The following is a 71,910-nucleotide window of genomic DNA, read 5'->3' on the forward strand; positions in this document are numbered from 1 at the left end:
AGACACTTCCTTTCTTAGCAACTCATGAAAGAAGGTCATTTTGTTTAGTCCATATACCGGGACAAAAATCATCATGTCATTCGTCCTACAGCCCCTTCCTGGCCTCTGGCTGCTCAGGTGACTTGAGACACCATTCATTAGCATATGTCTTTAACTGACTCTAATGGCTTCTTTTTTGTCATGAATTTTTCTAAATCAAAGTCATACCTCCTTCCTGACAGAACTGCTTCTTACGTGAATTCTCACTATGATATGAGCTTGTGTACTCATCTTAGCATGACAAAAATATTTTTTAACTTAAAGTACCAATGGCCACTTTGGAGGAACTTCTGATATTCAAAATTAGTACCTTAAAGCAGAGCTCTGGAAAAATTGGGAAAAATAATATTCACAATTCAGTAGTCAACTTCTTTGGTATATCAAAGCCTTAAAACACTGATTTCAAGACAGTCTCTCTCAAAGTCTCTAGTTTACTGTGACTCATTATTTTCTGAACATCTATATGTATCTAGAGAGAGAGATGAGAGATATGGATATAGAAATACATTTCTTTCCTTGATCTTTAGGATAACTCCTTCACTTAACCCCTTTCTATCTTTCTGCTCTTGATCTCCTAAATATGATACTCTTCTTTCCTTAGGGTTTTTCTCAGGAAAGGCTATCATACAATATCCTCTTAATTGCTAGACCAGAAAGCAGATTGATAGAAGGTGAATTTAAACCTTAGTCTAGAGCTGGTTTAAGGGCCATAACTAAAGAATTTTTTAGAAAATCAGTAAGGCCAACACAGACTTGCTGCAGAATTTGAGATTTTGTTAGATACGTGTTTTCCTGTGTTGCGTAATTTACACGGTTATCTTGCCTAATCGCCAGCTTCTCAAAAAGCAAGAAATGGTTAAAAGCAGCAGGGTGGGAAACATCGGGAGGAGCTTTAAACACCCCAGCTATGTACACGTAAAGAAAACGGCTTTGAAGGGCGGGGGGTGGGGAGGTAGAAATACACTATATAGGGACACGAGGTTTTTCTTTTATGGATAATTGAACAAAGATTCAAAATTGTAAAGGAAGTAATAATAAATTAATAAAAGACTTTAAAAATAAATTTCAGGAAATGTTTAAACAGCCAGAGTAGACAGTGGGAATAGACCTAATGCCTGGAATGATGGGAGTCTTGTTCTCTCATTGTAAATGGGCTCAGATCTGAAAGGGGTCTTAATCAGAAAAAGTACCATGGAATGGAAAACTGCCAATTTGAAGAGTTCCAACATGAACCTGAACTTTTTCGAAGAGCTTTAAAAAGTAGACTAGCTAGAAACAAACCAAACTTATGACGCTTTGGGTAAAATAACTAGCCTCAAATTTAAATAAGACCAAAGGTCCTCTGTTCTTCAAGAATAAAGTGCTTTGTCTAGGGACACTTGTAGATGCGCAAGCAGAAGAGCCAGTGAAAGAAATAAAAAGAATCAGGGGCTGGCCTGGTGGCGCAGTGGTTAAGTTCGCATGTTCTGCTTCTCAGCGGCCCGGGGTTCGCTGGTTTGGATCCTGGGTGCAGACATGGCACTGCTTGGCACACCATGCTGTGATAGGCATCCCACGTGAAAGAAAAAAAAAAGGTAGAGGAAGATGGGCACGGATGTTAGCTCAGGTCCAGTCTTCCTCTGCAAAAAGAGGAGGATTGGCAGTAGTTAGCTCAGGGCTAATCTTCCTCAAAAAAAGAGAAATAAAAAGAATCAGCTGTGTTTCTATACACTAACAATGAACTACTGGAAAGAGAAATTAAGAAAACAGTTCCATTTACAATAGCATCAAAAAGAATAAAATACTTATGAATAAATTTAACCAAGGAAGTAAAAGATCGTACAATGAAAACTAAAACACATTGATGAAAGAAACTGAAGATACAACATGGAAAGATACTCTGTGATTATGAATTGGAAGAATTAATGTTGTTTAAATGTCTATACTACCCAAAGCAGTCTACAGATTCAATGCAACTCCTATCAAAATTCCAATGGCATTTTTCACAGAAATAGTATAAAAAAATTATAAAATTTTCATGGAACCACAAAAGACTCTTGAACAGCCAAAGATGTCTTAAGAAAGAACAGAGCAGGAGACATCACACTTCCTGATTTCAAACTATATTATAAAACTAGAGTAATCAAAATAATATGGTACTGGCATAAAAACAGACACATATGTCAATGGAATACAACAGAGAGCCCAGAAATAAATCCACTTATATATGGTCAATTAACTTTTGACAAAGACTACACAATGGAGAAAGGATGGTCTTTTCAATGAATGGTATGGGGAAAATTGGATCTCCACATGCAAAAGAATGAAAATGGGCCTCTATCTTACACTGTACACAAAAATCAACTCAAAATGGATTAAAGGCTTGAACGTAAGACCTGAAACCATAAAACTCCTAGAGAAAGCATAGGAGGTAAACTCCTTGACATTGGTCTCGGCAGTGATTTTTTGGATTTGACACCAAAGCAAAGGCAACCAAAGCAGAAATAAATAAGTGGGACTGAATCAAACTAAAAAGTTTCTGTTTAGCAAAGGACCGTCAACAAAATGAAAAGGCAACCTATGGAATGAGAAAAAATATTTGCAAACCACATATTTGATAAGGGGTTAATATCCAAATATAAACAAGGAACTCATGCAATTCAATAGCAAAAAACCCAAATAACCCAATTAAAAAATGGACAAAGGACCTGAATGGACATTTTTCAAAAAAAGACATACATATGGCCATCAGGTATATGATCAATCATCAGGGAAATGCAAATAAAAATCTCACATCTGTTAGGATATCTATTACCAAAAAGTCAAGAGATAACAAACACTGGAGAAGGTGTGGAGAAAACAAAACCTTGTGGACTGTTGGTGGAAAAATAAATTGGTGCAGCCACTATAGAAAGCAGTATACAGGTTCCTTAAGAAATTAAAAATACGGGGGCCAGCCATGTGGCCGAGTGGTTAAGTTCGCGTGCTCCGCTTTGGTGGCCCAGGGTTTCCCTGGTTCGGATCCTGGGCGTGGACACGGCACGGCTCATCAGGCTGAGTTGAGGCAGCATCCCACATGCCACAACTAGAAGGACCCACAACTAAAAATACACAACTATGTACTTGGGAGATTTGGGGAGAAAAAGCACACACACAAAAAAGATTGGCAACAGTTGTTAGCTCAGGTGCCAATCTTTAAAAAAAAAAAAATTAAAATTAAAAATAGAACTACCATATAACCCAGCGATCCTATCTGTGTGTATATATACATATATATATATATTTTTGATATATATACATCAAAGGAAATGAGATCATTATCTCAAAATGACATCTGTACTCCCATGCTCATTGCCAAGGTGTGGAAACAAACCAAGTGTCCACTGACAAATGAATGGATAAACAAGTTGTGGTAGAATGGTAGTGAAAGGGTCTGACGTTCAGTCATAAGATGAATAAGGTCTGAGGATCTGATGTATAGCCTGGTGACTACAGTTGATAATATTGTATTGTGTAATTGAAATTTGCTGAGAGTAGATCTTAAGTGTTCTCACCGCCACAGATAAAAAAGGAAAAGTAAATATGTGAGATGATGGATGTTAATTAACTCGATTGTGGGAATCTTCTCACGATGTATACTTAAATCACCATGATGTACACTTTCAATTTATAATTCTATTTGACAGTTAAACTTCAATAAAGCTGAAAAAAGGAAAAAAACCACAGGAAGCAATTGGGCTGTAAGATCCATCAGGATAAGAGCTGGGGAGGCCAAGACAAACACTGAGGGCACCTCCCACACAACCTTAAAGGGCCCAAACTTTTGATGAAACCATCCCCATCACAATAGGAACAAATTGGCCGCATTAAATAACAGATGGGAGACTTTGTCTGGGATAATGGAAGATACGTCAATTTCTATTTTATCTGTAACCTACATAATTTTGGGAAAAAAATTTAAAGACAGGTCAGAGACCAAAAGTGACCCAGTTGCATGCAGCTTTTTGACCATCTCCAATAAGGAGGGAGACATGCAAATAAAACCACGTTGAATCCTCCATACCAGCCTGCCCTTCAGGTGAACATCCCCAAATGACCCCAGTTAATGCATCATGGAGTAGAAAAATTGCCAAGTCAAACCCTGCCCAAATTCACAAGTAATGTTAAGTGATTATTGTTTTAAGCAACTACATTTTGGGTTGGTTAAACAGCAATAAAGAACTAGAACAATTTTGTACAAGAAAAGCCGATAAATGCTTGACTTTTAATTCTTACCAATTTTTAGAATAATGAAATGAGTTAGTGCCCCAAAGACTGCCAAAGCTATCCAGTAATGTTTTTGTGTGTTCAGAGTTTCATTAGGAACTAACGGCTTTTAAAAATATTTGGTGTTTCACTGCATGCAGCCATGACTCTTACTGACGCTCACATTGTCCCAGCTTACCCAGAGGAAGCCCTTTCAAGTTGCCCCTGTGTCCTTTCAACATTACTCCAGTCATTTTTGATAGCGTCCTTGCTTTCTGGCCCAAGAATATCTCTCAGGCTAATTTTGCTTATTTTCCATACAGATCTGGAATTGCTCCCAAAGCCTGGCTCCTTTTGCTGGGAAACCACACACAAAGACCACAGTTTGGGCATTGGATACTTTTTTCGAAGAAACAAAACATTAGTTACATTCCACTCCCTCTCCCCAGATGGTTGCCACTATAATGAATTTAGTGCCTTATTAATCTCTTGCATTTTTAAAAAGTTTTGCAATATACATATATATTCACAAATGATAAATCATACTGTTTCACTGATTCTAAATCACACATTCTCCTTCTATTTTAAATCATTGAATTGGAGATGCATCTTATAGTTGATAACAAGTGATAGTTTAATTGATTGCATTTTTTCTTTTTAGTAATATGCACCTTATTGATCTATTAGCCTATCTATTTCATCTAAGATTAGCTAAAACAGATTAACTTTTTTATACTTTACAAAAATTGAACCATTTGAGCTTATTTTTCTTGCTAAATGTCTTAGCAAACTTTATTTAGGTAAATTTGCAGAAAATACCTACAATAATTTACATATAATAAAATGAACGTATTTTAAGTCCACTGTTTTAATGTCATGATAATTGTATAAAGCCATGTAATCCCCACCATAATCAAGATATATACAATTTTCATCACCCCCAAAACCTTTTTACACCTTTGCAGTCACACCCCCTCCTCCACCACTACTCCCACCGCAGCCCCAGGAAACCACTGATTTACTCTCACTATAGATTAAGCTTTTCTAGAATTGCACAGAAATGGAACTATGCAGTAAGTAGTCCTTTGTGTCTGGCTTCTTTCACTCGTCTATCCGGTTATCTACTGACGAACATTTGGGCTCATTCCAGTTTGGAGTCATTAAGAAAAAGCTGCCACGAACATTCACATACAACCCTGTGTGGATGCATGTTTTTACTTCTCTTGGATAAATACCTACGAACAGAATGGCTGGGTCCTAGGGAAAGCAGATGTTTGAATTTATGAGAAACTGCCAAAATATGTTCCAAATGGCCGTACCATTTTACATTATTACTAGCAGTGTCTGAGGGTCCCAGGTACTCCCTGTCTTCACTAACACTTGGTCCTGGCAGTTCCTATCATTATTTAAGTCACTCTAGTTGGTTTGTAGTGGTTATCTCCACGTGATTTTGTTTTCTGATTGACTACAGGTGCTGAGCATCTTTTCATGTGTTTATTAACAATTTTAACATGTTTTATGAATAACCTATTCAAGTTCTTCAATTTCATTGGGCTGTTTGACTTTTTGAGCTATAAGCATTACTTGTAAGTTCTGGATACAGGTCCTTTGTGAAATATATGTACTGCAAGTGTATTCTCCCAATCTGTGACCTGGCTTTTCATTTTCTTCCCGTCGTCTTTGAAAGAGTTTTAATTTTAATAAATTCCAATTTACTGATTTTTTTCATGATTCATGCTGTGTTCTAAGAAACCTTTGCCTAGCCCAAGACAGCAATTTCTATATTTCCTTCTAGAATTTCTAAGGTTTTAGCTTTTGTTTAGCTATGATCCATTTTTCAATCTAAATTTTGCACTAAAATTATGTATAGTATGAGGCAAGAGTTGAGATTCTTTATTTCCCATATGAATATATAGCTATTCCATTTGTTAAAAAGACTATCTTTTCCTTGAACTACTTTGGCACCTTTGTTAAAAATCAACTGTCCAATTGAATTGGACAATTCAGAAACTGGAATTCAGAAATCGTTTCCAAATGGATTCCATTTGGAAATGGACTCCAAAATGGAGGGTCCATTTCTCAACTCTGTTCTGTCCATTGGCCCTTAACATTTCTTATAAAATAGGTCTACTGGGAAAAATTCACTTATCTTTTCCCTGTCTGAAAAAGTCTTTTGTCACCTCTTCTGAAGGATATTTTTGCTGAACATAGAATTCTAGGTCAACAGGTCTTTCTTCTATCTGCACTTTAAAGATGTCAAGCCAAGGTCTCCAACTTGCAGTTTGAGAAAAGAACTACACAGTCATTCTCTGTATGGAACGTGTCTTTTTCTCCAGCTGCTTTAGTTTTCTCTGGTTTTCAATAATTTGATTATGATGTACCTTAGTGAGGTTTTCTTTGCTACTCTGCTTGTTGGATTTCTTGGATCTGTGGGTTTATAGTTTCCATCAATTGGGAAAATTTTCAAACACTATTTTTCACATTGTTTTTGTCTCCCTCCCTGATTTCTGGGTCTCCAAACAAACAGAAGACTGGATATTACCCCACAGGGGCTGAGGCACAGCCGTGGTTTTTTCGCTTTGTGCTTTAGTGAGCTTCACATTCGCTGAGCCTTAGTTCCGCAGTGACCAGTCTGCTGTAATTCCATCCATTCCTCCTCATCTGGCTAGTGACCAGAGGTACTCAAACAGCGGCAGCGACATTCAACAACACATCTTACACATACTTGAATTCTTGGTATAAATGTATTAACCACAAATAAAACATTTAAGGATTATTAATTTAGAAATGTGTAAATATTTTTTTCAATACTTTATTATGTCTATAAAATTAGTTTTTGTATATATACATATAAATCTAAGATTAGAAATTATACTGAATATGACACCAACAATTGTGGTGGTGTAGCTTTTTGACTTTGAGCTCTTTTGGAGAAGGTGATGACAATCTTTGGAAATGCTTTATTATATCATGCCAATATACTACAAGGAGTATTTCAAGACAGTACCACAGTAATCCACAGACTGCATTAAATGAAGATCACCTGATCCAAAAGTTTTTCTTCCTTAGCTTTTCACGGCAATTGCTAACAGTCCAATAAGCTGATTTTTCTGAGAAAGATTATTCTAATAACTTTGGGTGTTCAATCCGTGCAATGGTCCAGTCAGGCTTTACTCCTTGTGTAAACTCCCTCTGAAATCTGAGAAAAAAATTACAAATAATGTGAATCTTACATCAGTCCAAATACCTCTTGAATAACTATATAATTTGCAAGTATACATTAGAGGCAGTTTTTAGCAACATGCTAATAGTTAATGGTAAATAAAAATCAAAACCAAAAAGGAGTTTAATCTACCAATTCAATCACAAAATATATCCTCATAAAATGAGAAGTACATGCTCAGCTAAAATGAGTATTTTTAATGGACTATCTAACTCCAACATCTGCCAGTCCTTGATAGAAACTTAGATATTATTCTGTTGTTAAATACTAGCTATAATATGCCTAATATGAAGAGAAATACACTGGACTATGGGGATGCAAACAGCACTTCAGTGGAATTTGGTTTATATACATTAGATTGATCTTGAAAATAACAGTATTTATGAGCTGCCCATGATCTAAGTAGGGAATATCAGAAGAACTGAAAGTTGGTGTTGATTATAGTGCTCTTTAATTACATATGATGTCTTAAAAAAGAGACAACTTGGTAGATTTAAATGAGTACTTAAATATATAGACTATTTTTGATAATTACAAATAAAGCAAGATTCAAAAAAGACAAAAAGCACATTTCTTTCAAGAAAAATGAAAAAAAATGAGGCTATAATTCCCTTTTACCTTAGTGAAACAATATACTTTCTTTCTCTGGTCATTTTTGGGATTTGTTATTTTAAAGGAAATTTGTACAACTTTGGTCACATAATAACATTCTCTTTTAAATAAATGTTAAATTATGTCTCCACTAACTTGCTTGATATGTTCACTGTTCCAAATTTTATTAGCAAAAAAATACACTGTAGTGTCTTTTTAAATTAATTTGCTAACCTCCTACTAGACAGTACCTCCTTAAGGGCAGGAGCCCTTCAATTTCGTATCTGAACCCACACCAGAGCACTTGGTAATCAGATGTCAATAAATGTCTAATGAATGGATGGTCCACGTGCCTATTATGGCAGATTTTATTTTCCAGAGATGGCCATAGGCCTATGTCCCATCCCATGTGCTCTTCTGCAATGTGACTGTGCTGTTACCCCATCAAGAGGTGGAGTCGCTCCATGCCCTTTCAGCTCTGCAGGTCCTGGGACTGTGCTGACCAGCAAACCATGGCAGAAATGGTGTTGTTGGGGGCTGGCCCTGTGGCTGAGTGGTTAAGTTCGTGCGCTCCGCTGCAGGCAGCCCAGTGTTTCGTTGGTTAGAATCCTGGGTGCGGACATGGCACTGCTCATCAGACCACGCTGAGGCGCGTCCCACATGCCACAACTAGAAGGACCCACAACGAAGAATATACAACTATGTACCGGGGGGCTTTGGGGAGAAAAAGGAAAAAAATAAAATCTTTAAAAAAAAAAAAGAAATGGTGTTGCTCCAGTCCTGGGCATAGCCCTTTACTCGTCTAGCATCTTCTGTCTTCTGCCTCTTTGAAGCCAACCACCATGTGAAACCTGTGACTAGCCTGAGACTACCACAAGCCCAAGCAACGAAGAGAGGCCTTGGAGAATGAGACGTTACATGAAGAAGCCAAGGAGCACCAAGGTGCCTTCGTGGAAAGGAATCCTCCAGCCTCTGCAGCCCCGGGCGATGCCAGGTGAAGCAGCAAAAACCCCACGGCTGAGCCTCTCCAAATTCCTCAGCAGTAAAACAGCAGGCAGAATAAACAGCTGTCTGGAACTACTGAGTTTTGGAGTGGTTTGTAACGCAGCAATAGACAGCTGAAACATCGTTTCATTAAACTCAGCAATATTACCTCTTTCTAATTTCTGAACACTCCTGTTTCATGGCCAGTATGTCTTTATGACTTCCTCTCTTCATAAATAAGTTGTCAAATTTCAATCCTTTTCTTCCTAAAGCTCCCTTTAGTTTTCATACCTTCATACTACTTTCCATTTTCTGGAGAAAGGAAACAATGAACTGTGGTTAGACTTACTCGTAGCTTGCACTAAGAAGTTGTTTAGTTTCCACGTTCTGATCCCCCAACTTAACCTGGAACACACTGGCTCCACTTATCGTTTCACTGGGGATGCTGGCACTGGTTAGATACCAAAAGCACATCAGGATGTTAACAAACTTCCTTCCTTAGAGAAAAAACACACACACACATACAAATACAAATCACAATAATCTATCATCCACATATCCAAAATGGAATCAGAAGTTGGCAGTAGTTACACAGTGTTACAGATCAAATTGTGTGCTGATTCTAGCCTAACCTAAGATACCTGTACTGATACCTTTCTATTTTCAGAAAATTCTCTTAAGAGTTTATGACCTATTTGCCTCTTCTCTGCATCGCAGTAATCATAGCTACTATTTACTGAGCATGTACTATTTACGGAGTGTACTACATGGATTACTTTCAATTTGTGGCATTTTCTAAAATTATAATAACAGATATCTGTGGTCAATCCAAATATGAGGGGGAAAAACACATTTCTTGTTGCTAAATAATTAACTTTACCCCAACTGCCAGAAAGAAGACAGCCTTCCATTCCCCGCTAATTCACTTTGCTATGACCGGTGATTATGACAAAGTCCTGTGTAAAAATCAGGGGGTGACCATGGTGCTGAGACGCAATTTGAAATATTAGGGGAGAAGAAAATATTTATCACTAAGAACTTTTTTTACACTAAAGTTCTATAAATATCCACTTGTACCAACAAAACCCCACCATTCCATGATTATCCCCTAGTTTAGCTTCTCTGGACAATACTGGTTCATTTACAGTTGACTCTGCTCCAGTTACCTTTCTCATCGTAGTAGATGGAGATGTCTCCTGTGGACGTGTACACGATTTCATCGATGTCAGCAGCAAGGGCATTCTTATGGTTGTCAGGTAGGGACGTCACCTTTTCTTTCAACACATGTAGCACCTGAGTTTGCAAAAAGCAAACCATAATTCACCTATTGAGTTTATGAAAGCTTTCAAAATTGGAATGAATTTTTCTGAACCTATTTTTAAATTTACTATCATATTTATTCATCTTCAAAAGCAATGATGAAAGGCATCTAATTATTCAACTAGATAATTCCTAACAGAACATTCAATATAAGAACAACTGAAAGACATATTTCCTTACTTATGCCTTAAGTACCAAGTCATTCTATGCTTTTATATGACCCAAAGCACCCAAACAGAAAGACACAGGGACTCTACTTTGGCTGATGGTGCACACACTATTTTTAAGCATAAATGAGAACAATGTACATAATTTTATTGCAAGAGAATAATACATTTATTTTTAAAGGAAAATTAAAAGTATACTTTACCTCTTTGGCCACAAATTCTTCCAATAGATCGAATTTACATTGTGACAGCAACTTGGACACATGAGCAAAAGCCTTAAAAAAATAGTGAGGGGGTAGATGTTGATTACTGTTTCAAAATACCATACAATGTATAATGCTCACACTTCAACGGCTAAGTCTAACAGAGACTCTTTTAGGAGAAAGGCCATAAACAACAGCAAACACTAATATATCAACGTTAGGCACGACTCCTTCAAAGTTGGTTGGCTTTTCTTTTCTCATACGGCCTTCCCCAATATATAGTAGTAAGTGAGCAGACTGCTAATTATGTATCTACCCTCAGGACGTGGGAAAAGAGGTTGCGGTATACACACTAGATCCTCGATAAAAATCCTCCTCTATATTTCCTCTTAAAATAGTGAAGTAATCAACCACCCTCACTGTTCGTGACCCCCTCTTGATCACGCAGACAGCAGGGGGAAGCAGCACAGTCCAGACCACATGGGGTGTCTGAAGATCTGGGGTGCAGTCTGAATCTCATTAAGACAGGTAAGGCAGGGGCCAGCCTGGTGGCATAGTGGTTAGGTTCATGGGCTCTGCTTCAGTGGCCCAGGGTTCCTGGGTTCAGATCCTGGGCGTGAACCTACACACCACTCATCAAGCCACACTGTGGCAGCATCCCACATACAAAATAGAGGAAGACTGGCATGGATGTTAGCTCAGGGCTAATTTTCCTCACCAAAATAAATAAATAAATAAATAAAGATAGGTAAGACAGGTTGGGAAGGTGGGAGAAGAGACAGTGAGTTTACAGTCTAATACAGTGGATCCAAACTTGAAGTATGAGGTCCCACTTTAAGTGAGGGGGAACCAACTGCAATCCCCCACATTCCCAGGAGTGAGAAATGAAACTGTGCATAGACTCTACCTGTTTTCAAGGAACTGTCAGTCTACCTGAGGAGGGAGGCAAGTAAACTGGGAAGTGCGAGGATTATGACGGGGGTAATGTATCCGAAGGCCCTCCAGGCCCAGTTCAACTCACCCCATCTCTTATCAACAGAGTGATTAAGAATTATCTTTCAGAAAAACTGCAAAGTCACATAGCTAGAGTATGTGTAAAGGAAGAATTCATGACCTGAAATGACCCGGGAACTAAAGATTCTCCTCCCCATGGAACCCAAGGACGAGGATGTGACTGGAACTTGAAAGTCAGACTCTTATTAGAAGCGAGGGGTCCTTCATTCAGGAAGATCCGGTGTTAAAATTCCTTCCCCACCCTGTCATAAATGTGTAAACCTTACCGTAAATGCTTGAAGCCCAAAACCTGTCCCACGAGCATTTCCGCAGGCCAGCCTGTTCTCCCTAACCTCTTAAATTTCACCCCAAATCCTGAATCGGAGAGAGAGCTCTGAGGGCACATGCCCCCTGTCTCCCTGCAGATCCATCTTGCAGAATAAAAGCTGATTTCCCCCCTAAAGGCTGATGCCACAATTAATTGGCTTGTTTATGTGCATTGGGCAGACAACCTCAGTTCCATGCGGTAAGAGTAAGAAGAGGATGATTTGAGAGCTTACAGAAGAGCCACTTAAGCCAATCTGGGAAGATCAGAGGGGGCTTCCTAAAGAAAGTAACTTCTAAGATGAAATCTGAAGGACCGGCAGCAGAAAGGATGCGCAGGAATGCCTGACGGACAATACCACATAATTGTTATGGGCTGGATTTTATCCCCCCTAAATTCCCATGTTGAAGCCCTAACTCCCAGTACTTCAGAAGTGACTATATTTGGAGACAGGGCCTTTAAAGAGGTGAATAAGTTACAATGAGGCCATGAAGGTAGGCCCTACTCCAAGCTGGCTGGCATCTTTATAATAGGCAATCTGGATACACAAAGACACACCGGGAGCACATGCACACAGAGAGAAAAAAAAAACGAGTGAGGACGCAGCAAGAAGGCAGCCAACTGCAAGCTAAGGAGAGGCCTCTGAAGAAACCAAACCTGCCAAAAGCTTGATCTTGACTTCTAGCTTCCAGAACTATGAAAAAATTAAGTTCTGTGGTTTAAGCCACCCAGACTGTGGTATTTTGTTAAGGCAGCCCTAGCAAACTAGGACAATAACGGAGTGGAATTTTGAGAAAATGCATACATCCAAATGGATTCAAGAACCTCCTGCAAACACTTAGGAGGCCCTCGGGTTCAGGGACACTGTATTCTTTAGTAAGCCTTCATTTGTGGAAGATGGGTGCTATTTGGGCAAAAGAAACAACGACCATAACCATCATGTTGAAACCCAACCATTAGACTCTAGTTTGCGTGGCCAAGGAGAACCACACATGAGCAAATGATTCCATAAGGTAATAATGAACCATTAAGAGGCTGCCCGGATAAGGCTTTGATGACACAGGAGTGACTAACCTAAAGAGGCTTCTAAGAAATAGCCCTCTTTTCATAGCATAGGCTAAAATGTGCAAGCAAGATACAGGAAAAATAGCATATGACTGATGTGGTTTCATGGCAGTTAAGAGGGAAATATATGCACAAATCAGTGGTGTGATACTGTGATATAATAAGAAATACATATTTAGTCTTCATTCTGGTTCCTGGCACAGAGCTCCTAAAACTTCTAAAACTTCCCGAGTGAAATGGGTGAGAGGCATGTCTATTGTTATTCAAAATAAGACCCTTTCTGAGTTTAGGCTAATGAAGTGACTCTTGAAAGACGGGGGTCAGTTGTCAGAGGAACTAACCATGTGATTAGAGCACTGAAACTCATGGCCCTAGCTCCACACTCCCAGGGAGGGGAGAAGAGCTGGGGATTAGGTTAGTTACCAGTGACCAGTGATTTAATCAATCATGCCTACAGAATGGAACTGCCATAAAAACCCTAAACAAAGGGCTTTGGAGAGCTTCTGGTTGGTGAACACATGGAGGTGTGGGCGAGTGGTGTGCCCGGAGAGGGCATGGAAGCTCCACACTCGTTCCTGCATATCTTGCCCTACCCATCTCTTCCCTCTGGCTGTTCCTGAGGGGTATCCTTTACCAGAAACCGAAACAGCAGGTAAAGTTCTTTCCTGAGTTCTACAAGCCATTCTAGCAAATCATGGAACCCGAGGAAAGGGGATGTGGGAACCCCTAATTTACAGCTGGCTGGTCAAAAGCATGGGTGGCCTGGACTTGAGACCGGTGTCTGAAGTTGGGACAGTCTTGTGGGAGTGAGCCCTTAACCCGTGTGGTCTGCATTAACAGAGTCAGAGCTGCTGTGAGCTGCCCTGATAATGCCTTGATGCCACAGGAGTGTCTAACCTAAACAGGCTTCTAGGAAATAACCCTCTTTTTTCAAAAAGGTCAAAATGTGCAAGCATGATATACGGAAACACACAGTATATGATTAACATGGTCTGTTGACAGTAACAGGGAAGACGTCACGTCCTATGTGTGTATCAGTGGAAAACAGGGTCTGTGGAGCTAACACAGCTGGTTATGGCTTGTACGGCACTGAATCACCTACTCCCCTGGCTCACATGATGAATAAAAACTTGCCTTGATTGTACTTAACCATCCTGATTTCCGGTGACTCTGGAGGACTAAGACTGCTTGCAGAGTGGGTCACAGGACAGTGCCCCTCAGCACTCGCTAGCTATGCATCCTTAAGCCAATCGTTTCACCTTTCTGGAACTTGGTTTTATGATCTGTAAAGGAGGATTAGACTAGAATGATGAGGTCCAAGGTGCCTTTTTGTTTTCATGTTCTATGATTAAAGAAAGACAAATCTTAATGAACATGATCCAGTTGATAAGTTGATAGTCACAGCCCAAGATATCTTGCTGGGGGTTAGCCTAAGGAGAAACGGCAAGTGAGCCCATGACAGCAGACAAACTAGCTAATGTTTCTGCACCAGATTACTCCCAAGCCCTAGAATTATACGCATGCATGGGAAGGTACAGGTGCATCATGAGATCTAGTAGGGAGGTTTTCTGACCATGTCCTTATAAATCTTAGGTGTTGAAAAACTGATTTGCTTGATCTGAATGGCATGTTAAGCAACCAATGTTTTAAGGGAATTACTAAATATTTGCCATGGATGACTCAACATTCTTTTTGGAAATCAGAATGGTTAAATGTGCAAAAATGGACTTAGATGAGGCAAAACTGTATAAAGACGGGCTGATGAAGGGGTGGAGATATTACTTAACAGCAAGGAGAGGGGCTTAAAATAAGTAACAGCTGGAGGACCTCTAGGATCAGTGAGTGACTAAAAAGTGTCCCAAGCTCCTCTATGTGTTCAGAGGAAATATAGGGACCAAGGCCTGATTCCTGCCCAGGTGGGGAGAGGATTTCCATTCCTTACTGACACATAAATGAGCTGGTACAGTCATATATGTCTGTCACCAATGAGCTCACATGTCACCAGTGGACATTGTGGAGAACAGGAGGATAATGCCAATTTACGTACACAGGGACAAAAAATTTTGACAACTGACATGAGCAGAGGTTTACCCCTCAGGATGCTATTAATCCAGGTTGCCCTTTGCTTTTTAACTTTTTTATAAAGCAGTGAAGAATTGACTCAGGGAAGCAGGAAGCAGGAGTTAACATGGACACTGATTATATAAAGTTGAAAACTAATTTATAACTCACAGGTCATATAAGTAAATATAGATGGCTTTGGTTACAGAAATCATCTGAAATAAATTAGGAGTAAAAATACCAATACTAGCCTACAATCAATATTGTACAATGATTACACTGATGTCACAATTTTAAAGTATATGGTGGTATGAACTGGGAAATAAACTGGATCTCTACTATTTATCAGTAGTTCCGAAATGTTTGGAAATAACAAACTCTAAGAGATTCAAAAGAAAGTTATAGATGGACTTTCATCCTAGAAAAATGCATGTACACACAAACTCTGCGAATAATTTGGGGACCCAAAGTGACTGTTATGAGGCAAGAGCTTAAAGGCAGGGTATCACTAGCCGCTCAAAGAGGGACATAAGCGTCGGGGTTCGGGCTCTGAATCACCAAAGGCTATTTCTCAGTGTGCAGAGTGCTGTGCACTTCTCAGCGACCAGGTTGTCTCAATAAATTCTTAGAAAGGGGAAAACTGTTCATGCTAGGTTATTCTTTAAAGACTACGATGGGCAGGGTCGTGTGGTGTTGGAGAAAAGGGCAACAGAGCTCTGTGAAATAGCTGACAAGAAGTTCTGTCTTTCTACTCAAACTGACATCATAGCACTTTGGAAGAGTTATCTCATTCACTCTTCAACACCATCTTATCCCCTCACTCATTCATTCAACGAACATTTACGGAGTGCCTACTACGTGCCAGGCAGGCATTGTCTTCTTCATTTTACAGAAAATCACATCCAGAAAAGATAAAGCCACGTAGCTTTTAAGTAGCAGAAACGGGCTTTGAATCCATTTTTTCCTGATTCAAAACCTGTAGTGAGTGGAAAAGGTAACGGGGGAATTCCCGGGGTCGTATTCGAACCCCTCCTCCTCGGCGACGGTGCAGACACACCCCGAAGCGTAATGTAAGTCAAAAGGCGGCCGGCTCACCCCGCACGGTCCGGGGTAGCCCTCCCCAGTGAGCACTTGGGCGTGAAAGAGCGGAACGCAGGAGCGGCGACAGGGCACCCCAGGGAAAGGAACACACCTGCTTCGCTCCCTCCGAGAACTCTGCGATGCTGAACTCCCGGTCGAAATAGGCCCAGATAAGGAAGGCGTAAATTCGAGTCCGCACCCAATTGATGGGGTTGGAGAAGCCCAGGACGATCATCTTGGTCTTCTGGCGCGGCTGCGGCCGCTCCTCGGTGCTGTAGCTGCGCCCGGGGCACGCGGGGAGCACGGAGAGCGCCGCGGCGCGTCCCTGAGCCCAGAGCGGGGGAGGCCGGGGTCGCCGGGCAGACAGCGCCCAGGCCGCCGGGGCCCCAGGGCCGCGAGGAGACGGGGCCGCGCCCGAGCCCAGGAGGCGACGGCAGCAGCAGCAAAGTCCAGCCGCACCCGGAGGCCGGGGTCGGGCCGCCCCGCCGGGCACAGGCCGAGAGAGCAGCAACCGGGGCAGCAGCCGAACGGCGAGCGCCATCTTTATGACCTTTTACCCCTGTGCCGGCCTGTGCTGCCCCGAAAGATAGTCGGTGGGAAACCGCCTCAGCGGGGTTCGGAGAGAGAGCCTGGAGATTAAAGCTGGCCCCTTGCTGCCACCTCCGATGAGTCATCCCCATTCCCGTTTTCCAGCACACAGCCCGCGCAGAGGCCCTGGGGCCCCCGGCCCAGCGCTCGGAACCCGCCGCTCTCGCGAGTCTGCCGGCTTCTCGGACCTTTTCTCTCTGGGCCGTGTTTCCAGGCGGATCGCGCGCTAAGGGACACATTAGGGCCGAGTTTCGCGGGACTTTAAAGAGGACGGGCGGGAGCCGCCATGGCCGGGCCGCGCCTCCCGGTGCCTCGGCTCGCCGGCGTTTCGCAGGAGCAGTTCATGCAGCAGTTCTACCCGCAGGTGAGGCCCTCGCGCCGGGGGCACCGCGGGAAGCCAAGGAGTGCCCGTCCCTACCACGTGGGCGGCTCCGAGGTGGTTTCCTGCGGCCCAGGGCGTGCGGAGGAGGGGCGCGCGGCCCGAGAGGGCCGGGTGGCCCTGCGGCCGAGGGCGGGGTGCTGGGGCGTGAGGATCGGCACGTCCGTCACGCTTTCCCGAGAGAACAGCTCTACGTTCCCGGGGGCAGGATGGCCGCGGGGCTGAGGGCGAGAGACGTTGTGCCTGTAAGCACGGCTCGCTGCGGAGAGCGGCTTTGTGGGAGCCCTCCTTCGAGGCTTCTGCCGTTTCCGTGGCAACGAAGGAAGCTTTTTCCACCGGCGTCCCCCGCACCCCCGCCTGGCCTCCCCGTCTTGCCTCCGGTTTCCTAAGGTTTAGAGGAGGTTTCGCGGCCCCCCTGGTAGCGCAAGGGGCGCCTGCGAGTCTCCTCGAGTCACTGGATTTGGAGGAACAGTTTTTCACTGCGCTGAGCCAGGAGGGGAACAGTGGGAATACCCCAGAAATCTTCCACGAGTCTTGGATTCTGAGTAACCTGAGTTCTAGTTCACACGTGGGAATCTCTTATATGTGTAATTGGAACTTCAGCTCTTTAGAAGAAAACTCAGAGAAAAATATTACGGGGAAAAAGAAGTATTTTTGCTTGCAGTACTTTGGAAGGGAGTCCAGGCTTCAGAAAAACTGAGAATAAAGAGCCCAGTAGATATTTCTTTCTCTCTTTTTTTTTTTGGTGTGGAAGATTAGCTCTGAGCTAACATGTATGCCCATCTTCCTTTATTTTAATGTGTGAGACTCCACCACAGCGTGACTTGATGAGCGGTGTGTAGGTCCTCACCCTGGATCCACAGCCGTGAACCCAGGGCAGCCAAAGTGGAGTGGGGGAACTCAACCGATAGCCACCTGGCTGGCCCTCCCAGCAGATATTTTAAAAGAAAAAGGCCACGAGGTTACGTTAGTCTGCTTATGGTAGAACCGCCCCCCAGCAATTTCACTTGATATTTACATCTGTAAGAGTGGTCATGGAGCTACCTTTCTGAGTATTACAAAAGTCGGGGATGAAGTTTTTTCTTTTAGGAGTTAGAAACCTGCAGAGGATTGGAGCCTTCATTTATTTGGGGGACTAGTGCTGGATGGGTTGTTGCCCCTTCCAGCCCCGACTCAGGACACCTTAGTATAAGATGTTTGCAGGGCAGTGTCGTGAAGATCCACTGAAGGGTGTGAAAGTGCTTTGTAAGAGGCATAACAAGAAATATTTTGTAATTTAATCTTCCCAGACAAGACGTAATATGTCAAAAAGAAATTGTCACTAACTTTCATAAAGTGAAAAGTTACCAACAACACTGGTCACAATGTAATAAAACTAGGACTTAATAACAAAATTGCAAAACAAGACCTTTCTGCTGGGAAACACTAAAGAGAAGCTATGAGAGGGCATAGTCTTAGCAGAATTTTTTTTTGGCAGCTGAGCTAACAACTGTTGCCAATCTTTTTTTTTTTCCCTGCTTTTTTCTCCCCAAATCCCCCCAGTATATAGTTGTATATTTTAGTTGTGGGTCCTTCTAGTTGTGGCATGTGGGACGTTGCCTCAGCATGGCCTGATGAGCGGTGCCATGTCCCCGCCCAGGATCTGAACCAGTGAAACCCTGGCCGCCGAAGCGGAGCAGGCGAACTTAACCACTCGGCCACTGGGCCGGCCCCGGTATCAGATTTTGAAACGTGTTAATAATCAACAGTGTGGTATAGGTGCATGAATAGACCAGAAGATTAGAAGAGAAAGTCTGGAGATTATATATATATACACACACGTATATATATAATATATAGAAGTAAACTATATATGTGTATATATATAGAAATAAATTACCGTTCATAGGGAAATTTAGTATGTGATAAACATGGCATTTTAAAAGTCACTGTGGGAAAGATGAACTTTTAAGTAAATGGTGCTGGGACAATTGTATAGTCATTTAGAAAATGATAAAATGAGATGTATGTCTGACACCATACACAAGAGTAATCTCCAAATGGATCAGAGATCTAAATATGGAAAAATGAAACTACACAAGTACTAGAAGAAAACATTGGTAAATTCCCCTACAATCTAGGTCTATGGAAGGGCTTTCTAACTATGACTCAAAATTCAGGTGTAAGAAAAGATTAAAATTTGAGTACATAAAATACAAACTGGGAGAAAAATATTTGCAACATGTATTTCATAAAAGGGCACTAGTCCACATTTGTAAAGAACTTTTAAAAATTAAGGGGGAGGGAAGGCCAAAAATCTGATAAAAAGTGAGCAGTTGACAAAAAGAAGGATAGAAATGACTTCTAAACATACGAAAAGATGTTCAGCTTTATTCATAAGAGAAGTTAAAGCTGCACCAAGAGACCATTTCTTATCTATCAGCTTGCAGAAATCAAAGGCTTTCATGATCCCCTCCTGGTGAGGCTGTGAAGAAACTGGCGCTCTCACGCTTAATGCCAAGTGGTCCAGCCCTTAGGGAGGGGAATTTGGCATATCTAACAAAACTGTATGTGTTTACTTCATGATGTAGCAGTCCCTCTTATTAAGGAATTTACTCTGGGGATACACCTCCAACCATATAAAAATGTCTACATAGTGTTTATTATACTTATAAATTATTGCAAATAGCCTAAAAACCAGTGCATAGGAGAATGATTGATTAAATAGTCCATTTACACTCTGATGTACTGAGCTGTAAAAAAAGAATGAGGGAGATAACCTGAACTGATAGCAGTGATTTCCAGGATGTATTTTTAAACTAAAATAAAAGCAAATTAGAAAAGAAAATACATAATATGCCACTTTTTGTGTAAAAAAGAAGGGGAAATAAAGTATATATGTCTTTGATCAGCTTGCAAAAAAAAATACAGGAACAATAAGCCAGAAATTGAGACTGGTTAATATCTCTAGAAGGTGAGTGAATACGAAGTGGAAGAATGTGGATGAGGTGATCTTTTTGTATAGTTTTGACTTTGGAGATCACATTAATGTTTTACATTCTAAAGTAATAGTAATAATAAAATTAACAGGATGTGGAATGATTTTAAAAAACAAAACTCTAATATAGAATGTAAAAAAACAAGTGAATCTAAGTACCCAAGTCACTTTTGAACATAGTACTTTAATTATATGTCCTCAGTCTCTCAGTCTAGAGACAAAAAGAACTGTAAATACCGAATTGTAGTTATTAGTAGCCTTGTTTTTTTTATAGTGGTTTGACTTAGCAACTGTGAAAGTACTTATTGTGGATTCTGGGATTGTGTAATTGATGAAGCATTGAGAATGATAGGAACCAGGTTTCTCACTGTTAGAGAGGGGAGTTACAGATAGATAACAGTAAAGATTAGAATGAACCTTGTGGTATAAGATTGGAATTGGAGGTGTCGATATCGGAGGTATCATGGTTCCTACATACATCCCTTAACTGTGTGTCTGTGTAGGTTTGGGGAGAAGGGGAGTGAGTGCACACACCCCTTCACATATTTCCTAGCTCTGTCCGCTGAGAAGGCCTAGAAGTATTGACACTCCAATAACAATGAACACACTTAGCACCCAGATCGTTGTTTCTAAATAGCATTTGTCACTAAAAGAAACCAGAGCTGCTTGAAGAAAGGACTGTAGGGCTGGGGCAGAGAAAGTATGAAAGGATGCTGGATTGTGTTATTTTTCCATAAACTAAGGAAGTGCTCAGGTAGAAAATCACAAAAGCCACTTTGAAGGGGCTCCTACTGGCCAAATCTGGGATAATTTGAGCATCAAAGTTATATCAATAGATTATAACCCAGGGAATAAAATAAGTAAATGGAGATGTTAGAGCTCATTTTGATTTTAGAATGCCATCTAATGAATGTAGATGAAAATGGAGTTTTTAAAAAAATCATTATTTTTGCACTTACCATAGTAATACTTGATTCCAACAAGAATTACCAGTTGATCAAAATTAATATCACAAGTAATAGGGCAAAATATCCTGTGCCACCTGATGTGTTGCACTGAGAAGGACACAACATTGCTTCTGTGGTACCTTCCTTCTAAAAATGCCAAACCTGAATCTGATCATGAAGAAACATCAGATAAACCCAGATTCAAGGGCTTTCTACAAAATAACTGGCCTGTACTCATCAAAAATGTCAAGGTCACAGAAAAAAAAGGTTGAAGATTGTTCCAGATTAGAAGAGACATAGCAACTAAATGCACTGTGGCATCTCGGAAATAGGTAAAAAAAAAAAAAAACTATAAAAGATATTATTAGGACAATTAGCAAAATTTGCATGTGGACTTTGGATTAGATAATAGTATTTATATCAGTGTTAAATATAATTTTGATAATTATCCTGTGGTTATATAAGAGAATGTCTTTGTTCTCAGGACATATACTCAAGCTTTTAGTTATAAAAGAGTATGATGTCAGCAACTTACCCTGAAATAGTTCAAAAAAATTTAAATTATCTTTAATAATATGTCCCTCTTTATACACACATAGTGAGAGTGAGAACAAATAGTAAGTAAGTGGGGCAGATGTTAAATTAACAGTTGGCAAATCAGAAGGGTTGATGGGAGTTCTTTGTAATGTTCTTGAAACTCTTCCATAAGTTCAAAATGGTATCAAAATAAAGTCACAAACTGTTTGACTATAAAGTACAAATTTTAATCATTTATATTTTTGTCATAACACTCATGAAAATTCTTTGAATAATATTCAGATTTCTCCTGTTTCTAGGCTATTGATGGCACTGCTGTTTTGTTTGATTTTGTTTTCCTAATGTTAAAATTTTGTTCTAAGTGTATTACATGGGTCCTCTTCCTGTTTTAGTTACAGCATGAATTGTCCAAAGATTGGAGTTTGAGCATTTTGGGATCAAGAATCTTTTCTTGGTTGTTTCTGTCCTTTTATTGCCAAATACAGCTCTTGGTATATTGTTGGTTTTCCCTAATTTTTTGTTATATTTTTCCCCACTTACAGAGAAAACCTCTAGTGTTGGAAGGAATTGATTTGGGGGAATGTACAAGCAAATGGACAGTGGATTACCTAAGTCAAGTTGGAGGGAGGAAAGAAGTGAAGATTCATGTTGCTGCAGTTGCCCAGATGGACTTCATTAGTAAGAACTTTGTATATAGGTATTTTCTTCTGAGGTTTACTCTGGGGATACAAATAACTTTTTTTAAGCCTTTAAAATATGTTTCCATTATTATACAAGGACCATATGGCATTTCATCTTTTGGCTAGTTTTTTATAATCCTGGAATAGTTTACTAATTTTTAAAGAATGACTTTTAAAAGACAAGAATTCTGAGTTCACATAATTATACAGAGACATTTCCAAAGACCATTTTTAAATAGGGTGTACAAACAATACCTTCCAGTTTCACACAAGGAATAGAAAACTCGAGTTAGATTACACCTGAAGTTGGATGTGCTGTATTCATTCAATGCTTCATTAATTAATTCATCCTAGCAAGTTCGTAATTGTTATCTAGAGTAAAAAATTCTAAAGTTTTCCTCTGTAACCTATTTTGATTTTTAATGCCCTTATTTTTGCAAGATTATCTAATTCCAGATTGTTTTTAGATAGGTATAAACCCATATTTTCTTTTTCTGCCCTCTCCAGAAATATAGGACAAGTAGTTGCTAAGTTTGGTATAATCTTTCATCAACTTGGATAACTTTAAAAAATCATACTTGATTTTGTCTTTTGACAAAATAGTTTTAAATACTTTTAATTTCCCTCATGGCTGTCATTTTATGCTTTGAAATCTCTTAAAAGGAAATAAGAGATAGTTAAAAGCTGCTGAATGTCTGAACTTGAAAGCTTTAAATGCTGTGATCTTATAGCTTTAATATGCTATTTATTCCCATGAGTTTCATTAAAGATGTTAAATTAAAAAACAAATGTCTTCCAAATTCTGAGCACATGCAGTTCCCAGCAAGTTTAATCTGCTGAAAAACCAGGGCGTTCACAAAAGAGTGATTTTTAAAGAAAGGTAACTCCCGCTCTGCCTGGCAGAGTTTAGAGATGAGTTCAGCAGAGTGCCTAATGTCCAGGTCCTTCCTTTCTCATTAGGGTTTTCCAAGCTCGTATAGGAGCTTGCCAAAGCATTTCTCAGGTTTTGATCCTTTGAATAGTCACCATTATAGTTGTGGTTTTTAATAGGCCATGAATTGAATTTAATTGCCAGAAGTTTTTCCAAGTATAAGGACATTTCATTTTTTATTAAATCAAGAAAGTGGAAGAAAGTGCTGGAATGATGAGTGTTTTTCAGCCAGCAATTAATGCTGTTTATTTTCCAGAGAGTCCAAATGCCATCACAAGTGGGTATTGAAACTTCGTCTTGAATTGCCTTGATGTTTTGTCATGTCCTATAAACTTTTCAAACTTGTTTTTGAAGCACATACATTATGTAATAGTTCCTGTTGCAGCTTCCTCCAAAGCTTTCACTAGAGCTACTAAAGAATTGCAAGATTATTTTCTTAGTACAAGGAAAAAAATAGATGTAGTCATTGTTGGCAGTTACCAGGGAGTAGGAAAGCAGGGAGGCATGTAGGCCACAGAGAGACTGGAGAATGAGAAGTCCTGCACACGCCTGTCACTGCCGTCACTTCAGTTCACGGCTGCACTTCTGCTTGGTAAACACTTGGAGAACAATACATCTCCAAGTCGTAGCTTTCATTGCTTTCTTCTTGGTAGCTCTCACTGTTCTTCCAGAGTCGGGATGCTATGAACAAGAAGAGCCTTGTGTGCTGAAAGGATATTGTTGGTATCCTTCTGGTCATAGATTTAAAGAAAAAAAAAAGTCTGACTCTTCTATAAGCTTTGCTTTGCTGCCTCTCCCTATCACATCTTCTAATTCCTGTTGTCATCCTGCTCTTACTGTTTATTATACTTTTCATCGGTCCTGATGTTGATTTTGCAAAGCAGCTTTTCTGAATGGGAAATAGGACAGTGAAGTTTTTTTTTTTAAATGTTGGTAACTACTTGTGTGCTGCTAAGGGGTACATTATCATTGTCGTTAACCCCTCCATCCGTCCTTTACTGAGCACTTACTGTATATCAGGTACTGTGCTAAACATCCTAGATTGTATTACTCACTTAAACGTCAGAACAATCTGTGAAGTAGATTATTTTATAATAATTATACAAAGGAGAAAACAGAGGCTTAAAAACTCACCTAGGATCATAAACCTGGAAATGCTGGAACCAGGAATTATACCCAGGTTTGCCTGACTCCACGGAACCTGTGATCCTGACCCTTCTTTGATACTACTTCCCTTACTGGTCTGTATGCCAGTTCAGACAAATGCATCTCAATAGCACATGCCCTTCTTTTTGAAACTTGCACAGGGTAGCTAAGACCTCAAGGCCAAGGGACTTCCCAATTCTTATACCTCATTTCCCCCATCTCAGCTTGGCTTCTGCAGAAGCTCTGGCAGGTACCACTGCCTAAGGGAGAAGGTTGCTGCGGGCACCCAAGTTCTGCTTCTCTGGATTGAGCTCTATCTTCCCTGTTCTTGTAAAAGTCTGGAACACTTCTGGATTGTAGGAAGAAAAGCTGAGCCTGGGCAACTGCACCACTTACAGAGGTGGCTCTGAGCAAGAGGCTCTTCCACATTGTTTGCAAACTCTTCAAAGATGCTTTGGTAGGAAGGAAGGGTACATGGTGAGGTCAGAGATGGAAAACATTGACTAGGAGGATGCCAAGTAAATGTGTTGATATAATTAGCCAGAGACTATAGTAGGAGATTAGTCTGAGTAGATAGCAGGCTCCTTTCTTCTCTCTTATAGTGCTTACTTTATGTAATTACCAGCAGTGGCCTCAAGTTTGGATTGACTTTCACACCCTCAGGACCCACTTGTCCATAATCTGCCATCAGACTCACTTAGCTTTGCAAAAGGATACAAGGCAGGAAACAGCATTCTAGCAGGATAGTATCAGGGGGAGTCTTTGTACCAATCCAGGAGCCCCTTTTTGACTCACCAAATGAGAGCTTAGTGGTAAGGGAACAAAGACCACAGAAGTGGGTAAAGAAACACCCTAGCTTAGTTAAGCCCATAGTCCACAGACACCAGTAGCATGAAACAGCCCATGAACTTGGCTTCTAGGTCCCTCCAAGGGACATAGTCAGTTGCAAGAGTTACACTGCACATAGGGTAGCCAAATCCCTGCTTCCTGACAAGTGTTTATAGTCCACTTACCAGTCTTCTTGTCCATACATAGTTCGCCAATCAGTGGTCATTTTTACAATAAACAGGGTTACCTGCTATCACAGCTGCCATTCCACATTTATCTTAACCCAGTATGTTTCTAGGAAAACACTGCTAGAAGGTAAGCCCAAGGTCATCTTATAGAGGAGGAGAAAGGGTTTTGCTCACCCTTTCTCCCCACCTCCCCAATACAGATTTCAAGTGGAAAGATATTTGGTAGTAAGAGTGAAAAGATTACAACTCTCATCAGAGGTTTGGAGGCTGGAGGGCAGTGTGAGGGGAGAGGGGAGGGGAGGCTTTTGACCCAGATGCTTTTGAGGACTTCGTTGTCTTGTTGTTACTGATAAGGTATCATCTTCATGTAGGGGGCAGTACTTTTGATTCTAGAAGGTTGAAGGGATAGGATGGGACCCGGGGAAAAGATAGCCCTCTGGGCTCAAGAGTGTGAGGTAAAGGAGACAAAACTGCTTCTACCGTGTTCAGCCTTGTTCCCAGGATGGAAGGAAACAGACATTGGGTGGAAATATTGAAGAACAGTAAAACTTGGTCACTTCACTGAAATTCTTGAGATAGTCCTCAGAAGCCTTAAAATCACAGAGGGTGGTACAGGAGGATGAGAGCAGTTTCCTTTATTGGAAGGCGTCTGTGTTCTGTGGTAGTGCCAGGAGGCGGATCACTGAGAGGGGAGGGACTTGATCCTCACTGGACCATTTGCCTGCTGTCTCTTCTGAAGTAAACTGGTAGTTTGCCCCATTCATCGCAAGGCTTGTTTTGCCGTGACGCTTGAAAATAGGTAGCAATAGGATCTTGAAAGTTTGTGAATTTCCAAAGGTAACCAGATACCATGGAAACATTATTCTAATAGTAACTTGGAATAGGAGGATCTTGATAGATGAGAAGGATCCATCTGTACCATAGATTTAAAAATCTTTAATTTTTGAAATCAAAATTCCAGACAACCTATGTCAAATAAGCGCACTGCTAAATGAATTTTGAAAATGTAGAATTCCACGCAATAAGTTATAAGAAAAACTATGGATATTGTAAAACAGAAGATCGTATCCAACTCCAGCAAGCTTATATATATAGTGATTAGAGTATTAAGAGTTGATTGATTGTTATTAAGTCTAAGGATTCTTTTGTGTTTATTTCAGAACTTTACCTTTTGACAAGTTGATTCAGAGGGCAGCTGAAGAAAAGCATAAAGAATTCTTCATTTCAGAGGTAGTTGGTTTTAACATATTTTCTTTAGAAAGCATTAATATCTATATACCAAATGGATTTTCTTATAAAAGAACAATGGATATACAAGAGCCGTAGCCTTCTCCAATAGCCATTCTTAAGGTTTGGTTGTATATGATCCTAGCTCTGCTCTTTATTAGATCTCAAACCTTGGCCAAATTATTTTTCTGTGCCTCAGTATACTCATCTATAAAATAGGCATAATAGCAGTACCTAATGAAATAAAATCTGTAGAGTACTTAGCACAGTGCCTGACATAGTAGAAACTACTCACCAAATGTTAGTTATTAATATCACTTCCTTTGAAAATGTATTGATCTGATACTCCAAGTTCAAATACTAATGGAGAACTTTATTTTCATATCTTACTGACTAATAGATGATTTGTATATTTTATTGTTATTTTTATTAAAGGATTAAATGTGATTTCTGTTGCATTTGCTATGACATTTGTTCAGGATTAAATGCAGAAGAATTCTACTTATTTACATTATTTAAATAATTTAAGTATCTTGAGATAAGGCATTGAGGCTTATACATAAATATATTTTTAAAAAATCCACTGTGTCATCTCAAAAGCACATTTTAAAAATAAACTGCTTGTTAAGCTTTGAATAAAGCTGTTGTCTGCATTTGACCCACCCAGCCTGGTGGTCAGTTTGATAGTCAAAGGGGTGCGTTTTCACAGTTCTTTCCTCAGGTGATGGGTGCACTAGGTTACCACCAGGACCCCTGCAAACTCTGCACATCTGTAATTCTGTAGTATGACTGGAACGTCTACCAAAGCTACTTTCATTAACTGTTCCTGAAAAATGTTTTTCATTTTATAGCCATGCCTTACCATGTATATTCATTTGCCCTTTGGTACTTTCCTGTCCAAGGGTAGTGAGCAGCACAGATTTAAACAGCTGTGAAATGTTAAGTGAAGTAAAGGAAATATAGAGACGGGATAAAGGATTCAAGTCTAAGAATTATGGAAAGTATGTGAATAAGATGAATATGGATTGTCAGTTAGGTCCTCCTTGAAGCAGATCCTGAGATGGAGTTAGGAGTGCCAAAGGTCAATTGGGGTAGTAATACATGTGAAAGGAATGGGTACGGGAAGCTGTCAGATGGCCCTGCACATCTGAGAGTCTGTGCAGGCTCAGACTGCCTGTTAGAGGAGTCCTGTGTTGGGTAGCAGCGTCTGGGTGTTTTACCATCTTGCTGAGATGTTGGTTGAGGCTGCTCCAAGAAGAGCATGACCCTGGTTCAAAGGCCGGGGTGGACCTGAAGGAGTGAACAGCTGGCAGCCGTAAGCAGTGAATCCTTTCTTGAAGGGCATCTGAACAGGGCATCTCTGTGTCTGACACATGAATTTATTTTTTAAATCCTGAAACGTTAGAACTGGTAGAAAACTCTTAGAATTTTGAGGAACATACTTTGAAACTTTTTTAGCTAGTAATAAATTTGTAGAACTTATCTGATATAGTACTAGCTAAAAAGATAAAAATAGGGAATCTAAGAGTTTAGTTAAATTTATGATCATAGATTTATAATATGTTGTTAAGGTAAATAAGATGTATTTTGAAGTTTGTGTTACAATGGTGAGTGTAAGTATAAAAGAGGCAGAATTCTTGAGTTGGATTGCTCTTGTACTTGACCTGGTATATCTCAGTTCTCTAATTCTTATAGGAAATGCAGGCAACAGTAATGTTTTATATTCAAACAGTTCCCTATTATAGCTACTGAATAAAGTATAATTGACAAGTTTTTAAAATACGAACTCAAATTTGCTGTTATGAATGACACATGAGTTGACTCTTAAGGATTTGGCTTGAGAATTTATATGATTGGGGATAGGCTTTGCTTAATAAAATGCAGTGTTCTAGATTTTCTAAAAATTTATTATTAAAAAGTGTATTTTATCTCCTATTCTATGTTTATCTTATATTAAAGAAGATTATTGTTAGCCCTCAACAATACCTTGAGATCATGTGTGCAATTACAAATGGGAATTCTTTTAAGTCTTAAGACACTGTTGAGAGTCTAAATAATTTTGAGTATAAAGCCTAAATTAAGCATGTGGATTTAGATGTGGTGTGTGTGCTGCCTTTAGAACTTATTTTCCTTAATGTTTGCTGGACCCAGTCATTATTACAAGCAGCATATAAGGACATTCCTTCAGGTGGCCACCAGAGAGCATTAGCAGGAAGGGTAAGAAAATGGAACTTTTCAAAAACGGCTTAGCTGGGTTAGATTGGAAGACTTATTTCCTAACATCTTTGCTTTCTGATAGTTTTAAGTGAATACTGATGCTGTTTTTCTTTGGGATGTTTAAGGATGAGAAGTACTACTTACGGTCGCTTGGGGAAGACCCTAGAAAGGTAAGAATTCTCAACATAAAATAGTTGCTTAAAACCTGAATGGATGTCTATATTTTCACTGGCACTGTAATTTTTATACTTACTGCCTGACATATAACGTGTGTTATACCTTTCCGTTCTTTTCTCAATGATTTATGCCCTTGAATAAGTAAGATTATTCAAAGTTGATGAGTTTTCAAGTAGGACAATAGAATCTTAGTGTTTAGTCATCTACTCTAATTTCTACACAATTAAGACATCCTTTCTACTGTATATTTTACAGTTGTCTTTCCTCTAATAAAATAGAATCTAAAATAATTATAAACATTCTGAATAATTCATTATATAAGCTTTGACATGTATTTAGAGTCAAATTAATATGGCTACAGTATTAAGGAGTGGTCCCTAAAATGATCAAGATTATATTTTTTCCCTTCATGGCACTATTTAGTTCTTTACCTTCTCTTATTTTCCTCCCTCAGTAGAACTCACAGGTTTCACATTGTTGATTATGTTCAGGTTGTTGACTCCGAAACTTAAAACTTAATGTTAGAGTAGATGACAGTTGTATGATTCTTGCTTAAAGTAGGTAGAACCTTTCTATTAATGAAGCATATTAAGCTTAACAGCAGTGATGCTGTTGAATCTGCAGTCTCGTTACAGTCTGTTATTCCTTCGTTTGAAAGACCATATGTTGGCTGTGGTCACATCCTAGTGTTTTAAAGCAGTGAACAGAGTTTTGCTTCATTCCTTCTTAATATCGTGGGCTCCGATGGCAGCCTTAGCTAAAATAAGCATTATGCCAGTATTGTGTTTATTATTAAAATTCTTACTATGTTTCTCTCAATGCAGGATGTTGCAGATATCAGAAAGCAGTTTCCTTTATTGGAAGGAGATATTAAGTTTCCAAAATTCTTCAAAGATGAGCAGTTCTTTTCCAGTGTTTTTCGAATTAGCTCACCAGGATTACAGCTTTGGACCCACTATGATGTATGCTACATAAATGAGAAATCTAAAGCTATAGTAGATCTTTAGCATTTATAGATTTAACAGTCATAATTTCAACTTTCTTTAGGCTACCGTAAAGATGTTTGACATGTAATGTGCTGAAACATAAGGTTTGAAAACAGGTACTCTGCAAGGCAGAGACAAGGGAGTGATTAGTTAGCTAATGCCAAAGCCTAGTGAGTTTCTCATAGTTACATTTCTCTGTGGTCCTCCTCATCATATATATATATATCTATATAGACTAAGTTGTATGAAGTGATTTTTTTTTTTACGTGAGAAAAATGGCCACCAGATGAGAGGGGAAATTGCGAAAGTGGAAAAAGTGATAAAGTGGTGGTATGAAGATGCGAAATGATACATGTGATTAGATGGAACTTATTCAGGAGAAAGGCAGAAGCTTGTGGAGAGCCATTTCCAATTTTAAGAATCTGATGGTCTTAGGATATATGTCCCTTGAGAGTGTCAAATGTGTGCTGTATTTGTTGAGCAGCAAGTTGTGTAGAATATTGATCTCAATCATTTATTCTATGGTGTTATAATTTTGTTCACTTAAATATATGCATATAAATATTTTAAAAACATTAAAAGTCTATTATTGTGTATGAGTTGGTGTTATGTGTATGATTTGATGTTAGCTGGAGAAATTTAGGAAGTTAAAGCAATACCTAATAGGTTTCTAAAGCTAAAAGAATTTTTAGAAAGTTCTAAATCAAACTATGTGAAATTTTATAAGTGTGTTTTATAATTCAGGTGAGGACCTCTTGGGAGGATTTTAACATAGTAACTATAATTAAATGAGATAGACATAAAATCTTAGCATGTTATTTTTTAAAGGTTTTACATGAATGATATGGTGAGAAAATGATGTGATAACTCAAATACATTGTTTTAACTGTATTCTATGACTATTTTAAATTTTAAGTAGTATCCCTTTTATCTTGAGTTATAATGGAATATTGTAAAGTTTTTCTTAAAAATAGGTCAAAGGGATGCTAGTTATATAGTTAAGGTTTACCTAAGTGAAAGGGTTAGTGGCAAAAGGAGAAATGTTTAGGTAGAATTGATATGTAAATAATCATGAATATATCTTGCTCAATAAATATTTTAACTGCTTAGCTGAGCGTTATGTAGCTCTGCCTTTAACGTTTTTCAGTCTGTACCAACAAAGTATACCCTTACACAGGAACAGTCAAGATTGCTCCATTAATAAGTACATCAGGAAAATTTGCCAAGTTATAGACCTTTAGAAATAATCTGGAAATCAAGATACCAGGAACCCAAGTGTGGTTAGCCTTGTATTTAGAGTTGCGCAGGGGCTGCAGCAGTGCCCAGCACTTTCCCAGCGCCTGGCCTTCCTAAGTGCTTTCACTCTGTTGTCTAATGTTGCCTCATAGCACTCCTTGACAGGTGAGTAAAAGATCAGTACTAACCAGGAGAGCCTCAGATAGGTGTAGCCACCCTCCCTGACATCATGGTGGCGCAAGGGCAGATAGTTTCCTGATGTCAGATTTCCTGATGGCTTGCCAGTCCTACCAATTTTACGGCAGCGCTGCAGAAATATCTTCAATAAAGGCACAGTTGTGTTTGGAATACAGATGTTTTCATTGTTAGAATATTATAAGAGTTTTAGATAATGAGAGTCAAGTCTTATTAAAGGATAAGATTTACTGTTAACTGTTCAGAATACCATTGGTTCTGTTTATTTGAATTTTAGATACTGCTTATCCATAAGTTCTTATTGGTCTTCAGGTAATGGATAATGTCTTAATACAAGTGACAGGAAAAAAGCGTGTTGTACTCTTCAGTCCTCGAGATGCCCAGTATTTATATTTATCAGGTACTTTTTTTTAAGTTTATATTTCTGAAATCTAGTTTATTCAGTTACTCTTTTGGAGAAATCTCTTTATGCTCACAGAAAAACATTTTGGGGCTTCTTTCTAATTATGATGTATTGTGTTCTCCATTGTGTTTATGTATACATGTAATGATAGGTATGTGAAGAATGAGATTTTCACAATTATATTACATAGATGCCAGTGGTGATAAATAAAGGGTAGGTCATTGAAAATTGACTTAGGTTTCAGGAGAATAGTAATTGTTCTCACAGTGTGGGTATAGTAAGTAATTGTACACAAAAGAATAAATTTTCAAATTTATAATTGTGGTTACTTTTTAAAAAATGGTAACTTGGCTTAAACTGTGTTATCCTTTTTTGGAACTTTTCAGGTACTAAATCAGAAGTACTGAATATAGATAACCCAGACTCAGATAAATACCCGCTGTTCTCCAAGGCTAGAAGGCATGAATGCTCCCTTAAAGCTGGAGATGTATTATTCATTCCTGGTAAGACTTACAGACCTCAGTAATTTGCCGTTTATAAAGTCTGTACTCTGTAACCCCTCCACTATGTGATTTTTTAGTACAAAGTATATTTGTCACATGTATCCTGTCCTATACAGGATGATTTTTATACACAGCTGTGTTTGTGTGTTTAAAGTATGCTTAGGCAGTCTTATAAAACTAACAGTCTTGTGTTTCAAAGGCAACCTAAAAATATACTATTATACTCTAAGTTATTTTATTAAATGACATCAAGCAAGTCACTTTATATCTGGGAAAGGTGATACTTGGTTGTTGTTTAATCATTTTATTTCTTAAATCTTTACATAGTTTAGAGGTATGTCACTTAAGTCTTTACTGAGAAATGGTCAATATATTTCAAAGCCAAAACAGATTAGAGATTTTATTAAATATCAAAGTGTTATAATCTCAACACCTGTGATGTCTTTTGTGTGTGTTACTTTTCTAGTCTGAATTAGTATCACTTAATTTCTTTGTACAATAAATAGGCATTAGTTGTAGTTAGTAACTAGTGATGTAATTAACATTGGTAGTGATTATTCAGAAGGAATATCTGAAGATTATAAAATTCATAATTAAGATTAAAGGGCTGCATTAACAAATTCTATTTATATAAAAGCATCCCTTGAAGGTATTGTGTGTTTGGTTCCAGACCACTACAAATAAAGTGAATATTGCAATGAAGCGAGTCACACAAATTTTTTGGTTTCCTAGTGCATATAAAAGTTATGTTTACATTATACTATAGTCTATTAAGTGTGCAATAGCATTATGTTTAAAAAATAATATGTCTAAAAAAATAATGTACATACCTTAATGTAAAAATGTTTTATTGCTAAAAAATGCTAACCATCATCTGAGCCTTCAGCAAGTCATAATCATTTCGCTGGTGGAGGGTCTTGCCTCGATCTTGGTGGATGCTGACTGATCAGGGTAGTGGTTGCTGAAAGTTTTGGAGTCTGTGGCAGTTTCTTAAAATAAGACAACAATGGAGTTTGTCACGTCAGCTGACTCTTCCTTTCATGGAGGGTTTCTCTGTAGCCTGCGATGCTGTCTGACAGCTTTTTACCCTCAGTGGAGCTTCTTTCAAAATTGCGGTCAGTCCTCTCAGACCCTGCCGCTGTTTTATCAACTAAGTTTATGTAACATTCTAAATCCTTCATTGTCATTCAACAGTCTTCACAGCATCTTCACCAGGAGTAGATTCCATCTCAAGAAACCACTTTCTTTGCTCACCCATAAGAAGCAACTCCTTATCCGTTAAAAGTTTTATCATGAGATTTCAGCAATTCAGTCACATCTTCAGCCTCCACTTCTAGTTCTTTCCACCACATCTGCACTTACTTCCTCCACTGAAGTCTTGAACCCCTCAAAGTCAGCCATGAGGGTTGGAATCAACTTCCAAACTCCTGTTAATGTTGATATTTTGACCTCTTCCCATGAATCATGCATGTTCTTAATGGCACCTAGAATGGTGAATCCTTCCAATTTACTTTTCCCAGATCCATCAGAGGAATCACTATCTATGGCAGCTATAGCCTTACAAAGTGTCTTTCTTAGGTAATAAGATTTGAAAGTCAAAATGACTCCTTGATTCATGGGCTGCAGGATGGATGTTGTATTAGCAGGCATGAAACAACACTAACCTCATGGTACATCTCTGTCAGAGCTCTTGGGTGACCAAGTGCATTGTCAGTAAGCAGTAATATTTTGAAAGGAATCTATTTTTTCTGAGCAGTAGGTCTCAACAGTGGACTTAAAATATTCAGTAAACCATGTTGTAGACAGATGAGCTGTCATCCAGACTTTGTTGTTCCATTTATAGAGCACAGGCAGAGTAGATTTAGCATAATTCTTTAGAGCCCCAGGATTTTCAGAATGGTGAATGAGCATTGGCTTCAACTTAAAGTCATCAGTTGCATTAGCCCCTAACAAGAGTCAGCCTGTCCTTTGAAGCTAGCCATCGACTTCTCCTTTCTAGCTGTGAAAGTCCTAGATGGCATCTGCCAGTCTAAAGCTGTTTCGTCTACATTGAAAATCTGCTGTTTGGTGTGGCCCCTTCATTACTGATCTCAGCTAGATCTTCTGGATAACGTGCTGCAGCGTCTACGTCAGCACCTGCTGCGTCCCCTGCACTTTTATGTTATGGACACAGCTTCTTTCCTTAAACCTCATGAACCAGCCTCTGCTGGCTTCAGACTCTTCTGCGGCTTCCTCCCCTCTCTCAGCCTTCAGAGAATTGAGGAGAGTTAGGGCCTTGCTCTGGATTAGGCTTTGGCTTAAGGGATTGTTGTGGCTGGTTTGATCTTCTAACCAGAGGACTAAAACTTTCTCCGTATCAGCAATAAGGCTGTTTCACTTTCTTATCATTTGTTTGTTCAGTGGAGGAGCACTTTTAATTTCCTTCAAGAACGTTTCTTTTGCATCCACAGCTTGGCTAACTGCCGCAAGAGGCCTAGTTCAGCCTGTCTTGACTTTCGACTTGCCTTCCTTAATCAGCTGAATTAATTCTAGCTTTTGATTCAAATTGAGGGATGTGTGACTCTTTTCACTTGAACACTTAGAGGCCATTGTAGGATTATTAACTGGCCTAATTTCAATATTGTTGTATCTAGGAATAGGGAGCCCCGACGGGAGGGAGCGAGATGGGGGAACGGCCAGCTAGTAGAGCAGTCAGAGCACACACATTTATTAAGTTCCCTGTCTTGTGGGTGTGGTTTATGGTGCCCCAAAACAATTATAATAGTAACATGAAAGATTACAGATTACCATAACAAATATAATAATAATGAAAAAGTTTGAAATATTGAGAGAATTACCAAAATGTGACACAGAGACATGAAGTGAGCAAATGCTCTTGGAAAAATGGTGCTGATAGACTTGCTCAACACGTGGTTGCCACAGACCTTCAATTTGTAGAAAACGTAATATCTGCGAAGTACAATAAAGTGAGGTATGCCTATAGTTGTATTTGCCATATCCAAGTTAATGTACTTCATAATCATTAATACTTTTTCTATGATAGAATTAAGTAAAAAAATATTAATAATATATAATAGCCCTCATTTGGGGCTAGATTATAAATTCCTTGAAGACAAGAACCATGTTTTGTTAATCTTTGTATTCCCCAAGGGGCCTGATACAGTGTCCTTTGTATAACTGATTGTCTACAAAAATTTGATACATTGACTTCTTATTCTTATATTTTTATATTCGCTTATATTGAAAACAACCAGCAGACTAGTCTTTAAATCCATTGCCATTATTTAAATTTTTGGTTTTGTATCCTCAGAGCATGGCTAAGGGCTATGCAGTTTTCCCTTATTCTGTAGACAACTTAAAGGGGAAAAAAAAGCCAGAAATGCTGAACATTTGTACATATTTGAAAAGCAAAAGCCCCATCTTTGGATTTAAATTTAACATAGAATGCTTAGTTTTTTTCCCTGTTATATTGAATAAGGAAAAAAAAGATTCTGAAAGAAAGAGTAGTTAAGATTAAAACCATGTTTGAAAACTAGTTTTGCAAATCAAAATATTGTAAGCTTTTGTTTTTCCTAGAGCACTGTTAGAATGAGTTTGTTTCTGAAATTTAGCATCTTGTAAATCTTCCTTCCTCCCTTTCACAGGAGTAAACATTTTTTTGGCGTAATTAGTGTTTCATCTTTGTTACATTGTGGTGTTGCTTTAGTATTCCTGTAGCACCTATATTTTGAAAATGTTTAGACTCAATTGAAAACAAAGAAGTAGACTTTCTACTGGAAGGGAAAAATTAATTATCTTTATAATATGATAAAGTCTACTCATCCTCTCCACCACCAAAATATTTGCTTTAGTTTTATATACTTATTGTAAAGGAGCTGAAAGAAATATGAGACAATTATAATTGCATTAGAAATATAAAACTGAGGCTACAATGAATCCAAATTTAAGCAAGTTAGAAAACTAAATGCAGCCTGAATGGGAAGTCTTTGAGAACAAAAGTACTGTACTGAGTCAGAAAAGGTCAAAGATACTCTTCAAATAATTGAAATGTTCTGTGTACACAAAATAAACACTTTTGATGTGGTTATGTGACTCAGGAAGTGTAAACAAGTAACACAGACACAGCCCCAAATTATAGAACTACAACTTTATGATGCCTTTCAAGTTAAAAGGAAAAATTGCTATTTCCAAAGGTTTCAAACGTAGGGTTGTGCTATTGACACTTTAAATTGGTTGGCAATTCATAAAAGTTAAAATGATTCTGTTAAAAGCTGGGAGTGTGCTAACGAAGGGATCTAGATACAAGAATTATTTCTTACATTGGCTATATGCAATTCGTGATATTTCACTGACATTTTGGTTTTTTTTAAACTGTAGATTTTATTTTTAACTTGTTTTTTTAAACTTTCTCCAGCTTTATGGTTCCATAATGTAATTTCTGAAGAGTTTGGAGTGGGAGTGAATGTCTTTTGGAGGCACCTTCCGTCTGAATGCTATGATAAAACAGATACCTATGGAAACAAAGATCCTACAGCAGCATCAAGAGCTGCACAAATTTTGGATAGAGCCTTAAAAACACTGGCTGAATTACCAGAGGAATACAGGGACTTTTATGCACGGCGAATGGTCTTACACATTCAAGACAAAGCCTATAGCAAGAACTTTGAGTAAATCATGAAGTGAATGCAATGAATATAAACTTTTAAATACCATTCAGCTCAAATATTGGAAAAGTATAAAGAGATGTAAATTATTTTTTTCAAGATTCATTCATTAGAATAGGCAAGATAAATCAGTCTCAGATTTATAGATTAAGTATGAAGAGATGTTTGTGTGGTTTCTAATAATACAGATCGTTATGGTTAAAAGAATGCTGTACTGGAACCACTCTTTAGGTTTTAGATGCAAATAACTAAAAATCCAACTTAAAACGACTTAAACAATAAGAAAATGGATTGAATCATTACACATAATCTACTGATAGAATGGGCTTCAGTATTTCTGATCCAGTGATTCAATAGTGTCACCAAGAACCTCTGGGGTTTTTTCTCCCGTTTTCAACCACGGTGTTGGCATCGTCCTGTGGCTGGCTACCCTCGTGGTCACGGGATGATTGCCAATAGCAGTTGGTGCCGTGTGCATCTTCATTTACATGCAGTGGAGAAGTCAAGCTGGATTCCAGGGGCCCTCTCTTAATATGCAAAAGCTTTCCCAGAATTTGCCACCAAATCCTTCCTTCTCCTCGATCTAAAAGTGGCGTAGACCTGTCCGTCCCAAGCCAGTTACTGGCAGTATGGACTGACTCTTAGGCCACTTGGTCTACTGGAGCTGCAAGTAGACTCATCTTCCTCTCACGTGCCGTGAGGTATATATGGGGGCAGAATAGATAATTTTTGAAATTAGGATTCTTGATAAGAAAGGAGAAAAGGTGGGCAACCAACAGTGTCTACTACATTAATCTTTTGAGCTTTTTAAAACAGATGTCTAGGCCCCAACTTTGTAGATGTTTTGATTTAGTATGTTTAGGGTTTGGTATAGGTATCTAGTTGATAGACCTCATAGGTTATTTTGACATATAATCAGGATTCAGAATATCTGGATAAGATGATAGTAATTCGGATTATCAGTTTTGTGATTCATCCAAAACAAATGTTTAATCTGATCCTGGTTTTTCTTGGCACCAAATATGTCAGGCCTGCCTCCTTTTTCAGATTTTGAATGTCAGAATATTCAAATCAGTTTTAATTTATACCTACAGCTAAACTTTAACCTGAAGTTTTCCCAACTAAATGCTTTTCCACTATCCCTTTTTTTAGAGAAAAAAGTTTTTCAATAATGAATACATGAGAGATCCCAATAATGTTGTCAGTGAACACAGTGAGCCATTGTACATAGGTGGATCTGTGCCATTCTTTGTTTTGCACCTAGTAATTATATTGCAATGTCATTGAAGAAAGACCAGATATATTTACTGAACACAAATGTGCCCATCTAAAGCAATCTGAGTACATCAATTTGGTGCATTTTAATTACAAAGAAAACAGTTCTCTATTAAAAATAATTCATCCACTTACATCCTGTGTTTGGAGTTGGAGTGATTTCAGGTATAAAAAGAAAATTACAATAAATAAGAAAGGAAAAGTATATAAAAAATTATTCTGAACTTCCTAGATGTCTTTGGGAAGAGATACTGAAGTTACTCAGGTCAACAAAAGTGTGAAAAGAGAGTGTCAGAAAAGGAATTGTTACATTAGCCAGATCTAATTATTAGATTTTGATCTTTGGTTCCTTCTTAGATTAAGCAAAGAACTTCTTTAATGATTCCTTTTCCTTTGGGAAGAAAAAGACAAAACCCTGTTAGTCTGAATAGTATTTAGAGTCAGCTTTTTAATAAACTCTCCTTGGTTTGACTTGGTTTGTTTTTTTAACCAGTAAGAGAATCAGTGCAAAGTACTTATCCAGGGTCATGTAGAAAACTTGAAAGTAAAACTGAGATTACAATTTGTCCAGTGAATATTCACTTTAGTTTATTTGAGAAGCAAACTGGATGACCTTAGGCGAGTTAATAATCTGTATGAAGCTTATTTTCCTCATCTTTCAAGTAGAACTAACTTGTACTTTATAGGGTCGCTGTAAGAGTACAAGGAGATGGTTCAAGGGCAAGCACATAGTTGATGGCTGGTGCTAGCTTCCATTTAATTGTATTCCTTTGCTGAGAGATTTAAGGTAGCTCCTGTTGCACTATTAAATTACTGTCTAGAAAGCTGGAGATGAATCCTTTAGGAAGTTTTAAAATTATTTCCCTGGTCATCATTTTTAATGTTAGGGTCTGTTTATTTCAAATGCAAAGTATTCCAATCGTTTTTGCCTATCTGGTTGAGACCTAATGAGATATTTTTTATGTATAAAATATTACATAGTATCTGTTAGCTGCAACTTCTCAGAAATTCCAAAGGGCTGGCCCCATGGCCGAGTGGTTAAGTTCGCATGCTCGGCTTCGGCAGCCCAGGGTTTCACTGGTTCGGATCCTGGGTGTGAACATGGCATCACTAGGCCACATTGAGGTGGCATCCCACATGCCACAACTAGAATGACCCAGAACTAAAATATACAACTATATAGTGGGGGGATTCAGGGTGAAAAAAGCAGGGGGAAAAAAAAAGATTGGCAACGGTTGTTAGCTTAGGTGCCAATCTTTAAAAAAAAAGAAAAATCATCATCAGTCCAGAGCGCTTCAACGATTGTTCAGGCTTACACAGCCGGCTGATGGAGACTGGGCTTAGAGCTGTGGAGATGAGATTACTAATTCTCCATTCTTTCTCCCTTAGGGGCAGCTCATCTCAAATACTTCTGAATAGATTATATAGTTATTCTTTGGCAACTTTTGGGGGGCTTGACCTGAGAAGGAAAGGAATTTTTTCCTCTGCCAGCAAAACATCTCACTGTACTGCGTACTACATAGACAAGGGATACAAAATAAGACTAATGATGAACAAGTAGACAGCAGAGCATAATATAAAAATGGAATACTAGGAAGTCAGAGAATGAGGCAGACATCTATGTACGTACTGGTAAGGAATTTTTCCAAGGTAATTAAATGAGAAGAAGGTTTGAAACTATTAGTATGCTGCCATTTGTGTAAAACAAAGGTATGCTGGAACTAAACATTTATTTGTACATGCACAGAATTATCTCCACAAGGATACACAGAAACCAGTGATAGTGATTGCTTCTGAGAAGAGGTTAGACAAGTAGGTGGGTAGACTGGAATCTGTGGTTGTGTATTTGATTTTTTTTTTGCCCGTGTATCTATTATTCAAAATAAATTTTAAAAATACATGTGTAGATTGTAATTATTAGCTTTTCTTGAACATTAATAGTATTTATCTTGGTACATAATTACATTGGGATTCTATTTATTCACTAATTAATTTCAAACTTGTCACTTTCATGAAATCTTAAAACAAGGGAAACAAAGTCAACAAGACTTACTTTGTATCTTTCCATCCTTTTGAACAGCAGCTATGTGAGCATTTGGAAAGAACCTTAGTAGTGAGGCTTTTCTCTCACTTATCTAAAGTTGCCAATAGACACGGAAGCTGAATGTAAGAAGTTGATAAAAAAAAAAAAGCAAGAAGCTGGAGTGCAGGTCTGAATGGAGCTGGAACTCTGCTGTGACTCCCCAGTGCTACAACCAGATGTAGTCAGGAGGAACTAATGTAGATTGGCAATCACCCACGTATCTCTGGTGTTACCTTAAAGTCTTGTTTCAAGCATACAGGCCATGAGTGGTTAGGTGTCTTAAATACACCTAAGTTGTATTTTTTAAAGTTCCTTTAAATGGGTTATCAAAATGATCATCCTAAGTGACTCTGCCTGTGTCTACCGCTAAGAGGTGCTAAGCTTCTCTGCCTTTGTAAAGAGCAACCTGAACTGACACGTGAGGTCTATCAAGATGTATATCATCCTCTACAGCAGGTTTCTCTTAAGGCCCTTAAATGAAGTATAACAGAACAGTTCTTTTAAGAATACTACCTTTCGTTTCATATTTTACCTCGTAAACTTTAATCTGTTATACATTTCCATTCTCATATGCTGGAACTGTTTTGTCTGTACTGTATCCTCAGTGCCTAGCACTTCCTTGCCCTTGGTGGGTACTTAGAAATGGTGGGTGCTTAGATACATGAATGAAATGAAAAATAGATCACACTATATTCTAACCAAGTCTCTTAAGGACAGCTAAAGGAATACAGATATCTGAGATGCTTAGCACAGAAAAGGATGAACTTACTTTTGAGAGAGTTTGTTCTCTAGGAAGTCCAACAGAAGAAATGGAAATAATGCAAATTTTTGTGGAGCAATTTAAAGGAGAGATGTATTTTTACAGGAAAGGTACAAAGTTGCTCATTTGAAAAAACATGGAGGTTAATGAAAACATATACAAACCCAAACTGGCAAAGTGGATAGAAATAGCTTCCTTCCAAATGATGATCTGAAGTTTTAACAAATCTAATAACATAAAGTACATCCAAACAGACTTCCGTGGATTAAATTTAATACAATTGTACATTCATGCTGTGGTGGTAACAACTTTCACATTATTTGTATGACTACTTTTCTCAGTTGGCTCTTTCATGACACAAACACAAAGGCACAATCCAAAAGGATACATTAACATTTACAATAGTTTAAACAAAAATGGAGAACAAATTTGAAGTATTAAACAGAATATCTGAATATGGGTCAACTTGAATATATTTTCATTCTAAGAAAATATTTCTACTTTTTAGGACTGTCTCATTTTGATGCAATGGCACTCCCAGGTGTCCAGTGAGTTATTCTTAATATTCATTCAACATATAATAATTATGATAAAGCATTCACATGACTGGATAGCTAAAGAACCCAGATTTTTAAGTAGCTCAGATGTTTTAATGAATCCTTCTGCTAAAAGTCCTACATTTTCCATTTTAGTCGATCCTGTAAAAATGAATACCTTTCCTTCCCCCCCTCATTAGAGCATTCAGTAACTTAGCAATTTTACATTAGATACACATGAGTTTTAGCAAGGATTATTAAACATATTGAAAGAAGCCATCCAATCAATCATAGTGCTTTAAGACAAGGGAATAAATAAAATGCTAGATCAAGCTGACTTCTTCCCTCGTTAGGAATTTTTGGTCTCAAAAGAAACAGCAGGTATTTAAAGAAACAAGCAATATAAAACTACTTTGTCCTAAAAAAAAAAATAAGAAATACCATTGAGAGAGAGTAGTAGTTTACAGAATTAAGGGAGGTTATTTTTAAGCATTTGGTAATTAATCTTTTCTCCTAGGTCTCTGAATATTTGGAATGTATTTATAGAGTCATTAAGATATAATTCTGGGAAGAATCCAAGAAATTAACATTTTAATTCTATATTGTTTTATAAATTTAGGTCCTCTGGGTTATTAAGATATTAAGCTTCAGTGTCAATCTTTTTCAGTCTGAAAGCAGCATGTTACTTCCCTCCCTCATTATTTCACGACCTGCAAAAGCTAGTTATTAATAAACAATAAAAAATGACCACTCATCTATTACTGTAATCACACAGCCATGATTCAATGTAGGCTGACATTCAATAGATCTTGGTTTCTCAAAATGTATTTAATCTAGGTCAAGAAAAACGGGCAGAAGGAGACCTCATCCAAATTATGTAGCAGTGTTAAGCAAATTCAGTTTTGAAGCCAAAATTAAATCATTTGTGTCTTCAAACTTTCCCTTGTAACTTTTCTTATAGCAATATAATTTTGCATTTTGGCCAAAGAGAGCTGCTTTCTTTTGGCAGACAAAATCATGCTTCTGGAGAAACACTGACTTAGATCTGTAGACTCTGTCTCCCTTTCAATAGAGCACTAACAAATAGAGTATTATCTATCTATTTCACCTAAGTTGATCTCTTTCAAAAGACTGAAATGATGAAAAGATTTTAAATCTGCAGTATATTTTCATCCAGCATACATGTATATTTTCATCCAATATACATAATTATGTTCAATTTAAAACAATTTTCCAAAAGAACTGGTTTTTGGACAAGATTCAAGAAACTCCAAAATGTCTTATCCAAAAGTTGTCAATTAAAAAGTAAGCCACAGTGCTTAAGCGTAATGTTTTTAAAACTCAACTTTATGCTACTACACGTTCTTGGATATTTGGAAACAAATATATTTTGACTCTCAAGAAAAAACACTTGGTGGCATATTAAAGAATGACTCCATGAATTTACAAAACAGAAAAAGCAGGGTACAGTTATTCCAAAATAATGGAAAACATCAGTGTAACTTTGTTTGAAGAGACATGGAGTGTTTCCACTCAAAAGTTTAGAGTGCCAAAATTAGCTAATTACTGTTATAGTGTCACCAAAATTAGTTTCAAACATTACTCAAGAAAATAAACTATTTCCAACAATAACAATTTTAATTACCTTTTGTAAGGATTGTATTCTAACTTTCATTCTTAAAGGTCTTAAATCTCCTCATAGGATTATCACAAACCACCTTTTAGATTTCAAATGAACTAATTCTAACTCATTCCAAATAAAAACTGTTCACATTCACAAGCAAGAAATACTACTGCACATTACACTCATATTTTAGGAATGTGTGTTCCCCCCCAAAAAAACCACTGACAATGCATCTATGAATTACGTCTCATTATCTGAATTTATAGCATTCAAAGTGCTTATGCCCTTCCACTGAACAAGTACATTAATATTCTTGTAGTTTCAAAATACTTCATGAACCCTGAAGTGATTCTCTATGGAAGGAGCTTCCTTTGCAAAATGAATTTTGCTAGTTACCTGCATACCAAAATCTCCAAGTATCTGAACAAATTTCTTGTGCTCCTTTCCAATCCAAGATCTCATTGGATCACGTACTTGGTAAGGTGTTACATGGGTGTGAACAATAATCCCTGTTTGCGCAAATTCTTTCAAGACTTCTGGATAAGTAACCCAAGTATTGCTTCCTCCAGAATGACCACCATCCAGCCAGTACATTGTTCTTATGCTTTTGATAAAAGCATCTATGTTCTTGTCTTTCTTGGCTTCTTTCAATTCAAAAAGCAACTGATTCAAAACAACACAACCTTTACTGAATCCAATCAAAGTAAAAGATGCACCATTTAGTGATGGTGGATAAAAACTCACGGCAGACTCATCAAATTTTTCACAGGTCCTCTCTTTTTCTCCCTGGCAACCATTAGTAGTATGAGAAGAACTGGATCTACAATTAGATGCTTTGGAGTCCTTATTCAAATCTTTCACATTCTTCTTTGACAACAAACTGTTCTGACTCAAGTTAAAAGCATTAACTAATAATGCATAAAGGTGCTTAAAAGCTCCAAAGTCAGTATTGTGTTCTGGAGCACCAAACATATTGCTTTTCACAAAATTGTCATAGCAGCTGAATTTGTGCAAATGCATCCGAGAACACTTTATCACCCAAATATAGCTACTGGGGAATCGGTGGGCTAAGACGGTGGCAACATTTTCTAGACTCCAGTTTTCCCACTGATAATTCTCAGGATGACGAGTCATAATTTCATGGTAATTCTGAAAGGTAAGAAAGATGAAACAAGTATTAAATATACATTTATCTAAACGTATTTCCACAAAATAGTTTCCCATTTTTATTTTGGAGGAAGCTCAGATGTTATAATGACCTCTGGATAATGTAATAGAAATGAAAACTATAAATCTGTCATTATTTTCCGGTTATAAGATTTTGAACAAATCACTTCTTCAGTTTAAGCCTCAAATCCATCAAAGCAGAGGTTATAAGATATAGCTAAATAGCATAGCAGGAATTTTAAAAATGAAACACATTAGAAGGATTACAGAGATTTTTAATAAATTTTACTTAGTATACATACAGTTCCTAACACATTATCCAAAAATATAAATTTGGTTTATTAGACAGACTTTTTTCTTGCAGGGAAGACTCGCCCTGAGCTGACATCTGTTGCCAATCTTCCACTTTTCCCTCCCCAAAGCCCCGGTGCATGGCTGTGTATCCTAGCTGTAAGTCCTTCTAGCTCTTCTATGTGAGCCGCCAGCACAGCACGGCTGCTGACAGACGGGTGGTGTGGTTCCACGACCAGGACTGAACCCAGGCCGCCGCAGCAGTGAGAGCGCGAGCTTTACCAACCAGGCCGTCAGGGTTGGCTCTAGACAGACTTTTTGACCGAAACATAATTTTAAAGTATTTTTCTATTAAAGCTGCTATCCTGAACCCCTCCCTCTTTGGATTACTCTAACCTGAATGCTATGTTTAATTTCAATTTAGGTATTGCAAACAAAGCTGCAGTGAATGTTACAGAAAAATCTTATACATCTGTGATTACATCCTTAAATATGGAAAACTGGGTGGAAGGAGCTTCGTGATTTAAGGTTATTAGACTACAATACAGTGTTCCAGAGAAGTAGGTATCATTTTCCTTTCATCTTTGTTAAACTTCATAAGCACAGAATAACTAATTCTAAACTGAATTTACTGAAAACTTGGATGTTCATATCTTTTGCCCTTTTTTATTTGAATCTTATTTACTCATAAGCATTCTATATATATTAATAGCTTTTTGTTTAGGTTCTAAGACATGCATGTAAATTTTGTTTTCCTTTTAATTTTTATTCATAATGGCTCTTTTAAAAAAAGAGAAATTCATTCAAATTTACTCATTTATTCTAATAAAATGTATTGGGTATCTACTGATTGGGCATGGATCATAAGAGACTAAACCTCTGCCCTCATGGAGCTCACACTCTCCGACAGAGATATACAATGAGTAACTCCGAAGTCAACAGAGCAACACTACCCAACAGAAATATAACAGGAGTCACACACAAAATTTTCTAGTAGCTACATAAAAAGTTAACAGGTGAAATTATTTTTAATATATTTTATTGAGCCCAGTATATGCAAAATACCATCATTTAAGCATGTAACCAATATTAAAAACTACTGAGAGATTATTACATTTCTTTTTCTTTCTAAGTCTTGGAATCCAGTGCATATTTTACACATACAGCACATCTCAATTTGGATGTAAATTTTCATCGGAAATACTTGATCTGAGTTGAGTTTTCATAAAACGTACGGTTGAAAAAGAAGATTCACATACCTAAGTTGTTCAAATAAAAGTTTTCCAGGGCCTGAATTGAGTATCAGTTTTCAGATTTACATTTAAAGTTAAATACAGTTGAAGGTTTAGTTCCTTGATTAGACCAACAACATTACAAATGGCCAGCGGCTGGACAACACAAAACATTAGATGGTATTAAGGGCAACGGAGTAGAATAAATAAAGCAGGGGAAAAGGAGCGCCAGATTCTGGAGAGGGTGGAAGATGATTATTTAAAACACAGGGTGCCCTCCAATAAGGCGAGACTTGAGAGGGACCTGAGGGACGGAGTGATGATATTTCAGGCATAAGGAACTGCGATGGCAAAAGGCCCTGAAGTGGAAGCATGCTTGGCGGAACTAAAACCAGCAAGGAGGCCAGCAAGCTCCAGTGCAGTGAACAAGGGGCAAAAGTGATCGCCAAGGAGGTCAGAGGGATTTTGTTGGGGAGGAGGCAAGGTGCTGATCATGCCTCATAAGACACGGTTAGGACCGACGGTGGCTTCTGCTCTGACAGGTGTGGAGCAGAGGGCTAATATAATCTATATTTTGAAAGGACTGCTCTGGTTCCTATGTGGGAAGGGGCAAGATTGGACACAGGGAAACCAATAGGAGGCCACTGAAGTATAATCTTGATGAGAGAAAGTGGCCTGACACAGAGTGGCAGTAGAAGCAAAGGTGGTAAGAAGGGGGCAGATTCTGAAGAAAGTTTGACAGTAGAGTCAACAGCATTTGCTGATGGATTGGACAGAAGGGGTGAGAGAAACAGAAGTAGAGTTGTGATTTTCCCTTATTTCTAACAGTCATATACAATATACATTGAACAGTTTTAAATGTACCTCTTTTGAACTAGTAATGTCACTTCTAGGAATTTATCTCAGTGATATACTTGCATACATGCATGAATAAATATGTATAAGGATATTTGTTTCTGCTTGAAAAGAATGAGGCAGCTCTATGAGTACTCACATGGCTTATAAAGTAAGAGCCAAAAACTCCTGTAGACTATGCTATCATTCATGTTGAAAGAAAAAAGTTTGCATCCGCATATAATGTCTCTGGAAGGATATATAAACAGTGGTAGCCTTGCAGAAGAAAAATGGGAGATTAGAGAGAATGGGATGAAAAGGAGACTTATTTTTCAATGAGTAACCTTAAATAAATGGAATTTTTAGCAATATGCACATTTTTTCTATTTAAAAAATTAAAACTAATAAAAGTAATACTCACTATAAAAATTTAGTCTATATACAAAGGTATAAGGAAGAGAGAAAAATCATCCATAAAAGCACCAATTTGAAATAATCACTATTAAAATGTTATTGTCTAGCATTCTAGTTTTCTTAGTATACATACATATATACAAGTGTGTACATAAGAGGGCATATTTACTTCTCCCTCAATGAGCTTACACATACCATTTTCACTTACAAATATAGTATAGGCATGATTCCATATAAATTGATAAATAAATGAAAAGCAACAGGATATACTGGAGTATATGAGGAAGCCATTTGGTTTAAAACTAATTCCGCCTGACCTTGTTTCTCCAGAAGGGCGTGACGTGGCCTGTTGAACATACACTGTACTTCTGCTTTAAATATTTAGTGTGTATCCCAAAGATAAGAAGGATGCCTTTACAGATAGAGATGTAACTTCCCCCATATTGGCATTTCTTTAAGGGTAAGCATCTCTCCCTAAGTAAGGATTAATTACTGACCTGCTGTGCTCACCTTGTGATCACTCAACTGCTGACCACTGATCTGTTGTGCTAACTCAGCATCTCATGACAACTGTAAAAGGGACGTTCCTATCATATGTGATGTGTACTCTTTGTTCCAAGATGGTATATAACCACTCTGTACACCTCACTTCTTCAATGCCCTTCCTTCCTTGGAGAAGGAAGGCCCCAGGCTAGTCCTCAGATCTGGCTCATAATAAAGTCACCCCAATTTTGATTTATTGATTGACTATGGATTATTTGTGTCAACAAAATAAATGCAGATTTGCATCATAATTTTTATACTTCCCATCAGAAAGATTAATACCAATTTACACTACCACTGGAAGTATGCAAGAGTGCTTATTTTCCCACATCCTACCCACACTGGCTACTAGCACTAACTTTTTAAAAATCTTTGCTACTATGATAAAGTGATGTCTTACTTTTGATTTAATTTGCATTTGTTTTGATTCTAGTCATGTTGAATAGTTTTGTATGTTTATTGGCAATTTTCATTTTTTTCTTTTGTCAATTCTCTATTCATTTCCTTAGATATTTTCCCAAAAGGATGCTCAAGTCCTTCTTAACAGTGTGTATCTCATTAATATTAATAGTTTGTCATATATGTTAAAAAATATTTTTATTCTCAGAAGGCTATCATTTAACTTTTTATGGATTCTGCTACTGCCTTCTGCACATCCAGACTTGTGAGAGATAAAGTTATCAGAGGAGCTTGGATGTGAAAGGGCTCATCTAAATCTCTTTTATAGCTAAGGAAACTGAGGTCCTAGAAGCTATACAGTTATTTATATGATACAGCTATTTAATGAGCCAAAATGAACTCAAGATTTTATGATTTTCAGTTTAGTCTCTACCACATAGGAGGTGCTAAATCTAAAAACTTGGCATTTTCTTTGGTTAGCCTCAGGTTACATGATCAGAAGGGGAAAATGCTCATACTAAGAACTGTGTATAGTGAAGAGTGAAAGCGGGGTTGCTACTCTTGTGTCAAAGTCCAGATCTGAGAACAATGGATAAGCACTCCCATATTCTAAAAAGAGACACCAGACATCCCCATAGGACTTGCTGACAGGCAGTCAAAACCAGTTCTGCAACCCAAGCTATTAGCCATGGCCAGAATACATAAAAGGACAAAGAGTCTGGGAAGATAGGGTTTTCTTTTGAGAGTTTTCATCCCAGTTGGAATGCAATGCACTTATTCTCCTTGAGGAGGCAGGGGTTGGGGCACACTTCCCCTCATCCCCAGGGAGGCAGATGGCAAGAGGAGCTCTTGGAGAGATTAAGGGGTGCTTACTCCATAGGCAGATGCTTGCTGAACTGCAAAAACTTATGGGCCCACCCCATACTGTTACTGAAGTAAAGGTACAAAGGATTGTTAGGAAAGCTTGACATGCGTCTCCAACACTTTGGAGACATTCATGATAAAGATTTAAGCTAGGTGGACTAGTCTTACAGCAGAATGAGGAAAGCGATACTGGGTACAAGCTGAACTTCCATCAAAAATGGGGCAAGGCAGCATATTTACTCAGCATAAAGTAGATATCCCACATAAGTAAGCTAGAAGGACCGTAACGGGAACCAGCCTAAGCAGGCTGCCTAACAACACAGGAAGCCCCAGGGAACACGGCCAGGTACAAAATAATAGAATATATATACACATACGTACATATGCACACACACACATGTATAGGCCTCTGCCTCCAGTTCCTGGCACAGAGCTCCTAAAAGCCTTGGAATTTGCCTGGGTGACAGGACTGTCTTTGTTCTAATGAGGTGACTCTTGGTGGGCTCCTGGATGGGGGCTAGTCACCAGAAAGCCCAAGAGACGATTACAAGTTTGGAACTTTCAGCCCCACTCCCCATTCTTCAGGGAGGGGCTAGAAACTGAGTTAAGGGGGTGATCATGCCTCTGCAATGAAACCTCCATAAAAACTCCAAAGCACAAGTTTGGGCAGCTTCCAGGTTGGTGAACACGTAGAGGTGCTGGGAGAGTGGTGCACTCGGAGAGGGCACGGAAACTTGACGCTCCTTCCCACATATCTTGCCCTACGGATCTCTTCCATCTGGATGTTCAGTTGTATCCTTTATCCTATCCTTTCATAATAAATGGGTAAACAGTAAAGAGCTTCCCTAAATTCTGTGAGCCGTCCTAACAGATTAACCGACCCTGAGGAGGGATTTGTAGGAACTCTAACTTACAGCTGTACAGGTGACAACCTGGGACTTGTGACTGGCATCTGCAGTGGGGGAAGGACAGTCCTATGGGACTGAGCCCTTAACTTGTGGGATCTGACAGTGACTCCAGGTAACCAGTGTCAGGATTAAATTGAATTACAGGAGACCCAGCTGGTGTTGCAGAGAATTGCTTGGTGTGAGGAGAACCCCCCCAACATCTAGTGTCAGAAGTGTTGTGAGTGTGGCAGCAGTGGGGCAGTAAAGGAGAGACACAGAGAAGTGAGTCGTTTCCTACTCACCAGGACATACACTCAGGACAGGGGCATCTATATATCCTAGCATTTAGGAAAGCAAAATTTTTTAAATGCTAAAAGTGGAAATGACCCAAATATTCATGAACTACTGAATTGGTAGACAAACTGTATATCACATACACAGAAAACTACTTGGCAGTAAAAAGGAATAAACTACTGATACAAGAAACAGTAAGAATGAATTTTAAAAGCATCATGCTGCATGAAAGAAGCCAGACACAAGACTACATACTATATGATTCCTAATGAAAATCTAGAAAAGGCAAAACTATACTGAAAGAAAGATCAGTGGTGGCCCTGGGCTGAGAAAAGAGACTGACCAAAGTGGGGCACAAGGGTGATGGAGACGTTGTATAACGTGACTGTGGTGGTTACATAATTGTAATATTTGTCAAAATTTATCATCAAATTGTAAGCTCACACTTAAGAAAAAGAGAGAGGTGAGTATAATTCTATATCTTGAGGCTTTAAAAAGCAAGATAACTCAAGAAAACTGAAACGCACCTACTTATAAAAATCCTGATCCCCCTCCAAAATCATTACTGATAAGAAAAACATCAAGAGGTACCTAATGAAGTATGAATTACTATAGCCTCAGCTTTCCTGAGATTCAAATGATGACAGGGCAAGTATAGAATAAAGGACATACAACAAAAGATGACTGCGAAAGGAACATCAAGAAAGTAATGGCAGAGCTAGCCCTGATGGCCTAGCGGTTAAAGTTCGGCGCACTCAACTTTAGCAGCCTGGGTTCTGTTCCCATGCACAGAACCACTCCACTCATCTGTCAGTAGCCGTGCTGTGGTGGCGGCTCCTATACAAGAGCCAGAAGGACTTACAACTAGAATATACAACTATGTACTGGGGCTCTGGCCGGGGGGCGTGGATGGAGATTGGCAACTGATGTTAGCTCAGAGTGAATTTTACTGAGCAAAAAAAAAAAAAGGTAATTAGGATTTAAAATTACATGAACAACCAGATCCAATTAATACCAAATAATGAATCTGTGTTAAGGTAAGGTGACACTTCTAATGGTACCCTACCAAAGTTCTGTTTGGCCTTATTCTGTTCAATATTTATCCAAATTAAGAATAAAGACATGGAAAGAAAACTTATTTAATCTACATATGATACAAACCAAAATAAGGGTTCTAAAAGGATCAATGCACTAAAAAGATGAACTGTATCTAACAGGGTAAATGTCATAAGGATAAACAATAGGCTCAAAAGAATCAAGTGCAAAAATATGGATCAGGAAATCTGAGCCTAAAAGTATTTCATATAATAATAGCCAAGACTTACCAAGCACTTGAGGCACTGTTCAAAGCAACTTACATATATTCATTTATTCAACAAGTTATCTACTGAAAAACAACTACGTGCCAGTCACTCAGCATCACAGATATACCAGTGAAGAAAACAGACATGAAGCTTACGTTGCAGTGGTGGAAAACAGACAAAAACCAAAATGAGTGCCTAATACAGTAAACGAAATGGATAAAGTAAAGCAGAAAAGTTGACATGCATCCTGTGCATATGTATGATTATTAAATAGGATGCCTTCACTGTGAAGACAACTTTTGAGCAGAGACTTGAAACTGGAGAGGTAAGGAATCCTACAGACACCTGCAGGAAGATTGCTCCAGGCAGTGCATGTGAAGCTTTGAGGTGAAGTGTGCCTACCACAAGCAATATGAAGGCTAGTACAGCTGGAGCAGAGCAAAACAGAAAAAGGAGACAGTCAGGAAAGTAACAGGGTGCAAAAAGAAAAAGACAGTGAAGGGCCTTGCCGGCCATCAAGAGGTTTCCTGCTTTTACCCAGTGACGTGGGAAGCTGTGGGGGAGTTCTGAGCAGAGGTGTGGTAGGATGTGACTTACATGGTAAAATGATTATTCTGATCACTTCTAGATACATTTAGAAAGTCAGGCCACTTTATTTGTTGATGGATTAAGATATGAGGTGTGAAAGAGGCCTAAAGGATTAACTTCAAGATTTCTAACTTGAGCAACTAAAAAGGAAGAGCTTCTCTTAGCTGAGATGAGGGAAACTGCGGGAATAATAGATTTAGGGGCAAAGATGCAGAGATTTTAGGTTTCAGATATTTATTTAATATCCAAAAGGAAACATGGTGTGTGCAAGTGGTAAGTCTAAAGTTCCAGAATATGTCTAGGCTAGATAGACAAATGATGAAAGCTGTCAGAGTACAAGTAGTATGAAAGCCACAAGACCGACAGAGATCACTAAGGGAGTGAAGGCAGACAGAGGGTAAGTCCAATCATTAAAAAGGTCACCAGAAAGATGAGAAGAGACTGTAACTCACTGGGTATTCACACATTTAATCCTCATTGATATCCTATACATTATTATTCCTATTTTATAGTTGAGGTAGCTGCAATTGGTCAGAGATGTTAGACCTAAAAAACGTAAAATCAGGGTTCAAACCTAAGAAATCTGGCCTCAAAGCCTTTTGATGCATTATCCTCCATTTCTGCTCAAAAAGACCTGGGTTTTTAGAGCACATCATACTGTGCATAAATCAACAGTATATCACTGTCCAAAACGCTAATGGAATCTCAGCCTACATAAAGAAATGGAAAATGTCAAAATGAAAGGAGATATTACTCTAACTGCATTTAGCCCCTTACACCTCATCTGCAGAACTGGCTGGCACACTTTAAATACATGCAGTAGGCAGGTGCTCAGCAAAGGTTAGTTGTTATTACTGTCATCATCGCCGCTATTACAGATGTACACACAGTAGCTGGTCCACAAATCTCTGCAAGTCGCTGTCAGCAATGTCATGCTCTTTTCCCAAACTGAGCAAAAGGGCATCAACTGAGTAAATTAAGTTTCTTCTCTCAAATATAAATATTAGATTTTCCATAGTTTTTATCGGCAGTCAACTAGTTCAGTCAATTATTTTGAGGGTAGGAGAAAACACTACATATATCTTAACCATCATTTGGCACAAAGTTACTAAGTATATCGTTTTGAAGCATCAATTTTAAAACAATAAACTAATAATGTTTCATGGTATAAGAAATACATCTAGGCAGATTCTAGCTGTCCCTGTCTACACCAGCACTATCCAACAGAACTTCCTGTAATGATGCAAAGGTTCGGTGGGAACGCTCTGTATTCACGCTGTCCATGACAGCACACACAAACCTTGGGTGTTACCGAGCACTTGAAATGCAGGTAGCGCGACTGGGGACCTGGATTTATTTAAGTTAATTTAAATAGCCACATATAGCTAATGGCTACCGTATTAGACAACACAGTTCTTGATTAAGATCTAGATTAAGACCCAGCTTTCCAGGACAAGTATCCACGGATATTTGCCTGCAGCTATAAAATTAATAATAAAGATAAAATCACACACAAAAACAAAAGCGCAGAATTTAGGCGAGCATCAAAATACTGGCATGCTTAGTAATTACTGTCCCTTTTCTTCCACCCACCCTCCCTTTCTTAGGGTTATGGAGTGTCATACCCTTGCAATAGTCTTTTGTTTACTTGTTTGCTTTTCAATTACTACCAGCGTTTTCGGGAACACTACGTGCTAAGTTAATTTAAAAGCCATCTCCCTATCTCCTGCGCGCGCACAGACACTCCTCTGAGAAACCAACTTATAGAATGAATATACATTATGCGTCTCGTTCCTTCCATGTCTCAAATTCCACTCCCTCGAAGCCTGGACTGACAGCTGGCTCTTTCGAGGTCCTAACCTCCAAGGACACCCTCCCTCTGGGGCTCCATGAGGAGGGGCCGGGGTGTGGAAGGTGCGGTTGAGGGGTCCGTGGAGTAACAGCAGAGCCACCCCCGGGAGTCCATGTGTGGGTGTGTCCGGGCGAGGCAAGGACCTGGGCACAACCACGAGAGCGGGATCTAGGGAATGCGCATATGCCCGAGAGGAGGGAACAGGTGCCCAGGCAGGCCCCAGGTTACCTGCACATCCCCGGGGAAATAGAGAACGTGGTGCTGGGGCGGCGGCTGCGGCTCCTCCTTCGCCCGGTCGGCAGGGAGGTCCCGCCGCTCCGGTCCCTCCGCCGCCGCCGCCAGCAGGAGCAGCTCGTTGCTGCGCTGCGGGTCGGCTCCCGGCACCGCGGGCAGCTGCAGGCAGGACTGCCGGCGCCCCTCGGCCGGGGGCGCGCATCGCGCACCGCTGCTGCCGCCCGGGTTCATGGCTGCGGCCTGAGAGCCGGACGCGGCGATTCCGATTCCGAGCTGCGGCAGCAGGAGCAGCAGCGGCGGCGACCGCAGCAGCCTGAACCCCCACATGGGTCGCCGCCGCCGGAGCGGTTGCGGGGGGTGGGGGAGGTCCCGAGGGAGGGACTTGGGCCTCGCGCCCAACGGCAGGCGGCAGGGGCCCGCGCGGGACTCGGCGCGGGGGCAACGACGGCGTCAGAGGCCGACGTCCGCGCGCAGCGTGCGTAAGGGAGGGCGGGTGTGCGCGAAACCCGACCCGAGTTCCCGGAGAGGGCGGTGGGGGCGTGGCCCGAGGGAGGACGTTTGTGATTGGTGGGTTCTGCCGCGGCGGGAAGTTCGAACGGAAGTCTGGGGAAGAGCCGGAGGAGAACAAAAGAAAAGGGAGTAAATGAACCACCGACTCCGAGCCCGCAGGGCTGCAGTTGTGACGCATGCACAGCAGCAAGGGCGGCCCGAGGGTCGCTGTCCAATAATCGAGAGTAGAGAGTTTTGAGTTTACCGTGCACCCGCGTCAGTAGGCTCGCCTTTCAGGTGAGGTTTGTCTCGTCCTTCGAGCCTTGAAAGGGACACAGCCCCAAAGGTATAATTGTGTCCTGTAGAGAAATCTGTAGGGAGTCTTCCACTTGCCCTGGCTGAAGGGAATCTCCCCTTTATACCCTCGAGTTTTCGTCGTAGATATACGAAGATTTCTAGGGTCATGGGGAATTTGTGGTTAGAGCTGAAGTCTATTGCATCTGTGATTGGTAGCGGGGAGCACGGCACATGGACAGGGACAGGAACAGGACAAATGGAAGTGAAGGGTTACTTGTTACGCATTTGCTGTCGGTGGTGTTTGCAGCCAACAGGATTTGCTCTTTTAGGGTTTTCAAAAATCATCTTAAACAGTAGGAAAGTCATCTGTCCCCAACAACCATCTGTGGCCAGTTGTGTAGGAATAAGATAGGCCAAATGTACGCTAAAGACAGGGAAGGGAGAGGGGAGGGCCGGTATTCTAAACTCAAGTTGCTTGAGTGGCTTGCTTGTGAGGCAAGACTCTGTCAAGAATCTTGGGGAAGAGAATATTAGAATTAAAAAATTATGGCCAACGTTTATTGAGGCCTTACTCTAGGCAAGAATCCAACTAAGCACTTCATGTATTAACTGTTCTGAGTCCGTATATGTGTGGGTTTAAGGGCACATACTGTTTTCTTTCCTTACATATCAAATATTAACAAAGAGCCTTAAATTAAGACACAAATGAGCAAATAATGAAATATAATTTTCTTATGTATACTTATATATTCTTAGTGACTTCATAGAAGTATGCTAACCTACTCTGGTCTAAATTGTTGGGTTCCATCTGACATCATAATAGTGTTACCAATCAAAAATTCTTTCATTATTATTAATAGATAGATCTGCTGCTTTCTAAAAATAACTAGCTAAAAAGAAGCAGAAGCTAATTATAGATATTGAGTCTATAACCATATTTAGGCAACCTTAGCCTTTAGTCTATTTTACAAATCACATACATGTTATTACTTTCTCTTGTTAGGTAGAGGATTACTGAAATGTAATCCAAAAGCCCAAATATATACATGTACTCCAAAGGTAGCTTTTGATTTTTGTGGCCTTGTTTTTAGGTGGACCTTCTAATTGAATCTGTCAGTATTGAAGGGGATGAGAAGTTCTTGTGTTTTAGAAAGAAAATTAATTATAGTAAACACTAAATACTACCAGGTTGTCTCAGTATATGTAAGATAATTGAGGTCTTTGAGAAATACAAATAAATATTTAAAGGGCAAAAGTAAAGAAACAGAGCAAAGTAAGCACAAGTTTTTTCCCACAGTCAAGGATTTACACAACCTTACAGGAGCCACTTCGGACAAAGTAACAGCTCTCAATTCATCAGTTGAGGTATGTATATTGTTGCTGGTAAGTCATTGACATTGTAATTCCTTCTCACAGGTCTCATTAATATTACCATAATATCTGTTTTCTCTCTCCATCCCCTAGGAAGACCAATTTTGTAAATGACTACTTTTCTAACAAGCATAGGCACAGACAACCCCACCCTTTCCCCCTTTATTCCCTCCTAGAGCTGGGCTTTCTTTCCCTGTAAGAGGTCTTACGTATACAAAATTACTGCAACCAGTTATTTGAGTTTACCCCTCCTTTCTAACAGATAGAGATCTCCACAGGGATTTTATTATGTTTATAGTGCCCAAAAGGCCACAGCTCATCTCTGGACTCTTGACAGTTCTCAAGGGATCCTGTGGGGCTCTCAGAACTTTCGTTAAACTACTAAATATAGTAAACAGAAAGAGTTGAAAAATTGGAAGGAATCTGAGAAATGCTTAATTACATTGGAAAGGACAGCAGTAGAAGGTCACAAACTCCAATATCTGCAGAGACTAGGCTATATCATAAATAGTAAAATTGGCCATATGTAGTACAATAGGGAGTGGTAGACTGTAGCAAACTACAGGGAAATGTCATATTCAACGGAGGCTGTCACTATTCACTACCAGCCAGCTGTAAAATGAAGGCAACATTTTGACAAACTTTCAAATTTCTCAAAGGGAATCAGGTACAAAAATTTTTATGTGTCATTTCTCAATTTATAAAAGTTGAAAACTAATTAAAATTTTTAAAAACATTGTATCAAATTAAATGCATGCATAGGCCAGATTTGGCCTATGGACCATAAATGTGCAATTTCTCAACTAAAAGGTAAAATAAATGGATACTGTAAGGCAGAGAATGCAGGGTGGGGGGGGGGCAGGGGGAGACAGAAGACCTTAAATGTGGACTCCTGTGGGAGATTGAGTAGGAAAGGAATAGAGAAAAACAGATTTTAAAAAGCTTTTTCATGAGATTTGAATTAGATCCCATTTGATATTCTTTGAGAGATTCCAACAAATGTTTTTATTATTTTCAATGTTTCTTTGTTTTGGACAGGCATTTTTTTGTATTTTAATACTCCTCTGTACCAAAACTGGACGTTGAGAGGAGTGGGCTTCATATGAGGTATGCAACAACTTTAGAACATAATTTTGCCTCCAAAATGCCTGATATAATGAGATTAAAGAACAAATTCATCTGGGGATTTGAAAGCTTGTTTTTTGGCTTGTCTCACTAGCTAAGTGACACCCTTTACACTACTCTTATACATATGATTTAAGCACATGCTTCAGCAAAATACAATCACTACATGTCAAGACCTTATGAATTATCTTTAACACTCAAATCCTCAAATGCAATGATTTAGCTGACCATCCTTGCATACATTGAACTTTACCCACTATTAAAAGGGTAGGAAAATTGATTAAAAACTAATAAGTGCTCAACAAAATACTAGCAAGCCAAATCCAGCAACATAAAAAAAGTATTATACACCATGACAAAGTAGTATTTATTTATCCTAGTAATGCATGGTTTGTTTCACATCAGAAGATCAATTAACATTATATACCATATCAATAGAATAAAAAATAAAAATGATATGATCATTTTAATAGTCACAGACAAGGCATTTGACAAAATCTAACGCCCTTTCATGATAAAAACAAAACAAAACACTCAACAAACTAGGAGTAGAAGGGACTTTCTCAACATAATAAAGGGGATCTATGAAAAACCCATAGCTAACACCATACTTAATGGTGAAAGACTGAACGTTTGCTCCCTAAGAACAGGAACAAGATAAAGATGTCTACTCTTGCCACTTCCAATCAACATTTTACTGGAGATTCTAGCCAGGGCAATTAGGCCAGAAAAAAAAAAAGACAAAAGACATTCGGATTGGAATGAAGAAGTAAAATCATGCAGATGACATGATCTTGTATATAAAAAATCTTAAGGAATCCACTGAAAACTATTAGAAGTAAATGAGTTCAGCAAGGTTGCTAGATATAAGATCAGTATACAACCGTCAATTGTATTTCTATATACTAGCAATGAACAATCTAAAAATGAAATTAAGAAAACAATTCCATTTACAATAACATCAAAAAGAATAAAATACTTAGGAATAAGTTTAATGAAAGAAGTGAAGAACTTGTATACTGAAAGCTAAAAACTCTTGTTGAAAGAAATTTAAAAAGACCTAAATAAATGGGAAGACACTCCATGTTTGTAAATCAGAAGACCGAATGTTGTTAAGATAGCAATTCTCTCCAAATTGATCTACAGATTCAACACAATTCAAAATCCCAGTTGCGTTTTTTGCATAAATGTACAAGTTTATCCTAAAATTCAAAGTGACCCAAAATAGCCAAAACAGTCTTGAAAATAGATGATCAAAGTTGGAGGATTCATAATTCCCTCACTTCAAAGCTTACTACACAGCTATGGTAATCAAGACAATGTTGTACTGGCATAAGGATAGACATATAGAACAATAGAATCAAATTGAAAGTCCAGAAATAAACCTTAAGTTTATGGTCAGTTGATTTTCAACAGGGTGCCAAGATAATTCAGTGGAGAGAGAAGTCTTTTCAACAGTGGTGCTCAGGCAACTGGGTAGCTACATGAAAAGAATGAAGTTAGACCCCTTCCTAACACGATACATAAAAACTAACTCAAAATGGATCATAGACCTAAACATATCAGCCAAAACTATAAAACTCTTAGGAAAAAAATAGGAGTAAATCTTCATGACCTTGCCGTAGCCAAATCTGTTGTTATTATGGTCAAAAGCACAACAGTCAAAAGAAAAAAATAGGCAAATTGGACTTCATCTAAATAAAAACTTTTGGTGGTTCAAAGGACACTAATAGAAAGTGAAAAAAAAAACCCCACAGAATGGGAGAAAATATTGGGAAATCACATATCTGATCCAATATATATTAAGTATTCTTACCGTTCAACAATAAAAAGGCAAATGACCCAATTTAAAAAATAAGCAAAGGATCTGAATAGATATTTTGCAGAAGATATACAAATGGACAATAAGGACATGACAGATACTCAACATCATTAGCCACTAGGGAAATGCAGATCAAAACCACAAGAGATACAACTTCATATACACTGGGATGGCTATAACAAAAAATTACAGATAATAACTAGTGTTGGTGATGATGTGGACAAGTTGGAACCCTCATGCTTTGCTGGTAGAAACCGTGCAACTACTTTAGAAAACAGTTTAACAGTTTTTCAAAATGTTAAACATAGCTTTGCCATATAACCAAAAATTCCACTCCTGGGTATATACTCAAGAGAAATGAAAACATATATCCATACAGCAACTTGTTTACAAATGTTCATAGTAGCGTTATTTGTAACAGCCAAAAAAGTGGAAAAACTCAAATGTCCATTAACTGATGAATGAATAAATAAAATATGGTGTGTTCATACAATGAAATATTATTCAGTAATAAAAAGGAGTGAAGTACTGATATATCCTGTAACATGGATTAACCTTGAAAAAATTATGCTGAGTGGAAAATGCTAGTCACAAAAGACCAAATATTGTATGAGTCCATTTATATGAGGTGTCTGGAAATAGCACATCTATAGAGAAAGAAATTAGATTAGTGGTTACATAGAGCTGGGGAGGAGGACTAATTAAAAACTAGGCTCTAAGTCCAGCCCACACTTGAGGGGAGGAGAAATAGGCTCTACGTTTTTAAGGAAGAGTGTCAAAACTCTCATGGACATATTTTAAAACAATCACACCCAGGTTTCACTCCAGATGCATTAGAATTTAGAGATCTTTGAACTGAAGCACAAGGAGAATAAAATAAGAGATGAAGTAGACTTGGCTAAGATATTATTTACAAAACAAACATAAAATGACTCTGAAAGGTGGAAAAAAATAAAGGAGACAGGCCAGGGACCTTGGGAATCAAGGAACAATAAAGAGGGGATTATCTTGGCTTTTCTTTTTCACCTCATAAATTGCAGAATTGAAGCTAAAGAACCCAGCAACTCAGAAACTCCAATAGGCAAAGACAATAGAAGTCTCAGGAAAGGCCTGCTCTCTCTAAACAAAACACCAGGAAAAGGGGAAGCCTTGCAAGATAGAAAAGTTTTAGAGAATAACCATTCTACTCCAGCCAATATCACAGAAAAAACTGGTCCCAACCAACAAGCAAAGACTAAAAGGGGAGCCTAGACTTCTGCCCTCATGTTATAACGAGGTGCCTCAACATCCATGCCAGGGTGGTATCAGAGAAGGCCAAGTAGAGAGCCTAGACTTTCATCTCCATCACCAGTAACATGCCTTCTCCTCCCCACACGGTGTCAGTGGATATCATATGCAGAGTCAGGACTTTGACCACTGACCAGCAATTTATGAGCCACTCCTACCACAGTGTCATTATAGAACAGATGGGGAGCCAGAATATCTATCTCCATCCAGCAGTAAGAAGGAGCCCTTCCCTCTTATTTATTGTTGAAATAGGCCAAGTGGGGAATCTGGACTTCTACCTCTACCTGGAAGTAACAAGATAGCAACCCTTCTCCCCTGCTGGAGTAGTATCAAAGAAAGCAAGTTAAAACCAAAGATTTGTGTAAGATATAGAGTCATATAACATAATATGAAAAATTCCAGGTTTCCTTTGAAAACCACTTGTCATACCAAGAATGAGGTAAATCTCAAACTGAATGAAAAGACAACCAATTTCACAGTAGTGTGACGTCAGAGATATTAGAATTAACTGTCAAATATTTTAAAGCAGCAATGATAAAAACGCTTCAACAAGCAATTACAAACACACTTGAAACAAAAATTGGAAAGCCTCAACAAAGAAAAAGTCTCAACGATGAGATAGAAGATATAAAGAAGAACCTAAATAAAAGATACAGTGGTTGGGCTCAAAAGCAGAATGCAGTGAATAGAGGAAAGAATCAGTCAACCTAAAGATAGAGTAATAGAAATTACCAAATCTGAGCAACAGAGAGAAAATAAATTGCGAAAAAAATAAACAAACAGAGCCTTAGAGGCTTGTGAGAGTATCACAAAATATCTGACATTTGGGCCATTAGAGTGGGAAGAGAGGATAAAAAGAGTACGGTTGAAAATGTACTTAAAGAAATAGTGGCTAAAAGAGGTTCCCAAATTTATCAAGAGACTTAACCTACAGATTCAAGAATCTGAATGAGTCCCAAAAAGGATAAATCCAAACAAATCTATGCCATGACACATCATAGTTAAACTTGTGGAAACTAAAGACAAATAAAAAACCTTGAAAGCATCCAGAGAAAACTGAGACTTTACCCACAGGGAAAAAACAATTCAAATGACAGCAAATTTCTCATCAGAAACCATGGAAGCCAGAGGGAAGTAACACAATGCTTTTCAAGTGCTGAAAGAAAAGAACTGTCAAGAATCCTATACCCAGTGAAAATATCTCTAAGGAATGAAGGGAAAATGAAGCCATTTTCAGAAGAAAGAAAGCTAAGAGTATTTGTCACCAGGAGACTTATCCTAAAAGAATGGCTGAAGGAAATTCTCTAAACAGAAAAGAAACAATAAAAGAAGGAATGTTGGCATATCAGGAAGGAAGAAAGAACATGGTAAGCAAAAATATGGGTAAATACAATAGGCCTTCCTTTTCCTCTTGAATTTTCTAAGTTATGTTTGACAATTGAACCCAAAATTATAACAATCTGATGCTATAATTTTTCTTCTATATACATGTATAAATGTATAGAGGAAATATTTAAGACAATTATATTATAAGTGGGGAGGGGCAAAGGGAGGTAAAGTTTCTATAGTTCACTCAAACTGGTAAAATGATGATACCAGTAAACTGTGACAAGTAATGGATATATAATGGAGTACCTGGAGCAGCCACTTAAAAGTATACAGAGATACACTAAAAACACCATAGGTGAATCAAAATGGGATTCTGAAAATGCTCAAGCAACCTGTAGGAAAGTAGGAAAAAGAAGACAGGTGTGGGCAGACCAGGAGGAAGAGAACAAACAAAACTTTAAATGACAGACTGAAACCCTAAACATATCAATAATATATTAAATGTAAATGGTCTAAGTACACTAATTAAAAGACAGAGATTGGCAGAGGTGATTAAAAAACACATCCTAACTATATCCTATCCACAAGCAACTCACTTCAAATATAATGATAAAGGCAGATAAAAAGTAAAAGGATGGAAAAAGATATATCTTGCAAACATTAAACAACGTAAAGCAGTAGTGGTGATATTAATATCAGATAAAGTAGACTTCAGAGCAAAGAGAATTACTATAGTTCTGCAATATGTTACCATAAAGGGAACCTGAGCAAAAGATAGACTGGAATTCTCTGTATTATTTCTACAACTACACATGAATCTACAGTTATTTGAAAATAAGTTTAATTTAAAAAATTTGATCAGGCTCATTTTTGATCTTCTTACTGCAGGCAACAGTTTTGTTATCACATAACATTGGTCACCATTTTTCAAGGTTGCAATATAATTTCGTGGTTGTGTAGTACTCCAGATTCCCCACACTGCCACCAGTCTCAAATATCAATGTAGGCCTTTTGTGGGGGTGGGGGAGGCAGGGGAGAATGTCATTATTCCTGATATGTGAAGAAAACCTGACCATTTACCAGAGAATGAAAACAAAAGAAAACCAGAGAATGATCAAATCCCTAGTTTTAGTCCCTGAAGGCCTAGGCTGCTTTTGTTTCAGAATTACCTCAGCAGCCTTTTCTTTGTTAAAGCAAAACTTTTTCGTTTTTTATTAATGTGCATGAATTGTATATATATTGCTTAGTGAATTTTTAAATTAATAACTTTATGTTTAGAGCAGTTTTCGGTTTATAGAAAAATTGAGTGGAAAATACAGAGATATTCCCATATTTCTCTAGCCCCTCACCCCAGTTTTGCTATTATATACATCTTCCATTAGTGTGGTTTGTTACATTTGATGAGCCAACGTTGTTACATTATTATTAACTAAATCCATCGTTCATCTTATGATTTTGTGAAATGTATAATGCTGTGTTTCCACCATTACAGTATCACACTGAATAGTTGCACTACCTAAATATCTCCTGTGCTCCACTTATTTACCCTTCCCTCCCTCCGCTTGAACCCCTGGCGATCTCTGATCTTTTTACTGTCTCCATAGTTTTGCCCTTTCCAGAATGTTATATAGCTGAAATTATATAGTGTGTAGGCTTTTCAGAATAACTTCTTTCACTTAGCACTATGCATTTGTTTCCTCCATGTCTTTTTGTGACATAATAGCTCATTTTTCAAAATTGCTGAATAATGTTTCATCATACTGATGCACCACATTTTGTTTATCCATTGACCTGTTGAAAGACATCTTGGTTGCTTCCAAGTTTTGGAAATTGTGAGTAAAGCTACTATAAACACTCGTGTGCAGGCTGTAGTGTGGACATAAGTTTTCGAGTCATTTGGGTAAATACCAAGGACTGGAACTGCTGCATCGTATGGTAAGGGTATGTTTAGTTTTGTGAGAAACTGCCAAACTGTCTTCCAAAGTGGCTGTGCCATTTTCATCCCCACCAACAACGAGAGTTCCTGTTGCTTCACATCCTCATCAGTATTTGGTTTTGTCAGTGGTTTGGATTTTAGCCATTCTAATAGATGTGTAGTGTTATCTCAATGTTTTATTTTGTAATTCTCTGATGACATATGATGTTGAGTATCTTTTCATATGCTTATTTGCCACCTGTATATCTTTTTTGGTGAAGTGTCTGCGCAGATCTTCTGCCCATTTTTAAATTGAGTTGTTAGTTTTCTTTTTGCTGGGTTTTAAGTATTCTACATACATTTTGGATACCAATCCTTTACGAGATATGTGTTTTGCAAAGATTTTCTCCCAACCTGTGACTTCTCTTTTCATTCTCCTAACAGTCTTTCACAAAGCAGAAGGTTTTTTTTTCTGTTTGCTGAGGAAGATTAGCCTTGAGCTAACATCTGTTACCAATCCTCCTCTTTTGTTTTTTTGGTTGGGGAAGATTAGCCCTGAGCTAACATCTGTGCCAGTCTTCCTCCACTTTATATGTGGGTCACCACCACAGCATGGCTGATGAGTGGTGTAGGTCTGTGCCCAGGATCTGAACTTGCAAACCCAGGCCACCAAAGTGGAGTGTGCTGAACTTAACCACTATGCCACGGGGCTGGCCCCACAAAGCAGAAGTTTTTAATGAATCAACTTATCAACTTTTTCTTTCATGGATTGTGCTTTGGGTGTTGTGTCTAAAAGCCATTGCCAAACCCAAAGTCATTTAGATTTTCTCATATGTTATCTTCCAGGAGTTTTATGGTTTTGCATTTTACATTTACATTTTGAGTTAATTTTTGTGGAGGGTGTGAGATCTGTGTCTAGATTTATTTTTTTGCATATGTATGTACAGTTGTTCCAGCACCATTTGTTGAAAAGACTGTCTTTGCTCCACTGTATTACCTTTGCTCTTTTGTCAAAGATCATTTGGCTATATTTATGTGATTCTATTTCTGGGCTCTCTGTTCTGTTCCAATCATCTTGTCAGTCGCCGTCTAATAATTTCTATTTGCTTATGTTGATTTGAATTGAATTTTTATCAATTGCTGCTGAAATATCACTGATTAATTCAAGCACTTGGTACATGCCAAGCACTGTGCTAATCTCTTTACATAAATTTAATCACAACAGTCTTTTGAAATAAATGAGGAAACTTGGGGTTTGGGAGTTTAAGTAATATGTTCAAGATCATGTCACTAGTGAGTGACCCAGGTCTGTCTGCCTGTCTCTACAGTACTGCCTGTCAAAGATGACTTTGATAGTCCTTACTCAGACTATTACAGTTGCTCTAATAGTCTTCCTTCTGCTAATTACTGCCTTGAGTTACACTACAGTTGCCTTCTAGATTAAGCATTTAAAGCCTAACCTACCTCTGCTGCTTTTTTCTAGTACTCTCTTCGATGCTCAGTGGGGCTATTCTATGATCTTCTATTACACTCTCTGCTTTACTCTATCAGTATGTGACCTAACCTATTCCCTACGCTTGCTGCATCTCCAAGTATTAAGATTCCTTTTGTCAGAGGCCATCTCAAATGCCACCTTCTATATTGACCCTTCTCAATTTTGCATCCCCACCTCACCCTAAAACTGGAACTGAGTGCTCCCTCCTTGAAATAACTGAAGCATTTCATTTAACCCTCAGCTGTGGCACGTCTTATGCCTTGTGTTTTAGTGATATGAGTTTGACTCATCCTTACTACTAGACAGTTGTCTTCTTGACATCTTGTATACTGTGTAGACCCTGACATTCGTTTAAAAAATTTCATTGAGTTCATAATATCTATACCAAAAACTGCACTAAATCGTGGGGTGGCAAAGACAAAAGACATCACCACTGACTTAAAAAAGTTTATAGTCTAGGAGGAGAGGCCAGACCGGAGTGCAGTTACTTTTCTGTAATTTGAGTTCTAATACGAAAGTAAACCTCCAGTACTGCGGGGCAGAGCACAGAGTACAGAGTACCTAATACAGTGTAAGTTTGGGAAGGAGAGAAGACATATTAGAGGACAGCCATAGGAGTCAGGCTGCTGAATTAACAACATAGGCAGTAGCAGGAAGGCCTAAGAGAGCATCGCGGGTTTGGAGTGAAGCAGGGTTCACTATACTACAGTGTTTGAGTTCAAGAGCGGCAGAGGATAAAAAGGTAGGATACTCAAAGAAATTTCTGAGCCTTGCAAAAGAGTTTACATTGTTATCCTGAAGGACGCGAAAGTGATTGTAAGGTTTTAAGCAAGGAAATATCATGATCTCACTCCCGCATGGGTGGATCACTCTGACAGTTACGTGGATCAGAGATTGGGTTAGCTGGGCCTAAGGACAGGGAGGGAGACCAGCTGGCAGGGTGTTGCAGTAGTCTAGGTTAAACAATGTTAGGATCTGAAGAGAGGACAGCTTTGAGAGGTTTAGGAGATAGAATTTATAAAACTTGATAAGGAGGTAAAGTAATTCTTTAAGCTCTCATATTCTCTACACGGGGGATCATCTGAACAGTAACTTTCTCATGCTGACTTAAGGAGATACTTTTTCCTATTCCACTGTATGTGTTGCCAGGATCCATCTCCTTCCTCCTGACCACCAGCAACGATCTCACCAAGAGAGCCTGTACTACCAAAGGCCTCTTCCGGGAGGCTCTGCTTTATTGTCAGAGCCTCTGACGCTGCTAGAGACAGAGGAGCCGCTGCTCGCACCGCTGCCCCGGGAGAGAGGTACTACTAAAATGAAAATTACAGCTCATCGTTTCTTAGAAGTAGTGTTAAAAGATAGGTACTTAGGTACTCATATGTTAAATGGCCACTTTATGGTCTATTCCAGGAACATAAAACTGTTTATGGCACTCCGATTACAAGTTCTAAACAAGCTTCTCTTAAAAAAATGTGAAAGTTAAGTTGAGGGCTTCTTATCTATACTGCTGTACTGAGGAGTGGGGAGCAGTTCACCTCAGCAAGAAGGAATATTTTGTTGCTGACATCGTTTAGAATTGCTGTCACATGATGATGATGATGATAAAGTAGACCTATTTTTAGCCTGTTGTAGCATTGTCTTTAAATTTTCTTGCAGCTAATGCTCCCTTGCTGCCTGCACCTGGAACCGATGCTTCCACTCTCCCTTCCACCCCACCACTTGGTACACCTCTGCTTATTTATCAATTAGAACTTGGGAAATGGAAATCAGAGTTACCTTGTGAGACAAGGAAGAATTCTGAAGGAAGAAAGCCTGGACATGAATCTAGGTTCTCCATTTTACCAATAAAATGATCTTGGACTGGTAACAATTTCTGAGACTCAATTTTCCCATAATTAAAATAGGGTTAAAATATTTATTTTGTTTGAATTAAATAATATAGTAATGTAGTGTATCTAAACTACCTGGCACTTAGCATATATTCTCAACAAATATTAATTCTCTCCTGTAATTAACATTGTCTTATTTTCTGGCCTCTCAGGATGTTTTGAACATATTTGCTATGTTTAGGGAATTTCCAACCTTAACATAAGTGCTGCTTCCCCAAGCTAGACTCTGAAAATGAAATCTCCAGGCTCTCACAGCTGGGGGCACACGTGTGACCTAGGCATCCCCATTCAGCACACCTGCATGAGATTTGGAAGTTAGAAGCTTGGGGAAGAAAAGATTCTTCTTGGAAGCCAAGTTGCCGATAAAAGCATCTGACATTTGGGGGTGGCAGTGCTTGTGAGGTTGAATTCCTAGTGTAGAAGCGGCTTTGGTGGGCAGTGGGAGTGGCAGCAGGTGCCTATAGGTTTGTTGGTGCAGTGGTAAGTAGTGGCCTTGACTTTCTCATTGGACCAGTTCTATGGGGTAGTTGCAAGCATCGTTCCTGGAAGCTTAGTTCCATAGCTCTTCCTCCAGCTTCCCAACAATTTTCTGAGTTCTCCCATCTCCTTTTAGTAAACTTATTTTCTGCTCACTCAGCCAGAATGAGCTTCTGTTACTTGCAACTAGGAGCCCTGACTGATACACATTTCTGCATTTGAAGCATTGTTACCTGGGAGTAACAGGCCAAGAAGAATGTCAAGGTAGAGGCAGTAACAGTATAATTATAATCACTTTAAACAAAGATACATAATTCTGGAAAGCAAATCCTAGAAAAGCTTAGTGAGCTATAATTCAGTGGAGATTGAGAAATGTAGCTTTTGAGGAGAGTATATGTAATGTTAGGATACTTTTGCCAAATTTCTCCTTCTCTATTACTAAGGGAAATAGTTAAGAGAACTTGGGCTTTCATGTTGCCCAGAAGAAATAATTTCAGAACCAGTTTATGAAAAAAAAATTTAATCCCTGGATATTGACTCTGCAGAGCCGTCCCAAATGAGTTTATCAATTCAAGTCAAAGCCAGAATCAAAATAAATCAGGCATTATATGGCGTATTAAATTTCTGGAGCTCAATTCCGTTCCCTTAATCTCTTAGCAGCAGTAACAGAGTGGGGGCTCTCACTCATTGCAGTGGGGAAATAACAAAGCCAGAGTAAAATTGCTGTTGCAAAATGAAGCACCTCACCACATTTCCATCGAATGCTTTAGAGTTCATGAATCTCCCAGGAGCCAGAAAAACACAGCGAAGTCTTTAAAAGTGAATCCAGATGTCACCCATCACCATAGCAGTGCTTTAATTATCAAAAAACAAAGAAATAACTCCTTAGGTACATTCTAAGCAGGTGTTTCTTCCCAGAAAACAGAATAACTGAAGAAACAGCTGGGGCATTATATCTGCTTCAAGACTAGGGAGGAAAACTACAACCGAAATCACAGAGACTACCAGAGGGAGCACAGACAAGTCACAGTTATTGGAATTTTGCCAGAATTGGTCTACACAATATAATGACTGATTAATATTAATTACTCCATTTTACAGATGGGAAAACTGAGTGCCTTACACGGCAGCCATTTCTCATTCAAATTCTGTCAGTCTTCAGCAAGTTCACTACATAATGAACATATTTTGCAAGATCTTTTAATTTTACCATATAGCATGGAGTGGTTTTTTAGAAAACATTTGTATATTTTAACACAAATAATCCATTCCATTTTGGGAAAGTTAGAAAATAAAGATAAGCAAAACGAAACCTTAAAACCATCTCTACTAACTGATTTTTTAACTGGGATTTTATAACCAGGTCCATGGTTGGGGTCAGGGGATCTGTGAACCTCTGAAACTCAGCAAGAAATGACAGTGTGCATTTCTCTAGAGTGAGGGTCCGTACCCCTTTTATCAGCTTCTCAAAGTGTCTATCATTCAAAAATTGAGAACTACCTCTATCCTCCTGGACTTTATATAATGTGACTGGAGGAACAAAGACGCCACCAACAAAAACAGTCACAGCCTGAGAAGGAAGATGACCTTTGTCTAAAATGTTACATGGGCCAAACCAAGTAGTAGTTTCTAATATTTGGCTTGGCCTTGGTGCAGTGGTCTTGCAAAATTATGGAACATTAGGAAAATATTTTCTTTCTTCCTTAAGGATTTTCTTTTTTGTTTTTGTGCATGTCTGTGTCCGTGCAATCTAACAGTTACCTGCTGGACAAATAGAAAAATAAAGAGATAAAGAGATGCTTTTGCAGCTCACATTGGTGGGAAGATCTGGCAGAAATAATAAAGTATCTGCAAGCAGCAGCAGAGTCAAGGTGGTGATCTTGTGGCTGAATAATTAAGACCTGAAAATACTTGATGGCAGAGGAAAAAAGCCAGATGAAAAGGGAAGAGTGAGAAGATAAATAAGAAAGTGAAAGAACTGCTGAAGTGTGCATAAAAGAGCTGGGAGTAAGGGCTTCGTGACTGAAAATGAGAGGGAATTGGCGGACCATCTTCCTTTGATGTTAATGAGACAGTAAAAAGGAAAAACACTGAGAGATACCCTTTGGTGAAAAACACTTAGATGGATAGGTTAATTGATGCATTACATCATCCGTTAACAAACTCTTAGAGAGAAGTTACTATGTGTGAAGCACTATGGATAGAAACATGCATAAGAAATAACTCTTGGCCCAAGGAATTTACAGCATAACTGGGAAGACAAATATAAATCAGTTCTGCAAAGCAGCGGAGTCACAAACGATGAATAGTAATGTTTGTGAGATCAAAGTGGGAGTGGTGAGGAAAGGCATTAAGGAATGGTGCTCGAAATGGGTCTTGAAATATGAGTAAGGTGTGTTGTTACCTGGCAGACAAGAAGAGAAAGGACAACCCAGGAGGAGAGGGCAAGCACCAAGGCCTGTGGGGGTGAGAAAGCATAGCTCATGGAAAGTGCCATGTAGACTGATGCGGTGGGAGAACAAAGGACTCAGTGGGCGTGGGCTCCCTAGTGATGCTGCTGGTTTCTGCAAAAGCCCAGGGCAAAAAAGGGAGATCCTCAACTATGGCAGTGACACTGGGGAGAGGGAAGAGAGGATAAGGAGAGAAATACTTAGAAAGTAAGAGTCTCAGGATTTAGAACCTCTTGGGAAAGCCGTTGTGAACCCTTGCCCCCAAACTGCACTGTCAACAAACAACATATTGATACCTTAAAGTTAGAATCAAAGTCCCACCCGCCTTTAGGAGACTATAAGAAACGGTTCTATGATGTCTCACATCTCTGTTTACCTGTTTATCTCATTTGGGCCAAGCTTCCCCCAAATTTGTTGTTAGTGCCATCCAGTCAATTCTGACTCCTGCCACCCTGTGGACAGCAGAGCAGAAGCCTGCCCACTCTTTCTGTGCCATCCTCTCCCCTTCCAGCGCTCTACCAGACAGTGCTCTCTGCTATTCACAGGGTTTTCATGGCCAGTTTTTCTCAAGTGGGTGGTCCTTCTCCCTAGTCTCAGTCTGGAAGCTCCACTGAAACTTGTCCACTATATGTGACCCTGCTGGTATTTGAAATGCCAGTGGCATAGCTTTCAGCACCACAGCAACGTGCAGCTGCCACAGGATAACAACCTACAGACAGCGCCCACCTCCTTCACTGTGGTCTCCAAAATGCCCCCAGAATGGCTTACTCTGTGATGGGCAAACTGCCCTACAGCCTCAACCTCCTGTCTGAGTGACTCCTTGCGTTAACTGAGAGCTTCCTCAGCTCTGATGTCCTTGCTGCTCTTGCAGCTCTCCATGTGGAAACGTTTTGTCTCACATCTAAAGTGCTCAGGGCTAAGAGGTGGACTAGATGGCTTTGCATCCCATAGCTTCCTTCAAACCACTTCACTCCTTCTCCTCTTTCTTCAAGACTCATCCCCCTGACCCCCATCCCCAATGTTTAATGTCCTCCCTCCCATCTCATCCATTGAAGACTTCAGCTTTCACAGTCTTTCTCCTCACCTCCTCCTCCTATGTCATCCTTAGAACTTTGTCACTCATGCAGAGAACACGTTTTCATCCACACTCCCATGGCCATTTCCTGAATTTATCAGACCCAGAGTTTGCACTACCTCTGAAGTCTTGGCTGCAAATATCTGGCTTTTTCACCGTTGTCCTTTTATCTTTTCAACTCTTTCTCTGTAGACCTCCCACAGCCACGATTTGTTGATTTAACTGAGACTCCCAGTACCCTGACCTCACCCGTTTTCATTATCACTTAACCCCTTTTTCCCCTCTACCTGCCTTTTTTTCTGGCTTAAATTCTACGGGTGATTATGATGATGACTCCTTTGATAGTACCTATCTTTGCCTCTTTGCTCATTCTGCCTGGAGAAGTAGAGAAACTCGTCTGATTGGAATATTTGGGAAGGATATACTGGGCATGCTCAGCTCAACTCTGCCCTTTTTTGCCTTGGTAACAAGCCCACCTACAAAAAGCACACGTTCCCCTGTACCCCTGTAAGGGCAGGCTCTATCTGTGCAAAGACGGGAGGAGGCCTGCCCTGGCCGAGTGCTGCACTGTGGTGGGGGACAGGCTAATTCTGGAAACTCATTTCTGTTTTCCCTTTTGCCCAG

The 71,910-nt window shown here is 38.9% G+C and overlaps 3 protein-coding genes across 6 annotated transcripts; 1 reads left to right on the plus strand and 2 right to left on the minus strand.

Moving 5' to 3' along the window:
* Positions 1 to 7,073: 7,073 nt before the first annotated feature.
* On the minus strand, positions 7,074 to 17,001 carry LOC124233479 (m-AAA protease-interacting protein 1, mitochondrial-like). Of its 3 annotated transcripts, none has more exons than XR_006887064.1 (5): positions 16,388 to 17,001; positions 10,752 to 10,823; positions 10,228 to 10,354; positions 9,231 to 9,373; positions 7,074 to 7,462 (listed from the first exon to the last, which is right to left on the minus strand). XR_006887064.1 is itself a non-coding variant. In XM_046650596.1 (5 exons), exons 1-5 carry the CDS (start codon positions 16,814 to 16,816, stop codon positions 7,384 to 7,386), a joined length of 855 nt encoding a protein of 284 aa, XP_046506552.1. In that variant the 5' UTR covers positions 16,817 to 17,001; the 3' UTR covers positions 7,074 to 7,383. The 3 variants fall into 3 exon arrangements, 1 of the variants encoding a protein (XP_046506552.1); XR_006887063.1 differs by lacking the exon at positions 9,231 to 9,373 and adding an exon at positions 9,411 to 9,512; XM_046650596.1 differs by lacking the exon at positions 9,231 to 9,373 and adding an exon at positions 9,411 to 9,558.
* A 65-nt stretch (positions 17,002 to 17,066) lies between these two features.
* On the plus strand, positions 17,067 to 45,396 carry LOC124233478 (tRNA wybutosine-synthesizing protein 5). Of its 2 annotated transcripts, none has more exons than XM_046650595.1 (8): positions 17,067 to 17,227; positions 22,246 to 22,400; positions 26,637 to 26,706; positions 29,046 to 29,090; positions 29,922 to 30,059; positions 31,827 to 31,914; positions 32,304 to 32,420; positions 45,245 to 45,396. In XM_046650595.1, the coding sequence occupies exons 1-8, from the start codon at positions 17,150 to 17,152 to the stop codon at positions 45,340 to 45,342; spliced, it is 789 nt and encodes a 262-aa protein (XP_046506551.1). In that variant the 5' UTR covers positions 17,067 to 17,149; the 3' UTR covers positions 45,343 to 45,396. The 2 variants fall into 2 exon arrangements, with proteins under 2 accessions (XP_046506551.1, XP_046506550.1); XM_046650594.1 differs by lacking the exon at positions 45,245 to 45,396 and adding an exon at positions 36,835 to 38,830.
* On the minus strand, positions 40,715 to 54,679 carry LOC124233477 (mitochondrial protein C2orf69). The gene is made up of 2 exons (XM_046650593.1): positions 54,260 to 54,679; positions 40,715 to 44,511 (listed from the first exon to the last, which is right to left on the minus strand). Exons 1-2 carry the CDS (start codon positions 54,590 to 54,592, stop codon positions 43,684 to 43,686), a joined length of 1,161 nt encoding a protein of 386 aa, XP_046506549.1. The 5' UTR covers positions 54,593 to 54,679; the 3' UTR covers positions 40,715 to 43,683.
* Between the last annotated feature and the right edge of the window lie 17,231 nt (positions 54,680 to 71,910).

Source organism: Equus quagga, unplaced genomic scaffold (assembly GCF_021613505.1).
Source record: "Equus quagga isolate Etosha38 unplaced genomic scaffold, UCLA_HA_Equagga_1.0 203_RagTag, whole genome shotgun sequence".
NCBI lineage: Eukaryota > Metazoa > Chordata > Mammalia > Perissodactyla > Equidae > Equus > Equus quagga.

What these genes read in the sequence shown, in the direction of transcription:
- LOC124233478 (XM_046650594.1), top strand. Translation starts at nt 17,150, where the DNA reads ATGGCCGGGCCGCGCCTCCCGGTGCCTCGGCTCGCCGGCGTTTCGCAG. An exon ending in TGCAGCAGTTCTACCCGCAG is followed by an intron (nt 17,228 to 22,245) that starts GTGAGGCCCTCG and finishes CCCCACTTACAG; the next exon opens with AGAAAACCTCTAGTGTTGGA. An exon ending in AGATGTATTATTCATTCCTG is followed by an intron (nt 32,421 to 36,834) that starts GTAAGACTTACA and finishes AACTTTCTCCAG; the next exon opens with CTTTATGGTTCCATAATGTA.
- LOC124233477 (XM_046650593.1), bottom strand. Translation starts at nt 54,592, where the DNA reads ATGTGGGGGTTCAGGCTGCTGCGGTCGCCGCCGCTGCTGCTCCTGCTG. An exon ending in ATTTCCCCGGGGATGTGCAG is followed by an intron (nt 44,512 to 54,259) that starts GTAACCTGGGGC and finishes CTTACCTTTCAG; the next exon opens with AATTACCATGAAATTATGAC.
- LOC124233479 (XM_046650596.1), bottom strand. Translation starts at nt 16,816, where the DNA reads ATGGCGCTCGCCGTTCGGCTGCTGCCCCGGTTGCTGCTCTCTCGGCCT. An exon ending in TCTCGGAGGGAGCGAAGCAG is followed by an intron (nt 10,824 to 16,387) that starts GTGTGTTCCTTT and finishes TATTTTTTTAAG; the next exon opens with GCTTTTGCTCATGTGTCCAA. An exon ending in CATCTACTACGATGAGAAAG is followed by an intron (nt 9,559 to 10,227) that starts GTAACTGGAGCA and finishes TTTTTCTCTAAG; the next exon opens with GAAGGAAGTTTGTTAACATC.